The sequence below is a fragment of the Heterodontus francisci genome, unplaced genomic scaffold, assembly GCF_036365525.1.
Source record: "Heterodontus francisci isolate sHetFra1 unplaced genomic scaffold, sHetFra1.hap1 HAP1_SCAFFOLD_59, whole genome shotgun sequence".
Classification (NCBI taxonomy): Eukaryota; Metazoa; Chordata; class Chondrichthyes; order Heterodontiformes; family Heterodontidae; genus Heterodontus; species Heterodontus francisci.
This window is the reverse complement of record NW_027140758.1, coordinates 6,998,907-7,070,995: the sequence shown is the minus strand read 5'-3', so window position 1 is coordinate 7,070,995 and position 72,089 is coordinate 6,998,907. Positions and strand designations below refer to the sequence as shown.

The 72,089-nt window shown below is 46.7% G+C and overlaps 1 protein-coding gene and 4 non-coding genes across 5 annotated transcripts; 1 reads left to right on the top strand and 4 right to left on the bottom strand.

Annotated features, from left to right (window-relative positions):
* Positions 1–1,153: 1,153 nt before the first annotated feature.
* On the bottom strand, positions 1,154–1,225 carry trnat-ugu (transfer RNA threonine (anticodon UGU)). Its single transcript has one exon. It is a non-coding gene; the product is annotated as a tRNA-Thr (tRNA).
* A 34,390-nt stretch (positions 1,226–35,615) lies between these two features.
* Positions 35,616–35,698, bottom strand: trnal-uag (transfer RNA leucine (anticodon UAG)). The gene has a single exon. It is a non-coding gene; the product is annotated as a tRNA-Leu (tRNA).
* Positions 35,699–35,768: 70 nt separating this feature from the next.
* LOC137360602 (histone H2AX-like) lies at positions 35,769–36,137 on the top strand (the record flags this gene model as incomplete). Its single annotated transcript, XM_068025995.1, has 1 exon — positions 35,769–36,137. A coding segment is annotated over exon 1 (369 nt), but the record flags the coding sequence as incomplete, so codon positions are not given.
* Positions 36,138–39,413: 3,276 nt separating this feature from the next.
* Positions 39,414–39,496, bottom strand: trnal-uaa (transfer RNA leucine (anticodon UAA)). The gene has a single exon. It is a non-coding gene; the product is annotated as a tRNA-Leu (tRNA).
* A 28,054-nt stretch (positions 39,497–67,550) lies between these two features.
* Positions 67,551–67,641, bottom strand: trnar-ucu (transfer RNA arginine (anticodon UCU)). Its single transcript is given in 2 exon segments — positions 67,551–67,586; positions 67,605–67,641. It is a non-coding gene; the product is annotated as a tRNA-Arg (tRNA).
* Between the last annotated feature and the right edge of the window lie 4,448 nt (positions 67,642–72,089).

The following is a 72,089-nucleotide window of genomic DNA, read 5'->3' as shown; positions in this document are numbered from 1 at the left end:
TAGGTACATGGATGATAGTGGAATGAAGGGTATGTAGGTAGTTTGATCTTAGAGTAGGTTAAAGTTTCGGCACAACATCGTGGGCCGACGGGCCTGTACTGTGCTGGACTGTTCTATGTTCTATGTTCCAGATGAAAGGATTGCATTAATCAATGGATTAGAATGTGGAGAGGCAGGAGAAAATGATGCCATTTTAAGTAGGGGGCCGGGGGTTAGTAGAAACAGACCAGGGCTATTTTACTCTCTATCTCACTCCTTTCTTCTATCTGGCTCATTATCACATCCTCTCTCTCTCAGCGCGGTGGGAATCACTGGAACCCACACTTGCTGCTCAGATTGTTTGGTTCCGGGAAAATACAAGGTCCACATCAGATTGACAGGAAGGATAAATGTGATTCAGAGCCAATCATATTCCTGGGTCACTGACCCGAAACGTTAACTCTGCAAAGAAGGGTCACTGACCCGAAACGTTAACTCTGCTTCTCTTTCCACAGATGCTGCCAGCCCTGCTGAGTGAATCCAGCATTTCTTGTTTTTGTTTCAGATTTACAGCATCCGCAGTATTTTGCTTTTATATTCCTTTTGGTGATGTGTGCTCAGCCTTGTTAAATCAGCAAAGGCAGCAGGAAATGCAAATCCTGAAGAGTTTTGAAAGAGTAAAGAAGGAGAAAGTGTTGCCAGTGACAGAAGGGTCAGTAACCAGAGGAAACACATTTAAAGTAATTGACAAAAGAATTCGAGTTGTGATGAGGAGATTGTTTTTTCAGCAGTGTGTTGTTCTGGTCTGGAATGCAATCCTGAAAGGTCAGTGGAAGCAGATTCAATGTTAACTCTAAATGGAATTGGATATGTACCTGACATGGAAAATATAACAGGGCAATGGGGGAAAGGACCGGAGAGCGGGATGTGGGATTAATAGAATAGCTCTGTTAAATATCCAGCAAATGCACAGTAATAAGGTTCAGTGCTTGGACCTCAGATATTTTCACTCTATCAATGGCAGAGAAGGCTCGAGGGACCATGTGGCTACTCCTCATGTTCTTCCCAGTGTCCAGGATAAAGTGTAACATGACACTGATTTCCAGATGGCCGACACAAATGCAACAGACATCTTTTCTGGAAACATCACATTTAAAGTGAGAAACTAATCAGAAGGCACGTACGGGGATTGAAGCCGTAATCTTCAGTTTACAAGACTGACGCCTTACCACTTGGCCACCATGCCTTTTCTTAATGGACATCTGAGGCTCCAGAGGAGGATTTGTGATTCTTTTTCAATTTGGTTGAAACAGCATCGAGAAACATGCACAGAAATAAAGAGGGATTGTGGAATGGGAAACAGATCAGCCTCATTTACATCATCAGCATCATGAAATCTTCATTCAGACGTTCCATTCCCATCCTCAGCTTTTCTCACATCTGTACAATAATATTAGAGTGGACATTGTGTTGTTACTTGGCAGATTATATAAATAGACTATGTGCATCATCACAGGAAGTGATGTAATATAATCTGTACAGCACCTCATGGAGAGTTGTCGATGAAACCTTCAATGCAAGATGTGCAGAGTAAACTCAGGTTATTTTAACCGTCAGATTCTTATAAATTGTGTACTAAGCCTTGACAGATATCAGAATATTATATGGGGGCCACAGTAAACCAAAGCGAAGATGGAGAAATCTTTGCCTGCACCTTTGAAAAGGTCACTGGACTGAACCAAGCCGAGGAGTGGCCGAGATGGTTCCAGAGGTTTGCAAGGTATCGTACTGCATCGGGTCTCGTGCAGAAGCCAGACATGGAGCAGGTCAGTACGCTATTGTCTGCAATGGAGGGAGTGTGCAGGCAACATCCTCATGAAGAACAGAAGGCTACATGTGAAGAAGTTATTAAGGCACTCAAGACCTATTTTAATTGAGGGAAAAAATGTCATCGTGGAGCCAAAGTTAAAACGCTGCATTTGTTGACAACGCAACCACCAGGTGACGCTGTACTAGCACATGCGCAAATGCAGCCTCTTCCACTGAAACGTCACTGTCTGTGACATTCAGGCAGCTGCCAGGATTAAAGATGGAGCTACTCAATTTCTCACAGAAAACAACTTCGACCCAAAAATCCCCTCAAAGGTTGCCATCACCGCCTCCGTCCCACCCCAACAGTCCCCCGCTACCTCTTGCTCATTCGCCAGTTATATAGTACCAAGTCATCTTAATTCACCGAAAGTGAATTACTTTAGGAGCAGTGACTGTCGTTTCATAAGCAAATATGGCACATATCTACACAATGGACATGTTTTGGTTGATACTCGGAGAACGTTGCGCTATTTGAAGTCTCATTAGAAGGACAGCACCTCTGACAGTGCTGCACACCTTCTGTAATTCAGTGAGGTTTCATAGAGTCATAGAGTTATACAGCACAGAAACAGGCCCTTCGGCCATCATGTCCGTGCCGGCCATCAAGTACCTATCTATTCTAATTCCATTTTCCAGCACGTGGCCGTAGCCTTGTATTCTGTGGCGTTTTGAGTGCTCATCCAGATACTTCTTAAATGTTGTGAGCGTTCCTGCCTCCACCACTCCTTCAGGCAATGTGTTCCAGATTCCAACCACCCTCGAGGTGAAACATTTTTTCCTCAAGTCCCCTCTAAACAGTGCCATCCCATTCTCCGGACGATCATTCCCCGCTTCCCCCCATCCCACTCTCTGACTGCTCACTCCCCGCTTCCCCCACCACCACCCCCATCCTGCTTTATGGCCGCTCACACTCCAGGCCATGGGCTCTGCCGCTTCCCTCCTCTCGGCCACTCGCTCCAACATTGCCCCATCTCCCCTCGAGGCTCGCCTTGCTTTATCGGGTGATGCGGTGAAGAATGATCGCATGTTGGAGCGAGAGGCCGAGAGGAGGGAAGCAGCATGGCTTAGAGCTAATGTCTGGAGGGACGTGGGGGGGAAGCGGGGCGTGAGTGGACGGAGAGAGGGCAGTCCGGGGGTGGGGGTGGTAGCAAGCGGCCGGAGGGCGGGGGAGCGGGGTAGCGAGGAGCGGGCTGTGAGCGGCCTGGAGTGAGTGGCTGAGAGGAGGTAGAGAGTTTTCCCGCGCATGCGCCACTTCGTCCTGGAAGACGTAGGCAGGGCATGCGCAGCATCTCAGAGCGCAGGAGACTGTTTGTGCATGTGCGAGCTTGGAGCACTCTGATGACGTCGGCTGGCTGCTGCATTGTCAGGAATCACTTTGAATTTAATAAGCGTACAAAACAGAAAGGGGAGAGTATTCACTCATTTATCAATGACTTGTACAAACTCACGGAGGATTGTGAATACCGCAACTTAAGAGAAGAGCTGAATGGAGACAGGATTGTGTTCGGGGTATTAGACAACACCCTTTCAGATCATCTACAGTCCAGGGCTGATCTCACATTAACGAAAGAGTATCAATTGAGCAGACAAACAGAGGTTAGAAAGTTTAACCAATCCGTTGTTCGAGGGGACAGGGAGAGTCTGATCTCGAGAGTAGCAGACTCAATTGAATTTGTTAAGAAAACAAAAGGAAAAATTAGTGGTAAAAGACAAGAAAGACGGGAAGAGCATCTAGTGGTAGCTGCAACCAATTGCAGTAGGTGTGGCCGAGAGAGACACAAGTGGGAAAACTGCCTCGCCAAAGAAGCTGAGTGTTTTTCCTGCAGAAAGATGGGACACTTTCAGTCAGTGTGTGGCAGTAAAATACCAGCACTGAATATAATTAAAGGGAAATCCCCAGAGAGCAAAAACATTAATGAAGTACAGGATATCCAAAGTGTGGAAATACATTTTTTAGGTGAAATCCAGGAAATAAAGTGAGAGTTGCTGGACGACAGAAATTCTGAAATATTTTAAGACAGAGGTAGATAGATTCTTGATAAACAAGGGGGTGAAAGGTTATTGGGGGCAGGTGGGAATGTGGAGTTGAGGTTAAAATCAGGTCAGTCATGATCTTATTGAATGGTGGAGCAGGCTCGAGGGGCCGAGTGGTCTACTCCTGCTCCTAATTGGTATGTTTGTATGTAAGAAAACATGTTCTAGATACAATTCGAACTATCATTTGTTTGGAAATGGATTTGAACCCTTTTATCAAAAGGTTATAGAGCTTTAATTTTTCTACAATTAACAGGCAAATCCTTGTGGAGTTGAGATTGAGAGAAACAATGGGCTGGATTCTATAGAGCCCTCGACGTCGAGATCTGTGGTGGGGGTGGGGTGGGGGCCGCCTGAAGATGGCCCCGGATGAGACCCGCCACGGACCTCAACGCCGGCAGGGCCTGGCTCGATATTGCCGGCGACGGCGAGGCCTTGTGGGGGACCTCCACCGCTCGGCAACGGGACCACAAACCTGCATTAATTATTATCAAATCACTTCCTGATGTTCCGCTGCGATCTTCAGCCCAGTGGCCGGCACTGCCGTGCCTTCGGAGCCCCACCCGGGCAAATGAGGTGCAACACTGGTGGGGAGGGGGGAGAAGGTAAGTTTCTCAGTGTGGGGGTGGGGGGACGGAGTCAAATTAATGTCATGGGTGTAGGGGATGGTGGGAAGGGTTATAGTTTACAGTTTGTGCAGCTTTGGGCGGAAGGTCAGATGGTAAAGGTAGGTTTTGGGAGGGAAGGGCAAATAATTAATTTAACTGTTATTGGGGGGATGGGACAGAGGCAAAAGCAATGTATTTATTTCATTTCATTTAATCTTCCTTTAAATATTTTCCAGTAGGACTAACAGCCCTTTAAAAATGGCTGACACTCCAGTTCAGTACTAAGGCAGTGCTGCACTATCAGAAATGCTGTTTTTCAGGTGAGACAGAAAATTGAGGATCCCTCTGCCCTCTCAGGTGGATGTTAAAGGTACCATGGCACTATTTCAGAGAATAGAAGGGGAATTATTTCTGGGATGCTGGTCATTGTTTAACCCTGAATCAACATTACTTCAAAACAGATTATCTCGTTTTTATCACGTTGTTGTTTCTGGGAGATTGCTGTGCGCACATTGGCCACCATGTTTCCTACATGACTACAGTGACTACACTTGGAAAGTCCTTCATTGGCTGTAAAAGGCTTTGCAATGTCCTGTGGTCGTGAAATGCAAGTCTTGCTTTTTCCATTGTCATCAGTGTCATTGTGATCAAAAGATAGGATTCGTGAACACAAAGTTTAAATCAATTTTGATTAAAATAATGTAAAAGCATCTATATTCTTGCACTGTACTTAATAATCTCCATCTTCCTATCCTTACAGAGTGCAATGTCATCGACCCTGAAATTGATTCCAGAATCTCATAGAATCTTAGACTCATAGAAAGTTTAAGGCACAGAAAGAGGCCACTCAGACAATTTCAGCCCAGTTCTGATGAAAGGTCACAGACCACAAACGTTAACTCTGTTTCTCTCTCCACAGATGCTGCCAGACCTGCTGAGTATTTCCAGCATTTTCTGTTTTTATTTCAGATTTCCAGCATCTGCAGTATTTTGCTTCTGTTTTAATTTGAAAGTTAAAACTGAACCACCTGTTTACAATTCACACTGGGGTCTCCCATGAAATGATTCTGTATTATATTGATATAATGAATACAGATACTGACACAGAGCTTCCTGTGGGGAATTGGGGATATGAAAACCAGCAGACTCTGCAGGGATTTCCACTGGGAGCACAAATTCACAAAATCTACCTTTTATATATCGATTCATTTTGATTGTCCTTGTGGAAAATTATTTTGCAACAATTTAAACATCAACCCACAGCTCCATGACTGGGTCACTTATGAGGTCATCCTCTGACAGGTCATGTGACAGCTGGAGCCACAAGACATCAGAACCAGATTTGTGACTGGATTAAAACCCGGAATCCTGTCCCAATAGATTTTCAAATAAAGCTGTTGCTGTTTGAAAACACAGCAGTTAAACGTTCTGCCTGACCATGAGGGGAGCTAGGGAGAAATTTACAAAACTCAATCCTTCAACAAAATAGTTCAAAAATCATTCATATCGAAATCATGTGAGGATTCATATGCAGTAGAGAAACAAGCAAATACAGAAAGTACAGAGGAGAGCTGAAAAAGGAAATGAGATCAGCAAGAGAATGTATGAGAAAAGATTAGCAGGTCACATAACTGGGAACACTGAAGTCTTTTACCAACATATGGACAGTCAGTGAAAGGGGGGATCAATTAGGAGATCCTGTGGAGACAGAGGGTGTGGCTGAGGCACTAATTAAGTATCACAAAATAAGCGGATGCTGCAAATGTCACAGTAAAGGAGGAGGAAGTGAAGAAATTGGACAGGATGAAAATAGATAAAGAGAAGACAATTACAAGGTTGGCAGCTCTCACAGTAGAAAAGTCACCCAGTTAGAATGGGTTGCATCCTGGGTTGCTGAGGGAAGTAAGGGTGGAAATATCAGAGACTCGAACCACAATCTTTCAATCCTCCTTAAATATGGGAATGTTGCCAGAGGACTGGAGGATGCAGGTAAGCTTGGGTCGTTCGGTCTTAGTTTAATTTGACCATTTTTATAATGTATCCATTGTAATAACGAACATGGTCAAGAAAGCCATTTTATAATTAACACATGACCAAAGGAGCCATTTTGTGTTCAGTCCGAACGTGCCGTGCAGAGGACAATATTTGTGCTTAAACATTCGCACAACACGGGAAGAAACGGTTACCGATTATAAGCTCTCACTCAATTGGTGCAGAGTATGAGCGCCAGGGGTTACTTCTGACAGTTGAAGAGATCATCGCATCTCATTGGATAGCAACCACCCACTCCAAGCTGGGCAGCCCCCAATCAGTTAGGTGCTGTCCTGCCACGACCTGCTTGCTTCAATGGGTGCTTGGAGCTGAGAGAGTCATCTCTCAACAGGCGGATCGATAATCAATGCACCAAGAAAAACAAGCTCAACAAAGAAGACACCAGTCCTTCGCATCGCAAGCTGGAATGTGAGGACCATGTGTCCTGGCCTTACTGACACCCTTCTGCAGGTTTATGACACACACAAGACAGCTGTGATGGACAAGAACTCACAAGGCTCAATGTGGACATTGCTGTGCTGCAAGAAACTAGACTCGTCCAAAGTGGATCCCTCAAAGAGAAGCACTACACCTTCTTCTGGCAGGGGAAAGCCCAAGAGGCAACTCGTGAGCATGGAGTGGTTTTAACAGTAAAAAACACGGTACTTGAGATGAGTGAACCACCCACAGTAGGCTCAGAGAGACTTCTTACTCTTCATTTGTCAACAAGCGTGGGCCCAGTTAATCTCATGTGCATCTATGTCCCGACACGCACCTCCACCCCAGATGTCAAGGATCAATTCTATGTGACACTTGATACTGCCATCAGTAGAATTCCCAGCACTGAGGGACTGTACCTTCTAGGAGACTTCAACACAAGCTTGGGTACTGACTACACAGCTTTGCCAATGTGCATAGAGCACCAGGGGATTGGCAAGATGAATGAAAATGGACAGAGTTTGCTGGAGCTATGCTGTCACCATGGATTCTGTGTGATGAACAGCTACTTCCAGGTCAAGCTGTGCCACAAGGTTTCCTGGAGACATCTGAGATCACGCCACTGGCACCAGCTAGACCTTATCATCACCAGTGCAAACACCCTCAGCATTGTCCTCATCACTCATAGCTATCACAGCGCTGACTGTGACACTGAGCACTCCCTGGTGTGTAGCAAGGTCAGGCTTCAGCCAAGGAAGCTTCATCCATCCAAGAAGAACGTCGTCCTCAGATCAACTCTTGACGAACCACTGATCCAGAACGGACCCAGGAGTTCCTCAACATCCTCGATCAGGCTCTTTCAGACAACAATGCTCAAGGTCTCAGTGCGGTGTCAAAGTGGAATCATCTGTTAACAAGCAGATGGAAAGGTGAGTGGAGCATTACCTTAAACTCTACATAACGGAGAATATTGTCATTGAAGTGGCTCTCAGTGCCATTCCAGACTTCCCTGTCATGGAGGAGCTGGACAGTGACCCCACCATAGTGGAGCTCAACAAAGCCATTGACCATCTTGCCAGTGGTAAAGCCCCGGGAAATGATGGTATTCCACCTGGAATCATCAAGAGTGGAAAAGCGGTTCTACTGCAGCATCTTCATGAACTTCTGTGTCTCTGTTGGAAGGAAAGATCTGCACCTCAAAACATGCGTGACGCAAACATTGTCACCTTGTGCAACAATAAGGGGGAATCGCAGTGACTGCAGCAATTAGCGAGGCATCTCCTTGCTAAGTATTGTGGGGAAAGTCTTTGCTCGCATTGCTCTGACCAGATTGCAGACCCTGGCATCACACATCTATCCTGAGTCTCAGTGCAGCTTCAGAGCTGGTAGATCGACAGTCGACATGATTGTCTCACTTCGGCAGTTACAGGAGAAGTACTGTGAACAGTACAGACCACTCTACATGGTCTTTACATATGAACATACGAATTAGGAGCAGGAGTGGGCCACTCGTCCCTTCGAGCCTGCTTCACCATTCAATAAGCTCATGGCTGAACTGATTACTCTACATTTCCATCTACCTCCGATAGCCTTTCACCCCCTTGCAGATAAAGAATCTATCCATCTCTCCCTTAAAAATATTCAAAGACTCTGCTTCCACCGCCTTTTGAGGAAGAAAATTCCAAAGACTCACGACCCTCTGAGGGGGAAAATTGCTCCTCATCTCTGTCTTAAATGGGTGACCCCTGATTTTTAAACAGTGACCCCAAGCTCTAGAGTCTCCCACAAGGGGAAACATCCTTTCCACATCCACCCTGTCAAAACCCCTCAGGATCTTGTATGTTTCAATCATGTCGCCTCTTTCTCTTCTAAACTCTAGTGGATACGAACCTAGCCTGTCCAATCTTTCCTCGTAAGACAGCCCACCCATTCCATGTATTAGTCTATTAAACCTTCTCTGTACTACCTCCAATGCATTTACGTCCTTCCATAAATAAGGAGACCAGTCCTGTACTCAGTGTTGCAGAAGAGGTCTCACCAATGCCCTGTATAGCTGAAGCATAACCTCCCTACTATTGTATTCAATTCCCCTGGCGATAAATGATAACATTCTATTAGCTTTCCTAATTACGTGCTGTACCTGCAGACTAACCTTTTGCGATTCGTGCACTAGGACACCCAGATCCCCTGCATCTCAGATCTCTGCAATCTCTCACCATTTAGATAATATGCTTTTTTATTCTTCCTGCCAAAGTGGACAATTTCCCACTTTCCCACATTATACTCCATTTGCCAGGTCTTTGCCCAGTCACTTAACCTATCTATATCCCTTTGTAGCCCCCTTATGTCCTCTTCACAACCTACTTTCCTACCTATCTTTGAGATCAGCAAATTTAGCAACCATACTTTTGGTCCCTTCATCAAAGTCATTTCGAGAATTGTAGAATGTTGAGGCCCCAGCACAGATCCCTGTGGACCACTCGTTACTTCTTGCCAACCAGAAAATGACCCATTTATGCTGACTCTCTGTTTCCTGTCAGCTAGCCAATCCTCTATCCATGCCAATATGTTACCCCTGACACCATGAGCTTTTATTTTCTGCAATAACCTTTGATATGTCACCTTATCCTTCTGGAAATCGAAGAACAATACATCCACCGGTTCCCCTTTATCCACAGCACATGTAACTCCCTCAAAGAACTCCAATAAATTGGTTAAACATGATTTCCCTTTCACAAAACCATGTTGACTCTGCCTGATTACCTTTATTTTTTCTAAATGCCCTGCTATAACATCCTCTGTAATAGCTCCAAACATTTTCCCTAAGACAAATGTTAAGCTAACTGGCCTGTCGTTTCCTGCTTTCTGTCTCCCTCCCTTTTTGAATAAATGAGTTACATTCACTCTTTTCCAATCTAATGGAACCTTCTCGAATCTAGGGAATTTTGGAAAATTAAAACCAGCGCATCAACTATCTCACTAGCCACTTCAGGACCTGGCGACTTGTCAGCCCGCAGCTCCAACAATTTGTTTAGTACCACTTCATTGGTGATTGTAATTTTCTTGAGTTCCTCCCTCCCTTCCATTTCCTGACTTACAGCTAATACTGGGGTGTTATTTGTATCCTCAATAGTGAAGACCAATCCAAAGTATCTGTTCAATTCATCTGCCATCTCTTAATTATCCATTATTAATTCCCCAGACACACTTTCCATAGGACCAACACTCACTTTGTTAACTCTTTTCTTTTTAAAATATCTATCGAAACTCTTACTAGTTGTCTTTATATTTCTCGCTAGCTTTCTCTCGTACTCTAATTTTACCTTCCTTATCAATCTTTTAGTAATTCTTTGCTGTTTTTTATATTCTGTCCAATCTTCTGACCTGCCACCCATCTTTGCACAATTATAGGCTTTTTCTTTAAGTTTGATAGTATCTTTAACTGTTTTCGTGAACCATGGATGGTGAGTCCCACCTTTGGAATTTTTCTTTCTCGTTGAAATGTATCTATTCTGTGTATTCTGAAATTTTCCTTAAATATCTGCCACTGCATCTCTATTGACTTATCCCTTAACCTAATTTGCCAGTTCACTTTAGCTAGCTCTGCTTTCATGCCCTTATAATTGCCCTTATTTAAATTTAAAATACTCGTTTGGGACCCACTCTTCTCTCCCTCAAACTGAATGTAAAATTCAATCATATTATGATCGCTACTACCTAGGGGCACCTTAACTATGAGGTCATTAATTAAATCTATCTCGTTGCACAATGCCAGGTCTAGTATAGCCTGCTCTCATGTTGGCTCCAGAACTTATTTTTCCAAGAAATTATCCCAAAAACATTCTATGTACTCCTCATCTAGGCTACCTCTGCCCATCAGAATTTCCAGTCTATATGGAGATCAAAATCCCCCATAATTATTGCTGTACCTTTCTGACAAGCTGCCATTTTTTCTTTTTTTATAGCCCATCCTACAGTGTGGTTAATGTTCGGTGGCCTGTACACCACTCCCACAAGTGACTTCTTGCCTGTATTATTTCTCATCTCAACTCAAACTGCTTCTTCATCGTGATCTCCTGAACTTAGGTCATCCCTCTCTATTGCGCTAATACCATCATTAATTAACAGAGTTACCCCACCACCTTTTCCAAGCTTCCTGTCCTTCCGAAATGCCATGTCACCTCCAATATTCTCATCCCAATCTCTGTCGCCCTGCAGCCATGTCTCTGTAATGACTATCAGATCGTACTTATTTATTCTATTTGTGCTCTCTGTTCATCTGTTTTGTTTCGAAAGCTCCATGCATTCAGATACAGAGCACTTAGTTTTGTCCTTTTATTATTTTTGTAACCTCTAGCCTTATCTGTTGATTTACTCTTAGATTTGTACATTCTGTCCCTTCCTGTCACAGTCTGTTTATCATTTCCCATATTTATACCTTTCTCTCTTGCCTTGCCTCTCCTCCTTGATTCACCATATCTTCCCAAATTTGATCCCTTGCCCCCACTATTCAGTTTAAAACCGTCTCTACGTCCCTCGTTATGTGGGTCGCGAGAACAACGGCACCAGCACGGTTCAGGTGTAGACCGTCCCAACGGTACAGCCACCTCTTTCCCCAGTACTGGTGCCAATGCCCCACGAACCAGAACCCACTACTACCACACCAGTCTTTCAGCCGCACATTACTTTCTCTAATCTTATTTGTCCTATGCCAATTTGCACATGGCTCAGGTAATAATCCAGAGATGATTACCTTTGAGGTTCTGCTTCTTAATTTGGTGCCTAGTTCCTCATACTGACTTTGCAGAACCTCTATCCTTGTCCTGCCTATGTCGTTGGTACCGAAATGGACCACGACAACTGGATCCTCCCCCTCCCATTGTGTGTTTCGCTCCAGCCCTGAGCAGACGTCCTGAATCCTGGCACCGGCAGGCAACACAGCCGTCTGGACTCTTGCTCTTTGCTGCAGAGAACAGTGTTAATCCACCTTACTATACTGTCCCCTACTACCACTACATTCCTTTTTTCTCACTCTTTGAGCCGCAAACACATTTTTTATTTTCAAAATATACTTTATTCATAAAAATCTGCAAAAATTACATTGCCAATCAGTTTCAAACAGCACCAAAAAATACAAACATTGCAAGGGAGATCAGTTTCCTTCTCTCCTATCATGAGTTTCTTCACAACCCTTCCATTTCACTATTGTCATGCCAATTACAGTTTTACATTTACAGCAAAAGAAAATATCAACGATACAGTTCGAGGGATTTCCCATGGATCCAGCCCCTCAGTTCAGCTTGGTGGGGGGACCTTACACTGTGGTCTTTCCCCATTGAGCCTTTGCTGCGGCTGCTCCAAGCTTTAATGCGTCTCTCAGCACGGAGTCCTGGACCTTGGAATGTGCCAGTCTGCAACATTCGGTGGTGGACAACACTTTGCGCTGGAAGACCAGCAAGTTTCGGGCAGACCAAAGGGCGTCTTTCACCGAATTGATAGTCCTCCAGCAGCAGTTGATGTTTGTCTCGGTGTGCGTCCCTGGGAACAGCCCTGAGAGCACAGACTCCTGTGTTACAGAGCTGCTTGGGATGAACCTCGACAAAAACCACTGCATCTCTGTCCACACCTGCTTTGCAAAGACACATTCCAGGAGGAGGTGGGCGACCGTCTCTTCCCCACCACAGCCAACGCGTGGGCACTGTGCGGAGGGGGCGAGACTTCGGGTGTTCAGGAAGGATCTGACGGGAAGGGCCCGTCTCACCACCAGCCAAGCTACGTCTTGGTGCTTGTTTGAAAGTTCTGGTGATGAGGCATTCCGCCAAATGACTTTGACGGTCTGCTCGGGGAACCATCCGACAGGATCCACCATCTCCTTTTCCCGTAGGCCCTTGAGGACATTCCGTGCAGACCACTGCCTGATGGACCGGTGGTCAAAGGTGTTTTGCCGCAGAAACTAAACACTTACTGCAGACGTGTTTGCCCTGGATCACACTGGCATCCAGGAGCTCCCACATGCTGCAGCTGTGACACATCACCTGTCCTGTCATCCTTAACGTGTTTCAATTCACTACTTAATTATTTTATTCAATTGTTTATTTTGTTGTATATTTTATTAAGCTCACCACTAGTTTGTTTACTATTTTAAACATTAGGACTAAAATGGACCTTAATCACTTACCAGATACTCATCAAACATGCAGCTTTTTCCAAACCAATCAACTACCTGCTTGCCTGTGATGTCACAGCTCAACAGATCCTCATCAAACAGCTCCTTCCACTGCACCGAAGCAAGAACCAAATCCTGTAAACTCACCCCAGCGGCTCTCAGTTTCCCTGCTCTCACTCTCCATTGTTCTGTCACTTTTTGATTTTTTTACCCCAGCTTTGCTCCTGCTGTGCTCCTCTTTCTCTCACTCTGTCTCTGAGTCGGTGCTTTTGACACACTTGTAAACTCTCTGTTCCGTCGTGCTCTTCTGTCTTTGGTCGGATTTGAACCCATAACCTTTGAATGCCTTCTTTATCATTATTTAGAAGTCCAACAAGCTATCCATTGCGCCACAGAGCCGCACATATTTTGATAAACATCACCAAGGCCTTTGATCTTGTCAGCAGAGACTGACTCTTCAAACTGCGATGGAAACTCGGCTGCCCTCCTGAACTCTTGGGCATCATCTCTTCTTTCCACGAGAACATGCACAGTTCCATCAGTTACAATGGAGCAACATCAGACACTTTCAAGATCAGCAGTGGGGTAAAGCAAGGCTGCGTGCTGGCGCCAACTCTCTTAGGAACAGAGGAACATAGGAGTAGGCCATTCAGCCCGTCGAGCCTTTTCTGCCATTCAATTCGATCATGGCTGATCATCTACCTCAACGCCCCTTTCCCGTGCTCTCCCCATATCCCTTGATGTCATGAGTATCAAGATTTCTAACAATTTCTGTCTTGAACATGCTCAATGATTGAACAGCCACAGCTCTCTGGGGTAGAGAATTCCAATGATTCACCACCGTCTGAGTGTAGAAATTCAACTCGATCTCAGTTTTAAATGGCCTACTCCTTATTCTGAGACTTGGTCCCCTGATTTTAGACTCACCAACCAGGGCAAACATCCTATCTACATCCACACTGTCACGCCCTATAAGAATTTTATCAGTTTCAATGAGATCACCTCTCATTCTTCGAAACTTTAAGGAATGCAGGCCCAGTTTCCTCACAAGACAATCCCACCATCCCAGGGATTAGTCTGGTGATCCTCTGTTTCACTCCCTCTATGGCAAGTATATCCTTCCTTAGATGAGGAGACCAAACTATACACAATACTCCAGCGCGGTTTCACCAAGGCTCTAGACAATTGCAACAAGACATCTTTACTCCTGTACTCATGACCCCTCGTGTGAAGGCCAACATACCATTTGCCTTCCTAATTGATTGCTGCACCTGCACAAGAGCTTTTAGTGTCTCATGAACAAGGACACCCAGGTCCCTTTGGACATCAACACTTCCCAACCTCTCACCATTTAAGAAATACTCTGTCTTTCTGTTTATTCCACCAAAGTGGAGAACTTCACACTTACTCACATTATATTCCATCTGCCATGTTCTTTCCCATTCACTTAGCCTCTCCAGGTTCCCTGGAAGCCTCTCTGCATCCTTCTCACAGCTCACACTTCACCTAGCTTTGTGTCATCTGCAAACTTGGAAATATTACATTTAATCCCTGCATCCAAATCATTTATTTCGGTTGTTAACAGCTGTGGCTCCAACACTGATCCTTGCAGTACCCCAATAGTAACAGCCTGCCATCCTGAGGAGGACCCGTTATTCCTGCTCTCTGTTTTCGGTCTGTTAACCAATTCTCAATCCATACCAGTATATTATCTCCAATCCTATGTGCTCTAATTTTGTTTACTCACCTCCTGTGTGGGACATTACCAAAGCATCCACTGGTTCTCCTTTATCTGTTCTCCAGGTAACATCCTCAAAAAACTCAACGGGTTTTTTCAAACCCGTTTTCCTTTTCATAAATCTATGTTGACTCTGCCCAATCATATCATTATTTTCTAACTGTCTAGTTATCACATCCTTTATAATTGGTGTATTCTTCTCCATGCTGCTATTGTACACTTTCAGTGACTCAGATGGGGGTGTTCACCTGTATATCAGAGCTGACGACAAGCTGTTCATCTTGGCAAGACTCCACTTGGACGTAGAGACTTGGACGTAGAGACTCCACTTTCCATCAACATTGACAACATCACTTTGGAGGTTGTCAACAGCTTCACATACCTTGGATCAACAATTACCAGCAATCTGTCCCTTGATGCTGAAATCAGCACCAGGATTGCCAATGCTGCAGCTGTCATGTCAAAGTTGAGAAGACGGGTGTGAACCGACAGCAAACTGACCGTAAATACAAAGCTCCACGTGTACCAGGCTTGTGTTCTCAGCACCCTCCTTTATAGTAGAGAATCATCAACAACTTATGCAAGCCAAGAAAAGCAGCTGAACAGCTTCCACCTCCACTGCCTCAGATGGATATTGGACATCTCCTGGCAGGACAGAGTGCCGAATGAGGAAGTACACCAGCGTGCAGGGATCCACAGCATGTTTGCCCTCTTGAGTCAGAGGCGGCTCTGTTGACTGGGCCAAATGAATGACAGTCACATTGCCAAATACATGCTCTGTGGTGAGCTTGCTATAAGCACAAGACCAACAGGTCAGGGAAAAAATCAAGTTATTTGGGGAGGTTTGAGTTAATTCAGGAGAGTGGGCATGGAGTTATAAATGAAAGGTCATGCTTGATGAATCTAACTGCATTTTTTGATAAACTATCTGAGAAAGTTGATGAAGGGAATGCAGTGGATGTTGTTTATATGGATTTTACAAAAGCATTTTATAAAGTACCACATAAAAGGGTGGTTAACAAAATTGAGGTTCATGGATTAGGAGGGTCAGTGTCCATTTGGATAGGAAATTGTTTTAAGGACAGAAAACAGCGAGTCATATGAAATGGTTCTTGGTCAGACCGGAGGATAGTCGACAGTGGTGTTCCCCAAGGGTCAGTGCTGGAACCATTGCTTTTTTTTGCTACAGATTAATGACTTGGATCTTGGAATATCGAGTAGAATCTCAAAATATGCCGATGACACCAAACTTGGAGGAGTGGCAAACAGTGAGGATGATATGAACTGCCTGAAACAGGATAGTTATCGGCTAGCAGGATGGGCAGACAGGTGGCAGATGGAATTTAATAGTGACAAGTGTGAGGTGATGCATTTTAGCAGAAGGAATAGGGAGAGGCAATATATACTCAATGCTACAGTTCTGAAGAGTGTGCTGGAATAGAGGGGCCTGGAGTACATGTCCATCATTCTTTGAAGTTGGCAGGACATATTGCGAGAGTGGTTAGCATAGCATGTGGGATCTTGGGCTTTATAAATAGAGACATTGAGTACATAAGCAGGGTTGTTATGCTGAACTCTGGTTAGACCCCAATTGGAGTGTTGCATTCAGATCTGCTCACCAATCTTTAGAAAGGATGTGCGGATTCTTGAGAGGATGCAGAGGATATTTACCAGAATAGTTCCAGGGATGGAGGGTTTTAGTTTCAAGGTTAGGTTAGAAAAACAGGGTTTTTTCTGCCTGTATCAAAGGAGATTGAGGGGAGAATTGATAGAGGTGTCGAAGGCTATGACAGTTTTAGATAAGTTGGCAAAGAAAAATTGTTCCCATTAATATTGGTACAAGGACTAGGGGATTCAGATTGAAGGTTTTGGACAAGAGATGCAGGGGGAATGTGCGGAAGAGCTTTTTTACACAGTGATTGGTAATGATCTGTAACTCGCTGCCCCCGAGGGCGGAGGAAGTGGAGACAATCGTTGGTTACAAAAGGAATTTCGATGGGCATTTGAAGGAAATAAATTTACAGGGCTAGGGGGATCGAGCAGACGAGTGGGACTGACTGGATCGCTCCATGGAGAGCTGGCCTGTACTCGATGGGGCAAATGGCCTCCTTCCATACCACAAATGACCCAATGACTCGATGAGTCTATGTCACTCTCAGAGTGACAGATTTAACACAACATGATAACATATGTTTTGTTTGACAAATTCAATAATAACTCGTCTCCACTCCTAGTATTTCTAAATCCCACACATTCACTATAATGTCAACAATTATTTCCTGTTGTGTCTCTCTCAGATTTGTAAACTTCACTATTTTGGAGTGAGATGACATCTACTGGCGGGAAGCAAGAACTGCAATCAAGCAGCAGAAACTCCACAGTCTGTCAGGCTTAAAGAAACATTGCAATATGAGGAAATAGTGAAGGGGTTTGATCGGGTTGATGGAAACATGATTCCACTTGTGGTATCGTATGAAGCAAGGGCCGGAAATATAAAATTGTCGTTAATAAAAGAAATGAGGAATTCATGAAAAATGCATTTGCTTAGAGAATGGTTATAAAGATATACAGCACTGATAAAGGCCCTTTGGCCCACTGAGTCTGCACTGACCATCAACCACCCATTTATACTAATCCTATGTTAACCCAGAATTCCCTACCACATCCCCACATTTCTCCTATCACCTACCCTGGGGCCAATTTACAACAGTCAATTTATCTATCAACCCACAAGTCTTTCGTTGTGGGAGGAAACCAGAGTACCTTGTGGAAGCCCACATAAACAACTTGCAAACTCCACACAGGCAGTATACAGAACTGAATCGGGGTCATTGAAGTTGTGAAGCTACAGTGCTCACCACTGCACCACCCTTAGAATGTGGATAGAGTAAAAAGTGAGATTGGATGGACAGAAGCAGACTGAAAAGATGGCTCAAACAAAAGGTGAAAACCCTGAAATGTTAACTCTGTTTCTCTCTCCACAGATGCTGTCAGAGGTGCTGAGTATTTCCAGCACTTTCTGTTTTTATTTCAGCTTTGTAGGATATTGTTTTGATCTGAGAAAAATGCATGATCGGCTGTGGGTGCCAGTGAAATTCCACAGGAGCGAATAAAAACCATGCCAACGGTGGCTCGTTGGTCCAGGGATATGATTCTTTCTTTGGGTATATAAGTGATTAATATGTGAGAGGTCCTGGGTTCAAATCCCAGACGAGCCCTTCTCTGTTGCCATGTTTAGTTTAAGGTCATCGATTGCTTTCAGCCTTCCAGAAAGCGGAATCGATTTCCAAACTGAGCCTGCTTGAGGACCGGGGAACTGGATTCAAAGAGCTTGTCGACAAAATTGAAATGAACAAAATATACATATTGTCAAGTGGGAATATAAGGTTGCAACAGTAACTAAAGGCCTGCTCGGGTCAGCAAATGAAACCCGACCCAAGCCTGACAGCACCACATCCGACCTGGTCCGAGTCCTTTCATTTTTTTCCCGTGCCCGAACTGACCACCAGAATGTTCAGTTAAACTTGCTTCCGTTTTTCACTTTTTAAGCTTGAGCAGGTAAGGCAACAAAAACTGTAACTGGACTTGAAAGGTTGTTGAAATGTGCATTAAGATTAGAGCTACGTACCGGAGGTGATGAGCTGAAGATTGTTACCATAGAATTTAGTGATTGTTAGGTCACTAGTTAAAGAGAAACTCATGGAGTTGTGCCCAGACAGATTGTCTCACACTGTATTGATTAAAATATTGCCCGAAGGATAGAAAATATCATTATACATTCCCTAGACTCCTGCTTTACAGGTTGAAATACTTTCTGCAAGTTTATCCAGAGAGCAGCTGAGATGCAGAGACCAGGAAGCTCTTGAGTGATTAATTATTATAAAATATACATTCTTATATTAAAGAGATTGTGCTCTACCTTCGATGGAATCGCTCACTGCAGACTAGTGCGGAGTGTTTCCCGCCTTGACGTCCTGGCTGTCACTGGATCTTGAGTCCAGGCCTCTGGATTACTGGTCCAGTAATCTTTGAAATTTCTCCCTTGATCTAATATTTTAATCTGGTAAGTCAGATTTTACAAAAAAAAATTCAATGATTTAAGACTGCTTCATGTTCAGCAGTGCCAAATGAATAAAGAAATTCAAATATATTCAAAATTATATATCAACTATTAAATACTAATGCCCAGCTTTGAATACAAAAAATGCCTCTAATTGTGTTCTGGTCTGGAATGGAATTCTTCAGTGTTTCTGTTTAGCTTGGATTGACTCATCAATTTTCTTGTTTTTCACTTTGTCGATGCCTTTGAATAATTGTGGATCCTTCTTCAGGGTGTCTTCTTTCACCAGGTAGTTCTGACCTCTGATGATGTTGATCGTAATCAGCTTCAATTTGCTGATAGTTTTGGAAGTGAGCAGATTTCCTTTGCTTGAGTTTACAACATGGAATTTAGTCTGACGTATGGACCCATGGGAGGATTTGAAAGCTGCCCTTGCATTGGAGCATACAGTTGCATCCATCCAAACAGAGGTACAGTAGAAGTGATATATTTAGTTCAGTCTGTCGATCATGGGACTTTTAATCTTAAGGTTGTGAGTTTGAGCGCCATTTAGTTTTTCCATTTTTTAGGCTTCATTAGCAGAGAGTACAAGGAGTGTTTGAAATGAAATTCAACAACAGTATGAGAAACGCTCTCTTTCATTCGGGACTCTCACGAGCGAGGAGTGAACAGCTGGGAAGTCAATTTCATCGGGAGTTTCGGTGGAGCAGGGACTGCTGGGTAAGTAGAAACCTATATATTTGGGCTGTGTAAATTCTCTTACCTTTTCGTTGTGCAGCTTTTCCAGGAACACAGGCATTGCGAGCGAGGAGTGAACAGCTGCGAAGTCAATTTCATCGGGAGTTTCGGTGGAGCAGGGACTGCTGGGTAAGTAGAAACCTACATATTTCGGCAGTGTGAATTCTCTTACCTTTTCGTTGTGCAGCTTTTCCAGGAGCACAGGCATTGCGAGCGAAGAGTGAGCAGCTGGGAAGTCAATTTCATCGGGAGTTTCGGTGGAGCAGGGACTGCTGGGTAAGTAGAAACCTATATATTTGGGCTGTGTAAATTCTCTTACCTTTTCGTTGTGCAGCTTTTCCAGGAGCACAGGCATTGCGGGCGAGGAGTGAAGAGCTGGGAAGTCAATTTCATCGGGAGTTTCGGTGGAGCAGGGACTGCTGGGTAAGTAGAAACCTATATATTTGGGCTGTGTAAATTCTCTTACCTATTCGTTGTGCAGCTTTTCCAGGAGCACAGGCATTGCGAGCGAGGAGTCAACAGCTGGGAAGTCAATTTCATCGGGAGTTTCGGTGGAGCAGGGACTGCTGGGTAAGTAGAAACCTATATATTTGGGCTGTGTAAATTCTCTTACCTTTTCGTTGTGCAGCTTTTCCAGGAGCACAGGCATTGCGAGCGAAGAGTGAACAGCTGGGAAGTCAATTTCATCGGGAGTTTCGGTGGAGCAGGGACTGCTGGGTAAGTAGAAACCTATATATTTGGGCTGTGTAAATTCTCTTACCTTTTCGTTGTGCAGCATTTCCAGGAGCACAGGCATTGCGAGCGAGGAGTGAACAGCTGGGAAGTCAATTTCAACGGGAGTTTCGGTGGAGCAGGGACTGCTGGGTAAGTAGAAACCTATATATTTGGGCTGTGTAAATTCTCTTACCTTTTCGTTGTGCAGCTTTTCCAGGAACACAGGCATTGCGAGCGAAGAGTGAACAGCTGGGAAGTCAATTTCATCGGGAGTTTCGGTGGAGCAGGGACTGCTGGGTAAGTAGAAACCTATATATTTGGGCTGTGTAAATTCTCTTACCTTTTCGTTGTGCAGCTTTTCCAGGAGCACAGGCATTGCGAGCGAGGAGTGAACAGCTCGGAAGTCAATTTCATCGGGAGTTTCGGTGGAGCAGGGACTGCTGGGTAAGTAGAACCTATATATTTGGGCTGTGTAAATTCTCTTACCTTTTCGTTGTGCAGCTTTTCCAGGAGCACAGGCATTGCGAGCGAGGAGTGAACAGCTGGGAAGTCAATTTCATCGGGAGTTTCGGTGGAGCAGGGACTGCTGGGTAAGTAGAAACCTATATATTTGGGCTTTGTAAATTCTCTTACCTTTTCGTTGTGCAGCTTTTCCAGGAGCACAGGCATTGCGAGCGAAGAGTGAACAGCTGGGAAGTCAATTTCATCGGGAGTTTCGGTGGAGCAGGGACTGCTGGGTAAGTAGAAACCTACATATTTGAGCTGTTTCTGAACCCGAGACACTACTCTTGTAGTGTCTCCCACCCGCCCTCCTCCTCTTACCAAAAAAAAGGACTCGGTTGTGTGTAGGTAAGGTGAGGCTTTTTCTATTTCTCTTCTTGTTTTATCGTGTGATTGGTTAAAAACTTGGGTATTTAGAATAGTGGGAATGGAGGTTAAGGCAGTTGAATGTTCCTCCTGCAGAATGTGGGAGGTAAGGGTCGCCAAGGGTGTCCCTGCTGACTGCATCTGCAGGAAGTGCACCCAGCTCCAGCTCCTCGAGGACCGCGTTAGGGAACTGGAGCTGGAGCTGGAGGAACTTCGGATCATTCGGGGGGCGGAGGGGATTATTGAGAGGAGTTATCGGGAGGCAGTCACACCTCAGGTAAAAGAAGAAGGTAGATGGGTTACTGTCAGGGGAAGGAGAGGGAACCAGCAGGCAGTGCAGGGATCCCCTGTGGCCGTTTCCCTCAACAACAGGGATACCGTTTTGGATACTGTTGGGGGAGACGACTTACCAGGGGTAGGCAATGGGATACAGGTCTCTGGCGCAGAGTCTGTCCCTGTTGCTCAGAAGGGAAGGGGTAAGAGGAGCAGAGCATTAGTCATTGGGGACTCCATAGTTAGGGGAACAGATAGGAGGTTTTGTGGGAACGAGAGACACTCACGGTTGGTGTGTTGCCTCCCAGGTGCCAGGGTACGTGATGTCTCGGATCGTGTTTTTGTGATCCTCAAGGGGGAGGGGGAGCAGCCCCAAGTCGTGGTACACATAGGCACCAACGACATCGGTAGGAAGACAGATGGGGATTTAAGGCAGAAATTCAGGAAGCTAGGGTGGAAGCTTAGAGCGAGAACAAACAGAGTTGTTATCTCTGGGTTGTTGCCCGTGCCACGTGCTAGCGAAGTGAGGAATAGGGAGAGAGAGGAGTTGAACACGTGGCTGCAGGGATGGTGTAGGAGGGAGGGTTTTGGTTTCCTGGATAATTGGGGCACTTTCTGGGGTAGATGGGACCACTACAAACAGGATGGTCTTCACCTGAACCAGAGGGGTACCAATATCCTGGGGGGGAGATTTGCTAGTGCTCTTCGGGGGAGTTTAAACTCATTCAGCAGGGGGATGGGAACCTAAATTGTAGTTCCAGTGTGCAGGATGTTGAGAGTAGTGAGGGCAGAGATAAGGTTATAAGGACACAAGAGGGCACTGGCAAGCAAGAGCTTGGTTTAAAATGTGTCTACTTCAACGCCAGGAGCATCCGGAATAAGGTGGGTGAGTTTGCAGCATGGGTTGGTACCTGGGATCTCGATGTAGTGGCCATTTCAGAGACATGGGGAGAGCAGGGACAGGAATGGATGTTGCGGGTTCCGGGATTTAGATGTTTCACTAAGAACAGAGAAGAGGGTAAAAGAGGGGGGGGGGGGGTGTGGCATTGTTAATCAAGGAAAGTATTACAGCGGCAGAAAGGACGTTTGAGGACTCGTCTACAGAGGTAGTCTGGTCCGAGGTTAGAAACAGGAGAGGTGAGGTCACCCTGTTGGGAGTTTTCTATAGACCTCCAAATAGTTCCAGAGATGTAGAGGAAAGGATAGCAAAGATGATTCTTGACAGGAGCGAGAGTAACAGGGTAGTGGTTTTGGGGGACTTTAACTTTCCAAATATTGACTGGAAATACTATAGTTCGAGTACTTTAGATGGGTCTGTTTTTGTCCAGTGTGTGCAGGAGGGTTTTCTGACACAGTATGTAGACAGGTCAACCAGGGGCGATGCCACATTGGATTTGGTACTGGGTAATGAACCCGGCCAGGTGTTAGATTTAGAAGTTGGTGAGCACTTTGGTGATAGTGATCACAATTCGGTTAGGTTTACCTTAGCGATGGGCAGGGACAGGCATATACAGCAGGGCAAGAATTATAGCTGGGGGAAAGGAAATTATGATGCGATTAGGCAAGATTTAGGATGCGTAGGATGGGGAAGGAAACTGCAGGGGATAGGAACAATCGAAATGTGGAGCTTATTCAAGGAGCAACTACTGTGTGTCCCTGATAAGTACGTACCTGTCAGGCAGGGAGGAAGTTGTCGAGCGAGGGAGCTGTGGTTTACTAAAGAAGTTGAAGAGCTTGTCAAGAGGAAGAAGAAGGCTTATGTTAGGATGAGACGTGAAGGCTCAGTTAGGGCGCTTGAGAGTTACAAGCTAGCCAGGAAGGATCTAAAGGGAGATATAAGAAGAGCAAGGAGAGGACACGAGAAGTCATTGGCGGATCGGATCAAAGAAAACCCTAAGGCTTTCTATAGGTATATCAGGAATAAAAGAATGACTAGAGATAGGTTAGGGCCAAACAAGGATAGTAGTGGGAAGTTGTGTGTGGAATCGGAAGAGATAGGGGAAGTGTTAAATGAATATTTTTCGTCAGTATTTACTGTGGAGAAAGAAAATGTTGTCGAGGAGAATACTGAGATACAGACTACTAGGCTAGATGGGATTGAGGTTCACAAGGAGGAGGTGTTAGCAATTTTGGAGAGTGTCAAAATGGATAAGTCCCCTTGGCAGATGGGATTTATCCTAGGATTCTCTGGGAAGCCAGGGAGGAGATTGCAGAGCCTTTGTCCTTGATTTTTATGTCGTCATTGTCGACAGGAATAGTGCCGGAAGACTGGAGGATAGCAAATGTTGTCCCCTTGTTCAAGAAGGGGAGTAGAGACAGCCCTGGTAATTATAGACCTGTGAGCCTTACTTCGGTTGTGGGTAAAATGTTGGAAAAGGTTATAAGAGATAGGATTTATAATCATCTTGAAAAGAATAAGTTCATTAGAGATAGTCAGCACGGTTTTGTGAAGGGTAGGTCGTGCCTCACAAACCTTATTGAGTTTTTTGACAAGGTGACCAAACAGGTGGATGAGGGTAAAGCCGTGTATGTGGTATATATGGATTTCAGTAAGGCGTTTGATAAAGTTCCCCACGGTAGGCTATTGCAGAAAATACGGAAGTATGGGATTGAAGGTGAATTAGAGCTTTGGATCAGAAATTGGCTAGCTGAAAGAAGACAGAGGGTGGTGGTTAATGGGAAATGTTCATCCTGGAGTATAGTTTCTAGTGGTGTACCGCAAGGATCTGTTTTGGGGCCACTGCTGTTTGTCATTTTTATAAATAACCTGGATGAGGGTGTAGAAGGGTGGGTTAGTAAATTTGCGGATGACACGAAGGTCGGTGGAGTTGTGGATAGTGCCGAAGGATGTTGTAGGTTACAGAGGGACATAGATAGGCTGCAGAGCTGGGCTGAGAGATGGCAAATGGAGTTTAATGCGGAAAAGTGTGAGGTGATTCACTTCGGAAGGAGTAACAGGATTGCAGAATACTGGGCTAATGGGAAGATTCTTGGTAGTGTAGATGAGCAGAGAGATCTTGGTGTCCAGGTACATAAATCCCTGAAAGTTGCCACCCAGGTTAATAGAGATGTTAAGAAGGCATATGGTGTGTTAGCTTTTATTAGTAGGGGGAGCGAGTTTAGGAGCCACGAGGTCATGCTGCAGCTGTACAAAACTCTGGTGCGGCCGCACCTGGAGTATTGCGTGCAGTTCTGGTCACCGCATTATCGGAAGGATGTGGAAGCTCTGGAAAAGGTGCAGAGGAGATTTACTAGGATGTTGCCTGGCATGGAGGGAAGGTCTTACGAGGACAGGCTGAGGGACTTGAGGTTGTTTTCGTTAGAGAGAAGGAGGAGAAGAGGTGACTTCACAGAGACATATAAGATAATCAGAGGGCTGGACAGGGTGGACAGTGAGAGCCTTTTTCCTCGGATGGTGATGGCAAACACGAGGGGACATAGCTTTAAGTTGAGGGGTGATAGATATAGGACAGATGTCAGAGGTAGTTTCTTTACACAGAGAGTAGTAGGGGCGTGGAACGCCCTGCCTGCAACAGTAGTAGACTCGCCAACCTTAAGGGCATTTAAGTGGTCATTGGATAGACATATGGATGAAAATGGAATAGTGTAGGTCAGATGGTTTCACAGGTCGGCGCAACATCGAGGGCTGAAGGGCCTGTACTGCGTTGTAATGTTCTATGTTCTATAACTCTCTGCAGCATCTCGCTGTGAAAGATTGAACTTTATCTCATTTCTTTTTCAGCTGGGAGTCAGTGCGGCTCAGTGGGACTTCTAGCTGTCTCCCACCTCACAATCCATCAGTGCTGAGAAAGCAATGGGAAATATTACTCATGGCTGAGCAAGCAGAGGACACCGATTTAAGGTGAATGGGAAAAGAACCAAAGGCAACATGAGGAAAAACCTTTTTTATGCAGCAAATGGTTAAGATCTGATATGTACTGCCTGAGAGTGGACGGAGAAAGATTCAACCAAAGCTTTCAAAAGGATATATGATAATTATCTGAAGGGAAAAAAAAATCAGGTTTTCATGGAATACATGAGGATGTGGCATGAGCTGAGTTGCTTGTGCAGAGAGGCAGCACAAGCACGATGAGCTGAAACCTCCTTTTGTGCTGTAAGTATTCTGTGATCTATGATTCTATACAAAGTGAAACCAACACTCACATCTGAGAAACTGACAGGTACAGTGTAAACCCCACACTAACAAACCAGCAAATGCCAGGGACAGAGTAAAACCAACAGTCCTCGACAAGAAACTGACAGATACTGTGTGAAACCCAAAAATCACTTATCAGGATTTGGCAGTTAATGTGTAAAAACCTCTCTTCAATATCCATCCTGCAAGGTACAAAGAAAATTAGGTACAAACCCAGGCTCATACTTCGAAGACTGAGAGATAAAGAGCAAAACACAGACTCACCTACAAGAGGCTGACAAGTAGAGAGAATAAAATAGAGGGGGTGCAGATTAAAAACACATGCATGTAACGGATACTGATAGGGATAGAATCAAACCCTTTCTCACACATGACACGAAAATTGGTGGTGTCGTAAATAGTGAGGAGGAAAGCCTTAGATTACAGGCCAATATAGATCGTCCGAGGCAGAGAATATAAGACCAGGGAGGTTATGACGGAGCTGTATAAAATGCTAGTTAGGCCACAGCTGGAGTACTGTGTACTGTTCTGGGCACCACACTATAGGAAGGATGTGATTGCACTGGAGAGGGTACAGAAGAGAGTCACCAGGATGTTGCCTGGGCTGGAGCATTTCAGCTATGAAGAGAGACTGAAAAGGCTAGCGTTGTTTTCCTTAGAGCAGAGAAGGCTGAGGGGAGATAAGATTGAGGTTTACAAAATTATGAGGGGCATTGATGGGTTAGATAGGAAGAAACATTTTACCTTAGCGGAGGGGTCAATAACCAGGTGGCATAGATTTAAGGTAAGGGACAGGAGGTTGAGATGGGATTTGAGGAAAAAAATTTACCCAGAGGGTGGTTGGAATCTGGAACGCACTCCCTGAAGAGGTGGTAGAGGCCGGAACCCTCACAACATTTAAGAAGTAACTGATTCGGATTTGGAATGAATTGTCTGACAGGGTGGTGGAAACAGATTCAATTATAACTTTCATAAAGGAATTGGACAAATATTTCAAAGTGAATTTCTCCAGGACTATGGGGAAATAGGCAGTGGGTTGGACTAATTGCATCATTTTTTTCACAGATTCAGCACAGGCACAAAAGACCGATTGGCCTCCTTCTGTGCTGTATGATTCTATGAAATAGTGACAGTCAGGGCAAGTCTGTATAAGAAGGAGAAATGGAGACAGGTCAGGGAGAGCACATCACCAAAACTGGGAGATACTACATTGGACAGGGAGGGTCGGAGGGGGAGAGAGCACGTACATACAGTCAGAATCAGCACATTCAGGGGAGGAGAGAGAGAGGAACCAGTGAGTGTAGAACTGAACCCAGCCAGAGTCAACCTGCTGAAACACCAGTGAGTTCACACTGGGGAGTGATCATTCACCTGCTCCGTGTGTGGGCAGGGGTTCACTCAGTCATCCAACCTCACTGAACATCAACTTGTTCACACTGATCAGAGACCTTTTCAATGTCCTGACTGTGAGAAGAGCTTGAAAAGCAGTAATGATCTGCTGAAACACCAACACATTCACTCTGGGGAGAGGCCGTTCCCCTGCCATGTGTGTGGGAAGGGATTCACTCAGTCATTCAATCTGCTGCAACATCAGCAAGTTCACATGTAACTGCAGGGGTTGGATTCTGCTGTTGTTGCTGCTATTCATCACTTTCAGAGACAAAGTTGGGTCTTACTTTAGAACCAGTGTAGTCCAGAGCAAAAGCGTCTTCTTAATGTTGAGATAAACGGGAGAAGAAACCGGTAAGTGGCGGCGAGGATGAGGGAGGTGCTGCACCATCACTTTAATGGTGCACCCTCCCTCCCCCGGGGTCCTTGCTGCACGTCCGCCAGGCCCAGTGGCTCTGATTGGGGTCCTGAGAGCCCCTGAGACTCGGTGCAGCTGAGGCTGCGCTCACCCCCGCTCAGCTCTGTTGTGATATTTAAAATACGAAAGGCCTGTCGGACTGAGAGCTCATCTGGAATTTAGAAAGCAGCATTACTGGAGGCTCATTGCTGCTCAGCACAATCTCACCCCCCTCTCCTGGGAATTGTTGATTCTACATCCTGTAGTTCAGTTCTTCACTTAACTGGAGGGGGAGATGTGTGAGCAGAAAAACAGAGCAAATTAAAAAACACAGCTGGACAGATGTGCAACAGGTCAATCTACTGTTACAATAACTCCATCACTGACTCCCTCCTGACAGTAACCAGCCCTTTCACAGAGACTGTGGGTGGCTCTGAAAAGAGCCTTTGGTTTATTAGATGTCATTTCGGCCGCTTTCCTTTTTCTGGGAGCTCTGAGCGCTGGTTTTCTTGGGCAGCAGCAAGGCCTGGATATCAGGCAGCACCCCGCCCTGAGCGATGGTCACGTCTCCCAGCAGCTTGATGAGCTCCTCGATGTTGTGGACGGCCAGCTGCAGGTGTCTGGGGATGATGCGGGTCTTCTTCAACGTTCCAGTGGCGGCACAGTGGCGCAGTGGTTAGCACTGCAGCCTCACAGCTCCAGCGACCCGCGTTCAATCCTGGAACTGCCTGTGTGGAGTTTGCAAGTTCTCCCTGTGTCTGCATGAGTTTTTTCCGGGTGCTCTGGTTTCCTCCCACAAGCCAAAAGACTTGCAGGTTGGTAGGTAAATTGGCCATTATAAATTGTCACTCGTATAGGTAGGTGGTAGGGAATGTAGGGACAGGTGGGGATGTTTGGTAGGAATATGGGATTAGTGTAGGATTAGTATAAATGGGTGGTTGATGTTCGGCACAGACTCGGTGGCCCGAAGGGCCTGTTTCAGTGCTGTATCTCGAAAACTAAAAACTTCTTGTTGTCCCGGGCCACGTTACCGGCCAGCTCGAGGATTTCTGCGGTCAGATACTCGAGCACAGCAGCCAGATAGACCGGGGCTCCGGCAACCACACGCTCAGCATAGTTACCCTTTCTCAGGACCCTGTGATCATGGCCCACCAGGAACTGCAGTCCAGCCCGTGAGGAGCGAGACTTGGCCTTGGACCGAGCTTTCCTCTTCCAGATATTTCCACAATCTCAAAAATACTTTCACAAAGAATGGATAATTTCTCAGCTTTTGTCATAAGCATGAAGCAGTTAGGATGGCCGCGTGGTCTAAGGGGCGGTGTTCAGGTCGTAGTGTTTTCTGGAGGCGTGTGTTCAAATCCCACTTCTGCCAAGTTGTGTTTTGACTGAACTGGAGGGATTTGGGAGCAGCGGTGAAGGGAGAACATGGAAGAATATTGACAAGTAAAATGAAAATGGACCCAAAGATGTTTCTTCAATACATTAGAGTAAGAGGCAACTAAAGAAAGAGGAGTGCACTGAAAAGACCAAAAAATCACAGTGATTTTTGACATCTTGCCAGGATTGAGTGGCGCGTGCACGGGATGATGTCATTTTGCAGAGCCAACGTCATCACATTTCCGCAACAAATCCATCTTCGTGCATGCGTGATAAAGCGTCATTGGGTATCTAGCCACCCGATCCCCCCACCACTTGGCTGGAGGAAGTGGCTGAATGGGAGATTTTGAAGCTGCAGCTCTCCCCCCTCGGCAACTCACTCCAGGCCTCGACGATTCCCCCCCTCAGCCGCTCGCTCCAGACCTCGCTGCTCCCCCACCCCCCCCCCCACTCCCCTGGCTAGTTGTTCCTCGCTTCGCACCACCCCACTCTCTGGCCACTCGCTCCAGGCCGCGCCGCTTCCCTCCTCTCAGCCACTCACTCCTACGTCGCCCCGTCACCCCTTGAGGCCCTCCTGCTTCTACAGGTGGCGCCTGGTGAAGAAATGTGGGAGCGAGTGTCACGGCCAGAGCTAGCAGCTGTGGGCTGGGCTGGGACAGGACGGGGGATGGGGGTGCGGAGAGCGAACAGCCAGAGTGCGGAATTTCGCCAGTAGGGAGGAGGGGGAGAAAGCGAGTTGCAGAGGGGGGAGAGCGGTCAGTGAGGTGGGAGTTAGTAGCTGCGTTCGGGTGAAGTCAATCCTGGTCAGTTATATAAACAAATCACAATAACGAATTGGCAGCACATTTTATCCTCTGCCCGATTTTCCTTTCCATCGATCGGGGTGCTAATTCACTTTCTTCCAATGGAAATTCAATCATAAAATTCCTTTTGTATTTAATTGGATTACTGAAATGTTAAATGGATCTGAGGATTACAGTTAGTATTAGGAAACGCACCTGAGTGAATTAGCACCCCAATCGATGGAAAGAAAAATCGGGGAAAGTATAAAATGTGCCGCCAATTTCGTTATTGAGATTCGTTGAGTAATTCGATTCTGCCCAACACTGAAATTGGCGGCTTTTTTGAATTCAACCTTTCTGCCAGGACGACAATTTAAGCCAATGATTTGCTGTATTTTCTAATTCGAGGCTCGGCAATTGGTTAAGACATGCGAATGGGAAGAGGGTGACCAATCAGAAGTGGGCTCTGGATAGACAAGCAGAGTTAACGTTTCGGGTCAGTGACCCTTCTTCGGAACTGACCCGAAACGTTAACTCTGCTTCTCTTTCCACAGATGCTGCCAGACCTGCTGAGTGAATCCGGCATTTCTTGTTTTTGTTTCAGATTTCCAGCATCCGCAGTATTTTGCTTTTATTTTAGTGGGCTCTGGATAGCGCGGGCTCAAACTGCGGGAATTCCAGGTCCCTGAATGATTGAGCTGAAACTGATCAGTTTCACAAACCCTGTCAGTTTCAGTGCAGGAAACACCGTCTCGGGGGAAATAACATCACAAGTGGGTCTGGTTCCCGTGACCGATTCAACGGCTGCTGCAAAACTCCCGGATTCCCTCATTGCATCGAAATCATTTTGAAATTCTATGAAAACAATGAGTGATTCTGGAGGAGTGATGTGGCTTTTCATTGAGGGCATGTGTGGACGGGGGAAATAACTAAGTGTAGAGCCTCGGGCACTGTTTACACAGCCCGTTTAGAAAATCAAATCCACTGCACATCCTTGCTACAAATGAAATGTCAAATTTGGGGATTCTAGTTTTGTATCTCGAACACAGCACAGATTTATTCCAGACAGTTCTAAACAGCCTATCCCAGCTCCCGTTTCCAGGTCACTGCTCTCTCTGTGAGGCGGTGGGTGGCTCTTAGAAGAACCTTTGTTGTGTTTGCTGGAAAGGGTCGAGTGTTCAGCCGCTGAATCCGTAGAGAGTGCGGCCCTGCGGTTTCAGAGCGTACACCACATCCGTGGCAGTGACCGTCTTGTGCTTGGCGTGTTCAGTGTAGGTGACCGCATCCCTGATCACATTCTCTAGGAAAACCTTCAACACCCCGCGAGTCTCCTCATAGATCAAACCCGAGATTCGCTTGACCCCGCCACGGCGAGCCAGGCGGCGGATTGCTGGTTTGGTGATGCCCTGGATATTATCACGAAGCACTTTGCGGTGCCGCTTTGCTCCGCCTTTGCCCAGTCCTTTCCCTCCTTTACCTCTGCCAGACTTTCTTTTATTAATTTCCAAAATATACTTTATTCATAAAAATCTGTAAAAAAAAATACATTACAAAACAGTTCCAAAAAGCACCAAGTCAAACAGTACAAAGCGTGCAAAGGAGATCAGTTTCCTTCAATGCAGGAGTGAGTTGCCTCACAACCCTTCCATTTCATTGTCATGCCATGTACATTTTACAGCAAACCAATATTTTCTGGCTGCAGTTCGAGTGGTTTCCCATGGATCCAGCCCCTCAGTTCAGCTTGGTGAGGGGACCTTACACAGTGGTATTTCCACATTGAGCCTTTGCTGCAGCTGCCCCAAGTTTTAGTGCGTCCCTCAGCATGTAGTCCTCGACCTTGGAATGTGTCAGTCTGCAACATTCGGTCGTGGACAACTCTTTGCGCTGGAAGACCAGCAAGTTTCGGGCATACCAAAGAGCGTCTTTCAACGAATTGATAGTCCTCCAGCAACAGTTGATGTTTATCTCGGTGTGCGTCCCTGGGAACAGCCCATAGAGCACAGACTCCTGTGCTACAGAGCTGCTTGGGATGAACCTCGACAAAAACCACTGCATCTCTTCCACACCTGCTTTGCAAAGACACATTCCAGAAAGAGGTGGGCAACGTCTCTTTTCCACCACAGCCACCTCGAGGGCCGCGTGTGGATGGGGTGAGACTTCGGGTGTGCAGGAAGGATCTGACAGGGAGGGCTCTTCTCACCATCAGCCAGGCTACATCTTAGTGCTTGTTTGAAAGTTCTGGTGATGAGGCATTCTGTGAAATGACTTTGGACTTCTGCTCAGGGGACCATCCGACAGGATCCACCATCTCCTTTTCCCGTAGGGCCTTGAGGATATTCCGTGCAGACCACTGCCTGATGGATTGGTGGTCAAAGGTGTTTTTCCACAGAAACTTTTCCAGGAAGGATAGGCAGTACGGCACAGTCCAACTGGATGGAGCATTCCGCGGCAATATAACCAGGCCCATCCTTTGCAACACTGGGGACAGATGGAACCACAGCACGTAGTGACACTTGAAGTTTGCAAACTGGGGATCTACACACAGCTTGATGCAGCCGCACACAAAGGTAGCCATAAGGATGAAGGCGACGTTGGGTACATTTTTCCCGCCCTTATCCAGAGGTTTGAACATCGTGTCCCTCCGGACTCGGATCATTTTGGATCCCCAGATGAAGCGGAAAATGGCTCAGGTGATCGCCACAGCGCAGGAATGCGGTATGGGCCAGACCTGCACCACGTACAGCAATGTGAGCGCCTCGCACCTGATGACCAGGTTCTTACCCATAATGGAGAAAGATCGCTGCTCCCACATGCTCAGCTTATGTTGTACCCTGGCTACTCGCTACTTCCAGGTTTTGGTGCACGTCTCAGCCCTTCCAAACCATATCCCCAGCACCTTCAGGTAATCTGACCTAACGGTGAAGGGGACAAAGGATCGGTCAGCCGAGTTCCCAAAGAACATGGCCTCGCTCTTGCCGTGTTTAACATTGGCTCCCAAGGCCAGTTCGAGCTGGTCGCAGATGCTCATCACTCTGCGCACAGACAGTGGATCCGAGCATAAAACGGCGACGTCATCCATGTACAGGGAGGTTTTAACCTGAGTGCCTCCGCTGCCTGGGATTGTCACCCCTCTGATGCTCGCATTCTTCCTAATAGACTCAGCAAAGGGTTCAATACTGCAAACAAACAAGACAGGGGAGAGAGGACAGCCCTGTCTGACTCCAGATTGGATCGGGAAACTTTCTGATTCCCACCCATTGATTGAGACTGCACTACTGATGTTTGTGTAGAGTAGTTTGATCCAATTGCAGATTCCCTCCCCAAACCCCATTTTGGAATGCACATCCATCATGTAAGTGTGCGATATCCTGTCAAAAGCCTTCTCCTGGTCCAGGTTGATGAGGCAGGTGTCCACCCTCCTGTCCCGTACATAGGTGATCATATCCCTGAGTAGCGCAAAGCTATCAGAGATTGTCCTGCCTGGTATAGTATAGGTCTGATCAGGGTGAATCACCAACTCCAGAGCAGACTTGAATCGACTGGCTATGTCTTTTGACAGAATCTTGTAGTCAGCATGAAGCAGAAATTGGGCCACCAATTTCTGATTTCTGTCCTCTCCCCCTTCTGCTTGTCGATGAGGGTGATGATGCCTTTCCTCATGGATTCTAACATGCTGCCAGCCTGGAGCATACTCTTGTTTCCTGGCAGACATGTTGATTCTTTCCTCAAATCAGTGCACAATAAAAGAGACTGATTCTGTCAGGCTCCTTTTTATACAGGCCACCTGGACCTGGCTGAGAAAGGCAGAGTGAGAGCAGGGAGGGGAGGAGACAAGAGTGAAGATTAAACAGAGAGCTAGATGGAGGAGACACCCAGAGTGACAGACAGAGAGAGAACGGCCCCTCATCTTTCAGCTCCACCTCCAGTTTCCTCCGTGCTGCCAATTTCAAACCCTTTATTAACAGTAGAACCAAAACCCAGCTCTCCACACAAACCCTTCCAGACTCGGCCTTCATAGTCAAGGCTTTCCAGAAAGCCGGAGCTTTTAAATATGGTCCCGATGCAATTAACACTCAGTAATATTCCCACCTAAACACAGTCCATTCTATACTAAGAAACCTCCTCAGTAACATTACCATTTCCTCACACATCCGCTTCCAGCAGTTCACCGCACCTTACTGCAGCTGTTTCGGGAATCTCCTGTGTTAGGATTGGAGTTGGAAAGCGGCCTTTACCCGGCAGTGTTATTGTCTCACACTGAATCTGCCAGACATCCTGTTCTCTTTATTGCGAGAGAGAAAGCACGGATTTAGGAAATGTTCATTTGAAATGATCTCTATTGAGAACGAGCCCGGCCGTGGGACAGGTATTCCAGTGCAAAGAGCTGTCCATGACCGAGTGTTGCAGACTGGCACATTGCAACGTCCAAGACTATGTGCTGTGGGACGGCATTGAAGCTTGGGGAAGCCACCATGGAGACTCAATGGGGAAAGGCTGCAGTCTGAGGCCCTAGTAGGCCATAGTACAGTGAGGGGCTGGAACCCGTGAAAAACCCCTCGGGCTGTTTGCACCAGAGAATGTTTGATGTGTAATGTAAATACTGTAAATATAACCTGTGCAGGCAGGGATAGTGAGATACATCATGTACATTATTGAAGGAAACTGATCTGTATTGTACCTTATGTAATATTAAATTTGAACTGCTTTGCAATGTAATTGCACAAATTATATGAATAAAATACATATTGTGCAAAAGAAAGCAGCTTTCCTGTCAACACACACCTTGTCTCAGGGCACAACTTTCCTGTGATCTTGTCATACCCAACTTCGCTCTATATCTTCTGACACACACACTTTACAGTCTGTCATTTCCAAAAACAAGCATTCTAAAATCAAAAGACCTTTTGTTTATTTCTCCTTTCTTTTCATTTCTCCTCTATTCTTCTCAATCACTCCCTTCAACAGTCCTATTCAGATCAAGGTGGAATGTGAATCGTGTCACAACTCACCTGACACTATTATTACCCTTCTTTTCTCTTGTCTCATTCAATGGGAAAGTTTTATTCACCAGTCTGTTGCTGTTTTACACTCTTGCCATACCATCTGGTATTGCATCCATCTGAATTCTGTGCTTTCATGGCCTCATATTTCTTTTCAACTTCTGGATGATTTGTTTGCTTCAGTTCCATTCAACCAGGCTGGACCACAGGGAAGCTTAGAACCTTTGCCTTGGATGGGTCCACGTTGATCCATTACATTCAGAATCACCTCCTTGAAATAACTCCATAGTACAACTACAGTAACCACACAGCATCTGCTTCAAACACTCCTCCACATTTTATCTGTTCCGACCGTCAACACCTCCAGCTCTTTTGTTTAAGTGGAACCCATCAGGTGTGTATAGGCTCCTTCTATTCTGAAAGCTGTAGCACTGGTTCAGGGAATTCAGCCCTGTTTCTCTACTCGAAAGGATCAGCCATGCTTGATCTGCCTCGTATTTTGCTTTTACTGCAACGTTACAAGACCTCCAATCCTCTGGCACACACCTGCATCCAGTGAGGGATTGGAAAATGATGGTCAGACCTTCCACTATTTCTTCCCTGGCTTCTTTCAACAGCCTGGGGTACATTTCAACTGGTCCTGATGATTTATCCACATTCAACGATGCTCATCCCATTAAGACTTCCTCTCTCCTTAAGTTATCACGTCCAATACTTCACACTCCTCCTCCTTAATAACAATATCTGCATCACCCTCTCATTCGGGAAAACAGTAAAGTATTCATTCAGGATATTGGCAACATCTTCCACCCCGATACAAAGGTTACATTTTTGATCTTTTATGTGCCCTGCTGTTTGCTCAGTTGCCTCTGACTCTCATGTTTTAATGCAACATCTTTGGGTCCATTGTTACTTTGTTCGTCCATGTTCTTTCCTGCTTTTTCTTTGCTCTTCACCGCTGCTCCCAAACGCCTCCAGTGCAGTCAAAACGCAACTTGTCAGAAGTGGAACTCGAACCCACGCCTCCAATGGAGACTGCGACCTAAACGCAGCACCTTAGACCGCTCGGCCATCCTGACTGCCAGCGATATACAATCAATGCTAAGGAAATTATTCATTCTTTGTGAAAGTATTTGTGAGATTGTGGAAATGTCTGGAAGAGGAAAGACCGGCGGGAAAGCTCGGGCCAAGGCCAAGTCTCGCTCCTCCCGGGCTGGACTGCAGTTCCCGGTGGGCCGTGTTCACAGGCTCCTGAGAAAGGGTAACTATGCTGAGCGTGTGGGTGCCGGAGCCCCGGTCTTTCTGGCTGCTGTGCTCGAGTATCTGACCGCTGAAATCCTCGAGCTGGCCGGCAACGCGGCCCGGGACAACAAGAAGAACCGCATCATCTCCAGACACCTGCAGCTGGCCGTCCGCAACGACGAGGAGCTCAACAAGCTGCTGGGAGGGGAGACCATCGCTCAGTGCGGGGTGCTGCCTAATATCCAGGCCGTGCTGCTGCCCAAGAAAACCAGCGCTCAGAGCTCCCAGAAAAAGTAAAGCGGCCAAAATGTCATCTAATAAACCAAAGGCTCTTTTCAGAGCCACCCACAGTCTCTGTGAAAGGGCTGGTTACTGTCAGGAGGGAATCAGAGATGGAGTTATTGGAACAGTGGATTGACCTGTTTCACATCTGTCCAGGTGTGTTTTCAGTTCCCTCTCTGGATTTCGCTCTGTTTCTCTGCTCACACATCTCCCCCTCTAGTTAAGTGAAGAAGTGAACTACAGGGTGTCAGAATCAACAATTTAATAAATCCCGCTGCCTTCGATTTGATAAATCCCGAGATTATCCCGGTACATTAACGGGAACTGGTTCGGAGCTGATGAATTAATTTAATAATGGAAGTGTCCGGGTTAATTCTCTGTTTTTCATTTGGACAGTTTGAATTGTGTTTTTATTTCTCTCCGGTGATCTGAGCGCCGCTTCTCAATGAGAATCTGCTCCCGGAACAGAGTAAATGCAGGAAGGAAGAGGCCATTCTCGGGCTGTGTGTCTCTCTCCTAACCTGATCTGTTTAGACCGCACTGTTCCCAGAGGACGGAATCAGTGAGAGTTGTGCACACACAGGAGCTGAGTCCATTGCAGCGCTTTAATATGTGCCTTCCCCCCGGCCCTCCCTATTCTCCGGACACAGAGCTGTCTGTTCCCCCCGGCGGCGGGATAGGGTCGGGGATTCTCTCCCCGCAGTGTCAGGGTCTGCAGCCCCGGGGAACTGGCGGTTTCAGTCAGAGTGACCGAGCTAACTTACATATCCTGTGTACTGATCTCCAATGGATTCAAATATTAGTGAACTCATTGGGTAATGTTTGTAAATAACCCTCATGTGAACGGACCCGGCTCCATTAATGCCTTCCAAATAAAACTGGGATCCATTTCTTTTCCCCAAATGCCAGCTAACGGATCCCAGGAGCGGGTTGAGATTGTGCTGAGCAGCAATGAGTCTCCGGTAATGCTGCTTTCTAAATTCCAGACCAGCTCTCAGTCCGACAGGCGTTTCGGGAAAGTGATGTGACAAAACAGAAACCATGTGACCGCCCCTTCAATCTCATGGGTTTGATGATGAACAGAGATGGCAGCTCTTTCCTTTGCTGATTTGGTGGCTCTGAAAAGAGCCCTTGTTACACTTGTTACTGAAGCTGGGTTTAAGGTGCGTTCCCCGCGGATGCGGCGGGCCAGCTGGATGTCTTTGGCCATGATGGACCGGGATCATTCTGGTGAATCTGCTCATTTTCCGACAGAAGCATCAGTCGCTGTTTGAACTGTTTAAAGTCAGGGGTGTATTAGCAGCCAGAAAGTGAAGGGCGGTTCATTGCTCCCTGCAGCATTATCCGCCTCTTTCAGGAGAAAGGATCAGAAACCGCTCGTTTCTGTCAGTCCCCGAGAAGCCTGTGAGAAGCGGTTAGTCGCTAATTTGTTCCTTTTACAGAGAGGAAGCTGATATTTGTCCCGTTTTAAATTGCTGAACCGGACCTTCCTCCCGCCGCTTACAGTTAACAGATTGACAAATGAAAACGATTCCTAAAATCGCGTCAGGATTTTGTGACGGTAAACACAGTAAAACAGAACATAAAATGAGAGGTTTTAAAATTGTTGCCTGAAAATTGAAATTTTCCATCACTTCAATTCCTTCCTGCTCTGGAATTGCCGGGCTTTTTCCAATTGGAAAATCTAAGCCAATGAGAACTTCTATTTACTTATATGTGATTCTCCTATTGGTTAAGAATTGGATTGAGAAGCGGGTGACCAATCAGAGACAGAGTCAAACTGCGGGGATTCCAGGCCCCCAGTAACTGAGCTGAAACTGTTCAGATTGACAAACCCTGGCAGTAGCTTCACACATTGGACACTTCACACTGAGTCATTCAAGGGCTGGTGTGAGAGAAGCTTCAGATCCTGTCATTACTCTCTGACTCATTATTCATCTAGAACCAAACAATTAGTAAATGTGAAGCAGTGAAGAGACTTTTCACTCTCACTGCAGAATGTGTCATCTGGGGAAATAAGCAACTGTTATTTTCGGAGATTCCAGGTTCATTCCTCCCTGAACAAATCCATTCCTCACATTCCCGATCACAGCCTATCCCAGCTCCTGTTGTCACCCGACTCCAGCTGAATTGGAGAAACTCATGTGTTGGGGTTTGAGTTGTGAGGTGGGGTTTCTCCGCCAGTGTTCCTGTCTTACAGACTCTCCCCCTGAATTTGTGAACTGAGACTGTACCGAACACATCTCCAGTTAGAGTGAGGGCCGGATATCCCTCTGTTTTATTACAGAGAGTGGGGAAAGGGCTGGGTGGAGGGGAGTCACCAGGGGTCCTAGATTTACTCCAAATCATTTCCATGTGGAATCTGCAGGCGGGGCCGGGACAGGGATCATTTGATCAGGGGATCAGCTCTTTCCTGAGAGATGTGGGTGGCTCTGAGAAGAGCCTTTGTGTTCAGATGTTTCCAAGTTTCCCGCGCTCTTTCACTTCTTTCCAGACCCTGCTTTCTGAGCCTTCGCTGCTTTCGGCTTGACCTTGCTCTTCCATGTCTGCACTTTCTTCAGCGCCTTTCCGCCCGCCGCACTCTTGCCTTTTTTGACTTTCTTCGCAGGAGACTTTTTCTGAAGCGCTGCTTTCTTCACCACCTTATTTGGCGTTGCCACCGCCTTGCTGCTCGTTTTCTTGGCTGTTACTTTCTTTGTTGTCACTTTCACGTCTGCTGGTTTCTTCAGTAAAGATTTCTTGTCTGCTGGTTTCTTCACTGAAGATTTCTTGTGTGCTGGTTTCTTCACCTTCTTTCCCACTTTTCCCTAGGTTTTCCTTCTTGCTGATTTTGAAGGAGGCGGAGGCTCCCTGTCCCTTGCTCTGCACCAGGGAGCCTTTGTTCACATTCCTCTTGATACTTTGCTTGATCTGGGTTTTGAGCTTCTCCTGAGCGGTGGCAGACCTGCAAGGAATCAACTACCAGCTAGCGTATAAAGAGAGACCAAGGCTCAGGGCCTTCAGTTACCTGGAGGAGAGTCGGAGAGGCAGCGGATCCTGTGAGGAACCACAATCCAGGAAGGATGAGAAGGTCATTGTCAGGGGACAGAGGAGATTAAGTTAAAGATTTACCAGTTTATAAGCAAGCGCAGAGCCAAGGAACGGTGCTGGGGCAGATCAAATAATAGGAAGCTGTGATCAGTTGGAAGGCAAGAGTGATGAAATGACAGAAGAGATGATGGTGCAAGGCAAAAGTCAGGGAAAGAAAAAGTAACATTTTGTAAGCACCGATACCAGGAGTGGGGTTTGAACACACGCAGACACATGTCTATTGGATCTTAAGTCCAACGCCTTAAACACTCGGCCATCCTGGTACATGAGCCAACCACTGAAAATGAAATTTAATGTGATCCGGGTGCCATCTGGCCTTTCACAATATAAAGTTCTGACTCCTCTCCCATGCTGAATTGGACCCTTCATTATTTATGAACCTCAATCGGATCACCCCTCAGTCTAGGTTTCTCTAAGGTGTAGGGTCCCAACTCTTTTAGTCTAACTTGATAACCAAGATGTCTTATACTGGGAATTCGTCGAATGTCTCTCCTCTGTACCCTTTCCAAAGCCTCAATATGACCCATCATGTGAGGAGACCAAGACTGGATACAATATTCCAAGTGAGTCCTGACCAAGGTTTCATAAAAGGACAAATTCGGGACATCTCAGATACTGAAGGAGTCCATGTCCAGAAGCAGCAAGACCTGGACAACATTCAGACTTGGGCTGCTAAGTGGCAAGTAACATTCACACCACATAAGTACCAGGCAATGACCATCTCCAACAAGAGAGAATGTAACCATCTCCCTTTGACGTTCAACAGCATTACCATCGCTGAATCCCCCCACTATCAACATCCTGGGGGTTACCATTGACAAAAGCTTAACTGGACCATTCATATACATACTCTGGCTACAAGAGTAAATCAGATAGTGGGAATTCTGTGATGAGTAACTCAGCTCAAGGCACATGGTGAAATGCTCATTAGGAGAGCTGGAGAAATGGACTGGTCAGGTGGGCAGAAAAGTGGCAAATGGAATTCAACTTGGAGAAGTGTGAGGTGATGCCTTTGGTGAGGTCAAACACAGCAAAGGAAGACACAATTAATGGGTGAATGCTGAGAGGTGTAGAGGAAGTGAGGGACCTTGAAGTGAATGTCCACAAATCCCTGAAAGTAGCAGGATAGGTTGATAAGTTGGTTGAGAAGGCTTATGGAATACTTTCCTTTATTAGCCAATGTATAGAATATAAGAGCAGGGAGGTTATGCTGGAACTGTATAAATCATTAGTTAGGCCACAACTTGAGTTCTGTGTGCAGTTCTGGTCACCTCATTCCAGAAAGGATGTAATTGCACTCGAGAGGTTACAGAGGAGATTTACGAGGATGTTGCCAGGACTGGAAAAATGCAGCTATGAGGAAAGATTGGATAGACTGGGGTTGTTCTCCTTGGAATAGAAGAGGCTGAGGGGAGATTTGATTGAAATGTACAAAATTGTGAGGGGTCTGGATAGAATGGATGGGAAGGGTCTATTTACCTTGGTAGGGAGGTCAGTGACTAGGCGGCATAGATTTAAAGTGATGTGTTGAACAATTAGAGGGGAGATGAGAAAAGGTTTTTTCACCCAGAGGGCTGTGGGAGTCTGGAACTCACTGCCTGTAAGGGTAGCTGAGGCAGAAACCCTCAACTCATTTAAAAGGAGTCTGGATGTGCACCTCAAGTACCTGAACCTGCAGGGCTACGGTCCAAATGCTGGACAATGGGATTCAGCTGGGTGGCTCGTTTTTTGGCCTGCCTGTGCTGTAAACTTTCTATGTTCTATGATTCTATGCAGACACAATGAGCCCAATGGCCTCCTTCTCCACTGTAATAATTTTGTGATTTTTGACTCTCCAAAACTTGTCAACCATCTACAAGGCACAAACCAGGATGAGTGCAGCACCAACAATACTCTAGAAACTCGACACTGTTCAGGACAAAGCAGCCGCCTTGATTGTCACCCCATTCACCACCTTAAACATTCACTCCCTTCACCACTGACGCACAGTGGCAGTAGTGTGTACCATCTACCAGATGCACTGCTGCAACTCACCAAGGCTCCGCAGACAGCACCTTCCAAACCGAAGACCTCCACCACCTTGAAGGACAAGGGCTGCAGATGCATGGAAACACCACCATGTGCAAGCTCCCCTCCAAGTCACACACCATCTGATCTGCAAATATATCGCTGTTCAGTCACTGATGCTGGGTCAAAATCCTGGATCTCCCTTCCTAACAGCACTGTGGGTGTACCTACACCACATGGAGTGCAGCAATTCGAGAAGGGAGCTCACTGCCACCTTGTCAAGGACAATTAGGGATGGGTAACAAATTCTGGACTTGCCAGTGTCGCTCACATCCCATGAAAGAATATGCCTCATTTTATACTCAATTGTCCTCTGAATGCAGCCCAACCCTCTATTTGCTCCAACTATCACTTCACAGCATTGCTGCTGTACCTTTAGAGATCTGTGCACTAGAACATCCAGATCTCTGCTCAAAATTATTTTCTTTTTTCCACCTACTTTAATGTTTTTCCCTGAAGGGTGTATGAATGTTGAGCATTCGCCCTGTCCACATGAATAACACTGCACTTACCCAAATTAAACATCATTTACCAGTCATGAACCCAATCTCCCAACACATTAAGATCAGCCTGAAACAGTCGAGTATCGTCTACAGTCTGAACACTCGCACAGATCTTCAAATCATCTGTCAATTTACAGATGGTGCCCCCTACACCTACATCCAGATCATTAATAAAAATAGTAAAGAGCAACAGTCCCAACACCGATCCCTGTGGGACACCACTGGTAACTGGTCTCCAAACAGATCCAGATCCATCTGTAACTACTTTCTGCCTACGTCCTGCCAGTCAGTTCCCAATCCAGATCAATATATTACCACTGATACCAGGGACTTTAATCTTTTTGAGAAGCCTCTTGTGTGGAACCTTATCAAAATCTTTTGGATGAGATCAGCTAATTGAACACAGGCTGGGGATGAGGCCTAGGCCTGTCCTGCTTTGTGTGTGGGTCTCAGAACCACACACGGTGAGATCAGCTCACTGAACACAGGCCCATCCTGCTCTATATAGTGCTCAGTACCACACCAAATGAGAATAACTAACACACCACAGGCCATGGAGCCTCGGCCCATCCTTCCCTGATTGCGGTTCAGTGCCAACCAGGTCAGATTAGCTAATTCAGCACAGGCCGGAGATGGAAGCTGGATCTTTCCTGCTCTGGGGGCTCCGTACCATACCAGGTGTGATGAAGTAAAATACCACAGGCTGGGGATGGAGCCTGAGATTTCCCTGTTCTGTGTGGGGCTCTGTTCAACAATGTGTGAGAAGAACTATCATCCCTCAGGCTGAGGAAGGAGCCTGGGCCCATTCTGTTCTGTGTGGCTCCTACCACACTGAGTGGGATCAGTTAACTCAACACAGGCCATGAATACAACCAGGCCCTTTCCTGCTCCGTGTGGCTCAGTATCACACCAGGTGGCATCAGCTAACACAGCACAGGCTGGGGCTGGGGCTGGAGCCTGGGCCCGCCCTGCTCTGTGGGCTCAGTAACAACCCGTAAGATGAACTTTTTTCAAAAGACTTCAGTGTATTTATCTCTGTCCAACATTCTGAGGCAGCTTTCTGTGTTTATAAAGAGTGTAATTTATTGACTGGTCTCTTGGATCAAACAGGGTAACAGACAGAGGTCTGTGTGCAGAGGGTTTGGAGGTGAGCTCTGATTCCTAACGCTTTCTGGACTGTGAGGAATAAAGAATGAATGAGAGAGAGAGAATGTGGGAGAAGGGATGATGGAAGAATTTGTCCGTGAACCTGATTAAAAGTGGCTCAAACGCAAGATAATATTAAGATATCAAGAGCAGAACATTAACATAATCTGAGTTCCGCGATCTGGTCGGGTCCCATTCCCCTGAAGTGAGGAATGAACGGGTGGGGAGATTCCACCTGGAGTTATATTTGTCTCCAATGAAGATGAGTTCACAGTGAGGATGGAATAGCTCAGTTGGGAGAACACTAGATTGAAGAACCAGGATACAATCCCTGGTTTCAACAGTTTTAATTTGGTGTCTCCATCAGTTTAAGTAGAGAGAATCAGAGGGGAGATTTTCCACTCTTGACCCCATGGGCTGAATTTTAAACTAACGGTGCGGCTCTCGGCAGAGACACCGTGAGTGGGTGCCGTCACCACACGAGTGAAATGTGGCCGGCCGACCCCGATCACGGAGCAGCTGACCAATTAATGAAGGGGAGGCGTGGGGCCCATGTAAACAAGGACCAGAGGTAGGGAACGAGGCACCGATGGCACCGACATCTGACACAACGGCAGGTGCTGGCACCATATTGAAAGGACTGCCAGACCTGTATTCACTGCTGCCTGGTTTAAAGGAGTGTCTTCCTGAGAGCCCTCTGCTGTCCCAGAACCCGTTCTGCTGCCGCTGCTGTCCCAGAACCCGTTCTGCTGCTTCTGCTGCCCCAGGTCCCGTTCTGCAGCCTCTGCTGTCCCAGAACCCGTTCTGCTGCCTCTGCTGCCCCAGGTCCCGTGCTGCTGTCCCAGGACCCGTTCTGCTGCCCCAAGACCCATTCTGCTGCCTCTGATGCCCCAGGACCCGTTCTGCTGCATCTGCTGTCCCAGAACCCGTTCTGCTGCCTCTGCTGCCTCAGGTCCCGTTCTGCTGTCCCAGGACCCGTTCTGCTGCCCCAAGACCCATTCTGCTGCCTCTGCTGCTCCAGGACCCGTTCTGCTGCATCTGCTGCCCCAGGACACGTTCTGCTGCCCCAAGACCCGTTCTGCTGCCTCTGATGCCCCAGGACCCGTTCTGCTGCCCCAGGACCCGTTCTGCTGCCTCTGCTGCTCCAGGAACCGTTCTGCTGCCCCAGGACCCGGTCTGCTGCCTCTGCTGCCCCAGGACCCGTTCTGCTGCCTCTGCTGCCCCAGAACCCGTTCTGTTGCCTCTGCTGCCCCAGGGCCCGTTCTGCTGCCCCAGGACCCGTTCTGCTGCCTCTGCTGCTCCAGGACCCGTTCTGCTGCATCTGCTGCCCCAGGACCTGTTCTGCTGCCTCCGCTACCCCAGGACCTGTTCTGCTGCATCTGCTGCCCCAGGACCTGCTCTGCTGCCTCCGCTGCCCCAGGACCCGTTCTGCTGCCTCTGCTGCTCCAGGACCCGTTCTGCTGCATCTGCTGCCCCAGGACCTGTTCTGCTGCCTCCGCTACCCCAGGACCTGTTCTGCTGCATCTGCTGCCCCAGGACCTGTTCTGCTGCCTCTGCTGCCCCAGGACCTGTTCTGCTGCATCTGCTGCCCCAGGACCTGTTCTGCTGCCTCTGCTGCCCAGGACCCATTCTGCTGTCCCAGGACCCGTTCTGCTGTCACTGATGCCCCAGGACCCGTTCTGCTGTCACTGATGCCCCAGGACCCGTTCTGCTGTCTCTGCTGCCTGATAGGTAAGGAGCTGAATGCGAGCCTGCAGTGACCATGGTCCAATAGTTTAGCGATGCCTTCCTGCAGGTTCGCCTCCAGGTGACAACAGATAGGTGGAAGATCCTCTTCCCCAGGGATGGGAGGTGGAGACCTGTCCACCTGACCAAGCAAAGCTGCTTTGAGATAGTAGGTGAAGTCAGCAGCCGTGGGGTCACCCCCAAGACATGGATCCAGTGCAAGAAGTGGGTCAATGACCGGATCCGGGCTGCTCAGGCGCAAACTCAAAACACTTTGGACCCTTTGGACATTGCGCATGGCAGAGTGAGAGGGAGTGTTTGGTGGAAAGGGAGTGACCACCCAGTCATGTGTATTGGGGAATGGCAGCAGGACATGCTGCCTGAGGCTTGGCTGCATCTCGGTGGGAGGTGCACGTCAGTCATTGTATAAACTCACACAGTCCCTCGAGAGGGGCCACATGCAGGAGGAATATGTGTGTCCACATCATGGACTGCTGGACTATCACCATCAGAGATATTGGGTTTGTCCCCGCTGGGAGACTAACTTTGTTGATCATAGTGGCTGCAGGAGAAGACAGCCCACAATCGGAAATCGCATGTCAAGACTGGCAGTGGATGCCTTATCTCCATGTCCTCATCCCGATGGAGGAGGAGGCCATGGAACAGGCCGGGCAGCAAAGCAGCTGCTCCATAGCTGATGGAGAGACAGGGACACCTACCTAAGAGAGTGAATGAACATCTCCTGGGGCACAAGGGTGCATCTGCTGCAAAGGAGCCACACTGCTCATCTGTTCACCACTGCATCAATGGAGCTGCACAGTAGGGGTGGTTGGAATGTCACGATGGGCAGACCCTAACCCTTCAATGTCCCTGTTTTCACATGCAGGCTAGGATGAAAGACAAGAGCGAAGAGCTGGAGAGACTGGGGGACAGCCAGACACCTCTGAGGAGGAGGAGGGAGCCTCAGAGGGTGCACCGTCACATCATTCCCCTGCACCCTCCACCAGCACAGAAACTCTCACTCGGTGGGTATCCACTTGATGTTAGATTTGGGCACACAAGCTGGTGAGCACGTCACAGACAGGCCCGTGCAGATGACGGAGGCAGTGACAGCCGAGGCCACTGGCAGTTGGAAGTCTGTGGGAGGCCAGGCCCATGCTGAGTCCCAGGCTGATGACGTGCCTCTGGTGTCACCAGCAACACGGGAAATGCTGAAGCTGCAGCAAGAGGTCAGGCAACATCTGGCAGAGTTGCCGGAGGTTATGTGTACCCAAGTTCGGATGATGGAGGAGTCCATCCAGGCCTTGCATGCTGTACTGTCTCTGATGGGGGTGTGTCTGGCTTCCTTCCTTGAGAGATTGGTGACTCTGATGGAGAGCCAGATCCAGCCGACCAATCAGTGGCTGCCGGAGATGTGTGCAGACCTGCACTCCATCGCTTTGTCCATGAGCTCCATCCAGCGGTGACAAGGCGAGAGGGGGGAACGAGGCACCTGAACTCTTCACCAGGTCCACGTCCCTCTCAGGTCAGCAGCGAGTGACAAGTGTGTCTTATAAGGGGGAGGTGCAGCTGGCTGCTACATCTGGGGTCTCCTCTCAGGGTGCTCCTGGTGTGGAAAGTAGCTCCAAAGCCCCTCTGCCAGTGACACAAGTGATGCCAGTGCCTGCCTCCATCACCCTCGATGACAGAGGGGGGTCACTGTACCTGTGCAGGAGGCCCTCAGTGTGCTGGGGCCCTCCAGGCCTCAGGCAGCAAGAGGACGGCCACCAATGTCATCCCAAGCCATGGGGCAGCAAGGTCAGCAGCCTGTCTCCACCTCAGCTGACAGAACAGGGGGAGCACCACGTAGGAGCACGCGGAAAAGATTTCAGAATAGCACCTAGATTCACTGAGGGGTTCACGGTGAATGTACATTCCAGATGGATAGGGTTGCATTTGGTGTCACACGGAAGAAAGAAATGATGTTCTCTCACTATGTCTCCTTCCTATTGTTGATGCCCTTTGGGACTTCATTTAAACCGTTCCTCCCAAGGGGCTGGAAGTGAGGGACCAAGCCCTGAGTTCACAAAGCTTCGGCCTTGTCACTGTGCGATGTGTACCTGGACGCTGCAGTACAGAAGGAAGGAGGCGACAACAGGGCTGTTTAAAGCTAAGACTTTATTGCTGTGGTTCCAGAAGGTGGTAAGGCTCAAAGGAAACTTGAATGTATAAGGGTGTCTCATGTCTCCCTTGTGGGCCCCTTTCCTGCAGTGCCTGAGGTTCTTCATCTGGCACTGCTTGGGCAGCATCCTCCTCCACATCCTCATCATCAGAGGAGACATCACACTCCACGATATCCTCACTAGTCAACACCTCACCCCTCTGTAATGCCAGATTGTGCTGTGCACAGCAAACCACCACGATATGCGAGACCCTCGCCGGGACAAACTGAAGGGCTCCACTGGATCGATCTAGGCACCTGAATCTCATCTTCAGGAGACCAATGGCCTCCTTGATGGTCGCTCGGGTTGACCCGCAGCAGGTGTTGTACCTCTCCTCTGCATCCGTGCGTGGGTTCCTCACAGACGTCAGTAGTCATGTCCTCAGTGGGTAGCCCTTGTCTCCAAGGATCCATCTCTGAGAGCGGATGGGGCCGCGGAAAGGTTCTGGCACCTGGGAGTGCCTTGGTATGCAGGCGTTGTGGCTGCTTCCCGGGATTTGTGCACACACCTATGGGATCCATTTGCAGTGGCCGCAGACCAATTGCACACTGAGTAAGTGGAAGCCCTTCCTGTTGAAGGCTGCTGGCTGGTCTGCAGGAGCCTTGATGGTCACATGGGTGCAGTCAATGACACCCTACACCTGGTGGAATCCAGCGATGGCCCCAAATCCTATAGCTCTCTCAGCTTGACTGTTTGGATCAATGTGCACATAGTCACCGGCCCTCCTGAACAGGACATTGGTGACCTCGTTGATGCACTGATTCACTACAGACTGTGAGATTCCACACATATCTCCAGTGGATCCCCACAATGATCTGGTGGTGCAGAAGTTCAGTGGCACGGTGACCTTCAGCGACACTGGCATCAGGTGCCCACCAACTCGCATGGGGCACAGCTGCATCATGGCAGAGAGATCAGTGACGACCTCCGTGGAGAGGTGCAGTCTGCGGAGACACTGTCACTCGGACATCTGCAGGTTGTTGAACCTCGGCTGACGTGTTCCTCTGCCTCCTTCTCCAGCCTCCTGTTCGAGGCTGGCCTTCCTGTGGGCCCCCAAGCTGCTGTGGTGCCCCTGCTGGTGCCTGCGCCTCCCTCCCTTCCTCTCTACTCCTCCTCCTCCTCCTCAATGGGAGCCACGAATGAGGCCCATGACAGGTTGCCCCTCCCTGAGTGCAAGGCCTTCACAGTAAACAACACCCAGCCACATTTACCTCATTTGTCATCCTCAATGAAGTGGCACTGCCCCAATGGCACCCTGGTGTTGTTCCCTCTGCAGAGCTGGCACATTGGCCCCCACTCCTGACAGTGTTTCCCGATGCCCTTTCCCCCTCAACCCTTGCTGCGAAGTGACGCTGCCTCACCCGATAGCTTCCCAGTGAAGCCAACACTCAGCTCCCACCTCCCAGTTGCCTCCTTTAACCAGGCGAGGCTCTGAAGCCCCGTGGTTCCCGTGTGCTATTAGTTCAATTGGATCCAGTGAATAAAATTGCTGACAATTGGATTCATAAATACTTTAAATGCCTTCTTGCCGTGTGGATGTGCGAAGTCTGCCCTCCATGTCAGCCGCCGACAGAAAAATCCGGTCCAACGTCTTCCATCCCTATTTTATACTCCCCCCACCCCGCTCCCCCTCCCCGGCCTCCATTCCCGTCTCCAACGGTCCCTTAAAATTCTGGCCCATGTCTCTAAGACTAATGGGAGTGAAACCACATCTGCTCCTTAGACTGAACAGGGAGAGCTGCTCTCTCTGTGTTTAAAGTGAATGAATCTGATCTTTACCTTGTCTTACTGGAACGTTCACTGTCTGGAAATGTCTGTTTGAAAATGTTTTCCTGTTATATTAATGGAGCAGAGGAGCAGATGTGAGGTACTGTTGAACAGAGAGGTTTGGAAGTGGGTGAAGGGGTGGAATGACGGTGTAAGTGAGAGGTGCAGTGAGTTGGCCATTCTCAATAGAGTGTCAGGAATGAAGGTCAGAGGAACAGACCAGGCTGGAAACACAGAAAGAGCGAGGAGAAGCTGGTGTGAAAAACAGAGATTAAACAACGGGCTTGTTCATTTGGTTTGGGTCTGGTGTTTAGAATACCCGGAATCTGGGTTCACTTCCCTTCCAACTCAGCGAATTGTATCAACATTATGTTCATAAAACCAGAGAATGATACCCAAAGAAGGAGACCATTTGGTCCATTGTGTCAGTGCTGTCTCCTGTAATCTGTACATTTTTCCTTCCAGTATTTATCCCAATTGCTTTTCAAAGTTACGACTGAAGCTGCTTTCAAGTCCTGATCAGACAGTGCATTCCAGATCACAACACATCACTGGATAAAAAATCATTCCTCATTTCGCCTCTGGTTCTTTTCTCAATCACCTGATAAATACATCCTCTGGTTACTGACCTTTTTGCCACTGGAAACAATTTCTCCTTATTTAACTTATTAAAAACCTTCTTGATGATGTCACATACTAGACTGCCAGTAAAACTGAAGCCCATGGAATAAAAGGGACAATGACAGCATGCATATGAAGTTTGCAGACTGATACGAACATAGGAGCAGGAGTAGGCCATTCAGCCCGTCGAGCCCACCCTGCCATTCAATATGATGATGACTGATTGTCCACTTCAATGCCTTTTTCCCACACTATCTCCATCTCCCCTATGTCATTTGTATTTAGAAATCTGTCAATGTCTGCTTTAAACATACTCAATGACTGAGCTTCCACAGCCCTCTGAGGTAGAGAATTCCAAAGATTCACAACCCACTGAGTAAAGAAATTTCTCCTCATCTCTGTCCGAAGTGGCTTTCCCCTTACGTTGAAATTGTGTCCCCTGGTTTTAGACTCCTCAACCGGGGGAAACATCTGAGCTTCATCTACCTGTCTATCCCTTTAAATATTTTGTAAGTTTCAATGAGATCACCTCTCATTCTTCAAAACTCTAGAGAAAACAGGCCCAGTTTCCCCAATCTCTCTTCATTTGACAGTCCCGCCATCCCGGGAACAAGTCTGGTGAACCTTCGTTGCACTCCCTCTATGGCAATGATATCCTTCCGAAGGTAAGGGGAACAAAACTTCACACAGTATTCCAAAGTGCAGACCAACCAAGGTTATATACAATTGAAGCAAGGCTTCACTACTCCTGTACTCAAATCCTCTTGCATATCCTCTAACATATCATTAGCCTTCCTAATTGCTTGCTGCACCTGCATGTTAGCTTTCAGTCACTTATTGACAAGGACACCCAGGCCCCTTTGTACATTCACACTCTTACCATTTAACAAATAATCTGCACATCTGTTTCTCCTACCAAAGTGGATAACCTCACATTTTTACACATTACATTTCATGTGCCACTTTCTTGTCCACTCACTAAGTCTGTCCAAATTCCCTTGAAGCCGCTTTGCAACTTCCTCACAACACACATTCCCACCTAGTTTTGTGTCATCTGCAAACTTGGAAATACTACATTTGGTCCCCGCATCCAAATCATGTGAACAGCTGGGTCACAGTGTGGTGGTGAACAGTTGTATTTATGTCTGGAGGAAGGTTTACAGTGGGTTCCCCATGGTTCCTCATAACTTCAGTTATGTGCAGACACTGGAAAAGCTGGGGTTGTTCTCCTTGGAGCAGAGCAAGTTCAGAACAACTTTGACAGAGTTAGAATCAAGGAATCAAATGGTTACAGTACAGAAGGAGACCATACAGTCCATCATGTCCATGACAGCTCTTTGCAAGAGCAAATCAGCTAATTCCACTCCTCTGCCCTTTCATTGTAGCCCTGCAAATTTTCTCGATTCAGGTGTTTATCCAATTCCCTTTTGAAAGCCACGATTGAATCTGCCTCCAGCACACTTTCAGGCACTGTATTCCAGATCCGAATCACTCACTCTGTCCCACACCCCGGTACCATTGCAGAAAATCTTTTCTGTTCATTTCATCCCTCATAAATAATTGAAATGAAATGTTTATTAGGAAATGCACAACATAAAAAGGAGAGAGAAATAAATGCTGAGCAAAATAGAAGTCAATGTTTGGAAGGTAAAAAGAGCAAAAGATGTAACTTTTATTCTGGATGAATGAGAGGAATATATCACACTTTGGGGATTTTGTAAGAGGATTTACTGATAAACCTGGGATTTGAGAGGAAGCTGCTTCATGGTTTACAGAACAAATTCAGCCCCTGGGGTGGAGCCAACAGCTGCACCGTCCAATAACAGACAGGCCGGGGACACTGTCTCAGGCCTGGTGAGCTCAGTCGATGAAAGCATGAAACTCTGAATCTCAAGTTTTTGAGTTTGAGCCCACGGTGGGTGTTTTCTATTTCCTTTTTAGGCTGATTTTACAGGCGTTATCCAGCTCTGAATTCCTCGGCAGAGAGTTCAAGGAGTGTTTGAAATGAGATTCAAAAGCAGTATGAGAAAGTCTCTCCTTGATTCAGGACTCTTACCTCTCTGCAGCATCTCGCTGCTGAAGATTGAACTTTTTCTCATTTCATTCTCAGCTCAGGGTCAGTGTGGATCACTGGGACTTCTGGCTGTCTCCCACTTCACAATCCATCAGTGCTGAGAAATCAATGGGGAATATTACTCACATGTTGTAATGTTTTATAAATACTTGAATGTATTTCACACTGTGTCCAACAGTGTGAATCTCCCCTGGTATATCAGCTCACCAACACTTCAACAGAACATTCACATAATGTGAGCTCTGACATCTGTTCAGATCCCATTCCCAAGACCTGGAAAGTGGGATTGGGCTGGATTGCTCTTTTTCAGCTGGCACAGACACGATTGCTAAATGGTCTCATTCTGTGCCATAAATTTTCTCCATTTCCTATGTTCTATGAAGTGAGGTGTGAGTGGGAGGGGCAATTCCACCAGGGTTATATTTTATACCAAAAGAATGACACAAGGGATACTTCACATTTTTATTCATTCATTCATGCGATGTGGGCATCGCTGGCTAGGCCAGCATTTATTGCCCATCCCTAATTTCCCATGAGAAGGTGGTGGTGAACTGCCTTCTTGAACCGCTGCAGTCCATGTGGGGTAGGTACACCCACAGTGCTGTGAGAAAGGTAGTTCCAGGATTTTGACCCAGCGACAGTGAAGGAACGGCGATATAGTTCCAAGTCAGGATGGTGTGTGGCTTGGAGGGGAACTTGCAGGTGGTGGTATCCCCTGCATTTGCTGCCCTTGCCCTTCTCGGTGGTAAAGGTCGCTGGGTTTGGAAGGTGCTGTCTAAGGAGTCTTGGTGCATTGCTGCAGTGCATCTTGTAGACGGTACACACTGCTGCCACTGTGTGCCGATGATGGAGGGAGTGAATGTTTGTAGATGGGGTGCTAATCAAGTGGGCTGCTTTGTCCTGGACGGCGTTGAGATTCTTGAGTTGGAATTGCACCCATCCAGGCAAGTGGAGAGTATTCCATCACACTCTTGACTTGTGAATTGCAGATGGTGGACAGGCTTTGGGGAGTCAGGAGTCATGGATGAGTGAGAGGAATATATCACACTTTGGGGCTTTTGTAAGAGGATTTATTGATAAATCTGGGATTTGAGAGGAAGCTGCTTCATGGTTTACAGAACAAATTCAGCCCCTGGGGTGGAGCCAACAGCTGCAATGTAATTACTCACCTCAGGATTCCAAGCCTCTGACCTGCTCTTGTAGTCACATTATTTGTATGGCTACCCATGGTAACCTCCATGATGTTGATGGTGGGGGATTCAGTGATTGTAGTGCTATTGACTGTCAAGGGGAGATAGTTAGATTCTCTCTTGTTGGAGATGGTCATTGCCTGGCACTTGTGTGGTGCGAATGTTACTTGCCACTTATCATCCCAAGCCTGTGAGACTGAAATAGCTCAGTTGGGAGTGTGTTGGACTGAAGATCCCTGGTTCAATCTGGGGTTTTGGCAGTTCTCCTTTATTCTGCATCACCCTTTGGTTTTGACTCTTGAGCTGCACAATTTACACTGAAATTATTTACCCAACTCTGAAGGTTGGATTGGAATAGAGAGATATCAATGATGGGAAATATTTACATTGTCAGCTTTAGCTTATTCTTTATCTCCTTGTGTCCTTTTCCCCAGTTTTTGAATCTTTCGGGGCCGGGTGAACATTTGATTTGCTGCATTTGTCCCAAACTGAAGCCTTTTCCACATCTCTGGGCGGTCAGACTTGCTCTGTCTGTTTTTGCTGCTCGTGACCATTAACGAGAAAGGCCACGAGTTCAATGTTTATCAGCAAATGGAAGATAATTGGAAAGAATTCTGTGTTACTCCAGACCAGTGACAAAGATGCAATGGATATTATTCAAAATAAATTCCCTTTGACATTTTATGTAAACTTGTTTGCATCTAAAAGTTGGATTTTAAGTGTTCCAAAAATGTGTCAAATTAATGACTGACCATGTGACAGCGCACATGGGGATCAAATCCACAGCCTTGTTGTTATCAACACTGCGTCCTAACCAACTGAACTAAGCGGCCGATAGACAGAGCCAGGTATGGGTTTGAGCCGCACGCTGTGCGGTTTGTGTTTTATTTCTCACACTGGGTGACAGAGCGATTGTGCAAACAATGGACACATCACATCCCTGAAACATTGTTCTGATATAAAACAGTGTGAAATAAGAACTGCGCATGGAAATGGAACGGAACCAGAAATCAGGATTTTAATCCATTAAAGTTGATCTTGAAATTCTGCCATGCACGAACATTCCAAGAGAACGAACTCTCTTCTGATATAAAATCCAGGAACATGAGCTGCTGGAAAACATAACTAAGCCTGACGTGATTCGAACACACAACCTTCTGATCTGGAGTTAGACACGCTACCGTTGCGCCACAAGCTCACACATAAAGCAAAATCTTCCATTCCTGACAGATTTACTTCTTGTTCAGATTCAGTGATTGAAATTAATTCAATCCTCATCTGACCTCCGCTCTGGAAAGGCCTGCCACCCGACCTGAACCCGACGGGACCCGACGACCTGTGTCGGGTCCGGGTCGTGTTGGGTCGCTCTTCCGGGTCTGGCTTTCGGGCTCGGGTCAGGTCGGGCCAGGTTCGGGTCGGGCTGGGTCCAGGTCGGGCTGAGTCCGTGTCGGACACACACAGTAAGTATTACATTTAACTCTGCTGGGAAGTTGAGTTTAATAAGTGTCAAAAGTTGAAAAGCCAACCTAAGCTGGGAGTCCGGGTCATCAAGGAGGGAAACTCTGAGTCTGCTCAGTGAGCAAGTGAGCATCTCTATGACGTCATTGCGCTCATGCTGCAGCTACCTGTAGATTCGGAATCGGGAGGTAGATGAAGTGAACATTCCAGTGGTCGGGTAAGGCTCGGGTTAGTTTGGGCGTTTGAATAAATGGAGATACTCGGGCCGGGTCGGGCTCGGGTCTAATGTGGTTCTGTCAGGTTCCTGACCTGAGCAGGCCTTTACCGCTCTGTCAGTTCAGTGCCTTATTTAAACTATTACTTTGAGTTCTGTTTTACAGGGTCTCGGCTGTTTAAGTGTTTCCCAGACCCACTACTCTGATTAATCAGACATTTTGCTGTTAACTGCTGCTGCTGCAATTGAAATGTAAAAACGAATTTCCAGTGATCTGCAACCAATGGACAAATACATTTCAGAAAGTTAAAGCTCATTCACCAATCCACAAATGTGTTTCTCTGCTTATATTTATAAACAACTCCTTCTCTGCACTATGAGAACTATACAATCACTCCAGTTATTTGAAAGTTAGTATAAGATGTTCCAGTTCATCAATTTTAAAACTGCAGCAGATATTTTCCAGAAAACCTCTCTGTTGGAACCTCAGTCCCATTTAGAATGAAAGTGGACAATTAATGTATTCACTTGTTCATTGTGGACAGGTGTCTGACTTGGAATAAATCTCATTAACTTTCAATGAGGTGGCAGTATTTCTGTGCTCCCATTTTACACAGTCTGTCCTGTTCATGCACCATGTTTTTATTCTCCTCTCCCATTCTCCACAGGATACAGATTGCAAGCATCATCAATCTAGCTGTTGAAAAGCATTGGAAGAATCTGGTCACACAGGTATTGAAACATTCATTTTCTGCCATTTTCCAAGTTGGTTGCTTTAAACACAGTGCGATGTGCAATCATCTTGAAAAGAGATTCTCTTCACTATCCAATACAAACTGAATTACAAACCTGACAGACAAACACAGGAGAACAAGTGACTAGTGAACACAAAGCTCATGGTGCTCATTTTCAGATTTATTGCAGTCATCCGACAAAACAAGTGAAAGAATATTCCAGTGAAATGATTTGGAAAGTAGGGGTGACTTTTGTTGGTGCCTTTCTTTGCTCTGTTGGTGAAACTTTCTTGCACCTGACTCCTGTTCATGTCTCTGTTTCCTCTATTGAATGAGGAAGGAGGTATTTGATCAGAAATCAACTGGATTGTGTACCTTTGAGAGGGGATTTCTGCACCATCAGGGCTGGAAACAGGAGTGAGTGAAAGACAATGTGTGGAGTTTGATTTTGTACAGAGGGAGAGCAAATCTAACAGGACTGTGAGATATTGGCCTGGATTTTACAGCCCCAATAGCGGTGAACTCTGAGACTTTCACTGCTATTGAGGGTCTGAACAGCACTGCAACTGCCGGTACATGCACACACTAACACCAGCATCTGGAAGTTGTGGTGGTGAGAAATGTGCTTAGAAGGAGCCTCTGATCATAATCGCACCAGCCCACTCTTTAAAGTGACAGGGACCTGTAGTTCAGCAATTTGGGCTCATTGCCCACAATGTACCCTGATTTTTACCTGGGTTGGATTAAAGCCGGTACCAACAGGCTCAGGGGTGCTCGGGAAGGACTTTTCTGTTGACACAACAGCTCCACTATTCCAGGAAGACACCGGCAGCAGCAGTTGTCAACTTTCAGAGGGAGTTCAGACATTTTAAATGTTGTATTTTATTTCTTAATTGCATGTAACTTTTTAGCATCGCCTGATCAGAGTTCTTAAATTTACATCTGACTTTTTATTAACAAGATTGAAGTGCTTTTAAAAGATCTCTAAATGTATATGACTTTTTATCAAGATTTACTTGGCTTCTTTGTAAAGACTCTTGAGCAAGATTGAAGTTACTTTTAAAAACTACATCTTATCCTTTAAAATCCTGCTTCCATGTAGATGACATTGGAAGATGGCTTCAGAATAACTTAGACTATCTTTCTAACAGGTACTGCAACAGCTTAAGACCTACTTTTCTGCAAAAGCTGGTGAATTACCTTCCGGGAGCGGAGAGGAGCGGAGCGGAGCAGACCTATATGGACCGATATGAGGAGAACGCCGAGATCGGAGCCTATAAATCCAATCCGAGGATCGAGGCCCAGTCTCTTACCTTCCAGGAGTGGAGTGGAGCTCTTCCAGTGTGCTGGAGTTTTGAAAAAAAAGAAGCCAACTGTGATGTCAGAGGAGGGCTGCAAGGTGATTGGTTGGTGAGTCACTGCTGTTAGTGTAATTAAATATCTTAAAGAAAAGGGCAAAGTTTTTTACTTGAAAAAAAAACCTCTGCTGATAAGATGAGTACTACTAAAGTGTTTTTTTTATTCAGTGTAGCTTCTGAAGGACTTTAGATTGTAGTGGGTAGAACAAGGCCCCTAGTGTCATTAGTATTTTTTAATTAAGGGAGTAACTAATTAATCTAAGGGTAAGTCATGGCAGGAGAGCTCAGCCCCGTGATATGCTCCTCCTGTGCTATGTGGGGATTCAGGAACCCTCCCAGTCTCCATGACGACCATGTGTGCAGGAAGTGTATCCAGCTGCAGCTACTGGCTACTCGCATTATGGAGCTTGAACTGCAGGTGGTTTCACTGTGGAGCATCCACGAAGCTGAGGGCGTCACGGATAGCATGTTTAGTGAGGTGGTCGCACTGCAGGTAATGGATGCACAGGCAGAAAAGGGATGGGTGACCACCAGATGGAATAGTAGGAGCAGGCAGGTAGTGCAGGAGTCCCCTGTGGCCCTCCCCCTCTCAAACAGATACACCGCTTTGTTTCCTGTTGGGGGGAAGACCTCCCAGGGGAAAAGAGCAACAGCGCGGTCCGTGGCACCACGGAGGGCTCTGCTGCACAGCAGGGGAGGAAAAGGGGAGGAAGAGCTATTGTGATAGGGGATTCTATCATAAGTGGTGCAGATAGGCGTTTCTGTGGCCACAAACTAGACTCCAGGATGGTATGTTGCCTCCCTAATACTCGGGTCAAGGATGTTTCGGAGCAGCTGCCGGAAATTCTGAAAGGGGAGGGTGTGCAGCCAGAGATCATGGTCCATATTGGTACGAACGACATAGGCAGGAAGAGAGATGAGGTTCTGCAAAGTGAATATAGGGAGTTAGGCAGAAGGTTAAAGAGCAGGACCTCTAGGGTTGTAATCTCAGGATTACTCCCTGTGACACGTGCTAGTGCGGGTAGGAATAGGAGGATTAGGCAAATGAATGCATTGCTGAAGACTGGCGTAGGCGGGAGGGCTTCAGGTACTTGGATCATTGGGATCTCTTCTGGTGCAGAGGTGACCTGTACAAGAGGGACGGGTTGCATCTGAACTGGAAGGGGACCAATATCCTTGTAGGGAGATTTTATAGTAATACTCTGGAGGGTTTAAACTAGTCTTGCAGCGGGGGTGGGACCCAAAGTAGTAGTCTCTCCGATGAGATAGTTGAGGCAAATGGAGAGGTTAAAGCAAGCAAGTCCAGTAGGCAGGCCAGGCAGGGGCAGGACAGGGAGCGTGGAAGGTCTGGTGGGCTAAACCGCATTTACTTTAATGCAAGTATCCTTACAGGTAAGGCAGATGTTGTCCAAGATGGCTCCTGGGCTGGAAGCTCCCTAGGAAGCTCCCTTGCTGTTCAACTCTATCCATGGCCATCTGCTCCCATCCCTAACGTTTTCTCCCCCAATCTGCCCTCTTAAACTGTTTAAATTCCCCTGGCTCTTTAAATCAGTTCATTTTAGTCCTATCTAAAGGCTAACAGTTAGTTTAGTGTATGTTACCCACTGCCCTCCCCCAGCCACACCTGCTCTTTGTTTTCTCAATGAAATTGATCCGGATGAAACTGACGAGCACAGCTGCCGATACTTCAATCTCCGATCCTGCTGTCTTCACAGTCCAGAGTGTCTGCAGCCACGGCATGCGGTAAGTCCATTGAGGTGAAGAAGGAGCTGCGGGACCCGAGAGAAGTCCTGAGAAAAGGTGCCCCGAACACCCAAAACATCCACGAACGGCGCCCCCGGCCGCAACTTCAAAGCGCCCGCGGGAGATGGCTCGGAGAGCATCTGCAGCGCACTGTCGGCAATGCTGCATGCCTTTATTTAAACCACTGCAAAAAAAAAAACCCTGAGCAAATGTAATCACCTCTAAGTCTGCCAAATGATGCTTCACCTCCCGAAGGACGTGGATGAGCTTTCCGGACGTCGATGGTGGGCACTGAGGAAATGGCTTATTACCTGCACCAGATTCCACCCCCCCCTCCCCCCCCTTTACCCCCCTTCCACCACCCCCACCCCCGTCCCCTTCCCTGCTCCACCCTCTCAGCTCACCCCCTCACAACCCCGTCCCAGCCCGCCCCTCCCTCGCACCATCTTCACCCCGCACCCCCTTCCCCTGCACCCCCCCCACCCCCTCCCTCTACCCCTCCCCCTTGCATCCCCTCCTCCCACCGGCACCATCCTACACCTGTGTAGGGGCCCCAACAACCCCACGGCCTTGTGGGCGTCTCGGGAGAGACCAAGGCTAAGGGAGTAAACCCTAACAGAAAATCCGGAGCGGAACCCCGTAGGCGGTCATGTGTCACCTTTGGCATGTTTCCGGCAGTTCCTGCAGCCATACTGGTGCCAAACGTCGTGTCCTGCACTCCTTTGGACCCCACCAGAAAGGCCGAGAGGGGGGTTTTGACGACTGGGCAACTCTCAACCTCCATAAATTTGCCCAGGCATGCGCCATGGAGAGGTCACTCCATAGTTGCCTCACAGCGACTAAAACAACACAGAAGGCAGCAGTTACGGGTTATAAGTCCAGATAAATTGGCGTAGAAACTGGGCGCCACGGGTTGCCTTTGTCGGTGGGAGAGGTCATTGCACCTCACTGGACAGCTACCGCCCGCATCAAACCGGGCAGCCCCCGGTCAATAAGGTTCTGTCCCGCCACAGTCTGCCTGCTTCAATGGGTGCTTGGAGCTCAGGGTCATTGCCCGAAAGGTGGACTGATACACCGCACCAAACAACATGAAAAAAGGAAAGAAGGTACCAGCCCTTCGCTTTGCAAGCTGGAACGTCAGAACTATGTGTCCTGGCCTGTCGGAAGACCTTACACAAATCAACGATTCTCGGAAGACCGCCATCATTAACAACGAGCTCAGTAGATTCAATGTGGACATTGCAGCACTTCAGGAGACTCGCCTCCCCGCGAGTGGCTCTCTAGCAGAGCAAGACTACACCTTCTTCTGGCAGGGCAGGGATCCTGAAAAACCAAGACAGCATGGAGTGGGCTTCGCCATCAGAAACTCCTTGCTCAGCATGATAGAGCCTCCCTCAAATGGCTCGGAACGCATACTGTCCATCCGACTGCTCACCACCTCTGGTCCAGTACACCTACTCAGCATCTATGCTCCAACACTCTGCTCCCCACATGAAGCTAAAGACCAGTTCTATGAACAACTCCATAACATCATTAGCAGCATCCCCAACACCGAACACCTATTCCTGCTGGGGGACTTTAATGCCAGGGTTGGGGCCGACCATGACTCATGGCCCTCCTGCCTTGGGCGCTATGGCGTTGGAAGGATGAATGAGAACGGGCAGAGACTGCTTGAGTTGTGTACCTATCATAACCTCTGCATCACCAACTCGTTCTTTCACACTAAACCCTGTCACCAGGTTTCATGGAGGCACCCAAGATCACGTCGTTGGCACCAGCTGGACTTCATTGTCACAAGGCGAGCCGCCTTAAACAGTGTTCAAATCACACGTAGCTTCCACAGTGCGGACTGCGACACCGACCACTCCCTGGTGTGCAGCAAGGTTAGACTCAGACCAAAGAAGTTGCATCATTCCAAGCAGAAGGGCCACCCGCGCATCAACACGAGCAGAATTTCTCACCCACAGCTGTTACAAAAATTTCTAAATTCACTTGTAACAGCCCTTCAAAACACTCCCACAGGGGATGCTGAGACCAAGTGGGCCCACATCAGAGACGCCATCTATGAGTCAGCTTTGACCACCTACGGCAAAAGTGCGAAGAGAAATGCAGACTGGTTTCAATCTCATAATGAAGAGCTGGAACCTGTCATAGCCGCTAAGCGCATTGCACTGTTGAACTACAAGAAAGCCCCCAGCGATTTAACATCCGCAGCACTTAAAGCAGCCAGAAGTACTGCACAAAGAACAGCTAGGCGTTGCGCAAACGACTACTGGCAACACCCATGCTGTCATATTCAGCTGGCCTCAGACACCGGAAACATCAGAGGAATGTATGATGGCATGAAGAGAGCTCTTGGGCCAACCATCAAGAAGACCACCCCCCTCAAGTCTAAATCGGGGGACATAATCACTGACCAACGCAAACAGATGGACCGCTGGGTTGAGCACTACCTAGAACTGTACTCCAGGGAGAATGCTGTCACTGAGACTGCCCTCAATGCAGCCCAGCCTCTACCAGTCATGGATGAGCTGGACATACAGCCAACCAAATCGGAACTCAGTGATGCCATTGATTCCCTAGCCAGCGGAAAAGCCCCTGGGAAGGACAGCATTACCCCTGAAATAATCAAGAGTGCCAAGCCTGCTATACTCTCAGCACTACATGAACTGCTATGCCTGTGCTGGGACGAGGGAGCAGTACCCCAGGTCATGCGCGATGCCAACATCATCACCCTCTATAAAAACAAAGGTGACCGCGGTGACTGCAACAACTACCGTGGAATCTCCCTGCTCAGCATAGTGGGGAAAGTCTTTGCTCGAGTCGCTCTGAACAGGCTCCAGAAGCTGGCCGAGCGCGTCTACCCTGAGGCACAGTGTGGCTTTCGTGCAGAGAGATCGACTATTGACATGCTGTTCTCCCTTCGTCAGATACAGGAGAAATGCCATGAACAACAGATGCCCCTCTACATTGCTTTCATTGATCTCACCAAAGCCTTTGACCTCGTCAGCAGACGTGGTCTCTTCAGACTACTAGAAAAGATCGGATGTCCACCAAAGCTACTAAGTATCATCACCTCATTCCATGACAATATGAAAGGCACAATTCAACATGGTGGCTCCTCATCAGAGCCCTTTCCTATCCTGAGTGGTGTGAAACAGGGCTGTGTTCTCGCACCCACACTTTTTGGGATTTTCTTCTCCCTGCTGCTTTCACATGCGTTCAAATCCTCTGAAGAAGGAATTTTCCTCCACACAAGATCAGGGGGCAGGTTGTTCAACCTTGCCCGTCTAAGAGCGAAGTCCAAAGTACGGAAAGTCCTCATCAGAGAACTCCTCTTTGCTGACGATGCTGCTTTAACATCTCACACTGAAGAATGCCTGCAGAGTCTCATCGACAGGTTTGCATCTGCCTGCAATGAATTTGGCCTAACCATCAGCCTCAAGAAAACGAACATCATGGGGCAGGATGTCAGAAATGCTCCATCCATCAATATTGGCGACCACGCTCTGGAAGTGGTTCAAGAGTTCACCTACCTAGGCTCAACTATCACCAGTAACCTGTCTCTAGATGCAGAAATCAACAAGCGCATGGGTAAGGCTTCCACTGCTATGTCCAGACTGGCCAAGAGAGTGTGGGAAAATGGCGCACTGACACGGAACACAAAAGTCCGAGTGTATCAGGCCTGTGTCCTCAGTACCTTGCTCTACGGCAGCGAGGCCTGGACAACGTATGCCAGCCAAGAGCGACGTCTCAATTCATTCCAACTTCGCTGCCTTCGGAGAATACTTGGCATCAGGTGGCAGGACTATATCTCCAACACAGAAGTCCTTGAAGCGGCCAACACCCCCAGCTTATACACACTACTGAGTCAGCGGCGCTTGAGATGGCTTGGCCATGTGAGCCGCATGGAAGATGGCAGGATCCCCAAAGACACATTGTACAGCGAGCTCGCCACTGGTATCAGACCCACCGGCCGTCCATGTCTCCGTTATAAAGACGTCTGCAAACGCGACATGAAATCGTGTGACATTGATCACAAGTCGTGGGAGTCAGTTGCCAGCATTCGCCAGAGCAGGCGGGCAGCCATAAAGACAGGGCTAAATTGTGGCGAGTCGAAGAGACTTAGTAGTTGGCAGGAAAAAAGACAGAGGCGCAAGGGGAGAGCCAACTGTGCAACAGCCCCAACAAACACATTTCTCTGCAGCACCTGTGGAAGAGCCTGTCACTCCAGAATTGGCCTTTATAGCCAATCCAGGCGCTGCTTCACAAACCACTGACCACCTCCAGGTGCGTATCCATTGTCTCTCGAGATAAGGAGGCCCAAAAGAAAAAAAAGAAAGAAAGAAAGGCAGATGAACTCAGAGCATGGATCGGTACATGGGAATGTGGTATTGTAGCTATGACGGAAACGTGGTTGAGGGATGGGCAGGACTGGCAGCTCAATGTTCCGCGGTACCGATCCTTCCGGCGTGACAGAGGTGGAGGTAAGAGAGGAGGGGGAGTTGCACTATTGATTAGGGAGGACATCACGGCAGTACTTAGAGAGGATATTCCGGGGTGAATGTCCAGTGAGGCCATACTGGTAGAACTTAGAAATAATAAAAGGGTGATCCCTTTGATGGGATTATACTATAGGCCTCCCAATAGTCAGAGGGAAGTGGAGGAGCATATATGTAGGGAAATCACAGATAGGTATAGGAATTATAGGGTTGTAATAGTAGGTGATTTTAATTTCCCTAATATTGACTGGGACTGCCTTAGTGCTAAGGGATCAGATGGGGAAGAATTTGTTAAGTGAGTCCAGGATAGTTTTCTGAAGCAGTACGTGGATGGCCCGACTAGAGAAGGGGCTACACTCGATCTCCTCTTAGGAAATGAGGATGGGCAGGTGGTTGATATGGCAGTGGGGGAGCACTTTGGGACCAGTGACCATAACTCTATTAGCTTCAAGATAGTTATGAAAAAGAATAGGACTGGTCCTCAGGTTGAAGTCCTAAATTGGGGGAAGGCTAATTTCCATGGCATCAGACAGGAACTCTCAAAAGTTGAATGGGAGAGGCTGTTTACAGGTAAAGGGACTTCTGGCAAGTGGGAGGCTTTTAAAAGTGAGATAGGAAGAGTTCAGGGCCAGCATGTTCCTGTTAGATGGAAGGGCAAGGTTGGCAAGTTTAGGGAACCTTGGTTGACGAGGGATATTGAGGGTCTGGTCAGGACAAAGAAGGAGGCATACGTCAGGTATAGGCAGCTGGGATCGAGCGAGTCCCTCGAGAAGTATAGGGGATATAGGAGTATACTTAAGAAGGAAATTAGGAGGGCGAAAAGGGGCCATGAGATTTCCCTGGCAGATAAGATAAAGGAGAATCCTAAAAGATTCTATAAGTGTATTAAGAGTAAAAGGGTAGCTAGGGAGAGAGTAGGTCCCCTTAAGGATCAGTGTGGCAATCTATGTGTGAAGCCACGCGAAATGGGCGAGGTCTTATATGAATATTTCTCGTCTGTATTTACCGTGGAGAAGGTCATGGAAGCTAGTGAGTTCAAGGGAGGGAACAGCGATATCCTGCAGCATATCAACATTACAAAGGAGGAGGTGTTGGAGGTTTTGAAGCGCATTAAGGTGGATAAATCCCCAGGGCCTGATCAGATGTATCCTAGGATGCTATGGGAAGCAAGGGAGGAGATTGCTGGGGCGCTGGCAGAGATTTTTGTATCATCGTTAGCCACGGGTGAGGTACCGGAAGACTGGAGGATAGCTAATTTGTTAATTAATAAATTAAATAACAAATCATGTCGCCTCTTTCTCTTCTAAACTCTGGCGGAGACAAGCCTCGCTTGTCCAATCTTTCCTCGTAAGACAGCCCGCCCATTCCATGTATTAGTCTCGTAAACTTTCTCTGTACTACCTCCAATGCATTTACATCCTTCCGCAAATAAGGAGACCAGTACAGTACTCAGTACTGCAGAAGAGGTCTCACCAATGTCCTGTATAGCTGAAGCATAACCTCCCTACTATTGTATTCAATTCCCATGGTGATAAATGATAACATTCTATTAGCTTTCCTAATTACGTGCTGGACCTACATACTAACCTTTTGCAATTCATGCCCTCGGACACCCAGATCCCTCTGCATCTCAGAGCTCTGCAATCTCTCACCATTTAGATAATATGCTTTTTTATTCTTCCTGCCATAGTGGACAATTTCCGACTTTCCCACATTATACTCCATTTGCCAGGTCTTTGCCCAATCACTTAACCTATCTATATCCCTTTGTAGCCTCCTTATGTCCTCTTCACAACCTACTTTCCTACCTATCTTTGTGATCAGCAAATTTAGCAACAATACCTTCGGTCCCTTCATCTACGTCATTTATATAAATTGTAAAAAGTTGAGGCCCCAGCACAGATCCCTGTGGCACACCACTCGTTACTTCTTGCCAACCAGAAAATGACCCATTTGTGCTGACTCTCTGTTTCCTGTCAGCTAGCCAATCTTCTATCCATGCCAATATGTTATCCCCGACACCATGAGCTTTTATTTTCTGCAATAACCTTTGATATGGCACCTTATCCTTCTGGAAATCGAAATACAATACATCCACCGGTTCCCCTTTATCCACAGCACATGTAACTCCCTCAAAGAACTCCAATAAATTGGTTAAACATGATTTCCCTTTCAAAAAACCATGTTGACTCTGCCTGATTACCTTAATTTTTTCTAAATGCCCTGCTATAACATCCTCTGTAATAGCTCCAAACATTTTCCCTCAGACAAATGTTAAGCTAACTGGCCTGTCGTTTCCTGCTTTCTGTCTCCCTCCCTTTTTGAATAAATGAGTTACATTCACTCTTTTCCAATCTAACGGAACCTTCTCGAATCTAGGGAATTTTGGAATATTAAAACCAGCGCATCAACTATCTCACTAGCCAATTCAGGACCTGGCGACTTGTCAACCCGCAGCTCCAACAATTTGTTTAGTACCACTTCCCTGGTGATTGTAATTTTCTTGAGTTCCTCCATCCCTTCAATTTCCTGATATACAGCTAATACTGGGATGTTATTTGTATACTCAATAGTGAAGACCGATGCAAAGTATCTGTTCAATTCATCTGCCATCTCTTAATTATCCATTATTAATTCACCAGACACACTTTCTATTGGACCAACAGTCGCTTTGTTAACTCTTTTCTTTTTAAAATATCTATCGAAACTCTTACTAGTTGTCTTGAAATTTCTTGCGAGCTTTCTCTCATACTCTAATTTTACCTTCCTTATCAATCTTTTAGTCATTCTTTGCTGTTTTTTTTAATATTCTGTCCAATCTTCTGACCTGCCTCCCACCTTTGCACAATTATAGGCTTTTTCTTTAAGTTTGATAGTATCTTTAACTGTTTTCGTGAACCATGGATGGTGAGTCCCACCTTTGGAATTTTTCTTTCTCGTTGAAATGTATCTATTCTGTGTATTCTGAAATTTCCCCTTAAATGTCTGCCACTGCATCTCTATTGACTTATCCCTTAACCTAATTTGCCAGTTCACTTTAGCTAGCTCTGCTTTCATGACCTTATAATTGCCCTTATTTAAATTTAAAATACTAGTCTGGGACCCACTCTCCTCTCCCTCAAACTGAATGTAAAATTCAATCATATTATAATTGCTACTACCTAGGGGCACCTTAACTATGAGGTCATTAATTAATCCTATCTAGTTGCACAATGCCAGGTCTAGTATAGCCTGCTCTCTGGTTGGCTCCAGAATGTATTGTTCCAAGAAATTATCCCCAAAACATTCTATGTATTCCTCATCTAGGCTACCTCTGCCCATCTGAATTTTCCAATCTATATGTAGATTAAAATCCCCCATAATTATCACAGTACCTTTCTGACAAGCTGCCATTATTTATTCCTTTATATCCCATCCGACAGTGTGGTTAATGTTAGGTGGCCTGTACACCACTCCCACAAGTGACTTCTTGCCTTTATGATTTCTGATTTGTACTCAAACTGCTTCTGCATCCTGATCTCCAGAACTCAGGTCATTCCTCTCTGTTACGCTAATACCATCATTAATTAACAGAGCTACCCCGCCACCTTTTCCTAGCTTCCTGTCCTTCCAAAATGCCATGTCACCTCCAATATTCACATCCCAATCTATGTCGCCCTGCAGCCATGTCTCTGTAATGACTATCAGATCGTACTTATTTATTCTATTTGTGCTCCCAGTTCATCTGTTTTGTTTCAAATGCTCCATGCATTCAGATGCAGAGCATTTAGTTTTGTCCTTTTATTATTTTTGTCACCTCTAGCCTTATCTGTCGATTTACTCTTAGATTTGTACATTCTGTCCCTTCCTGTCACAGTCTGTTTATCATTTCCCATATTTATACCTTTCTCTCTTGCCTTGCCTCTCCTCCTTGATTCACCATATCTTCCCAAATTTGATCCCTTGCCCCCACTATTCAGTTTAAAACCGTCTCTACGTCCCTCGTTATGTGGCTCGCGAGAACACCGGCACCAGCACGGTTCAGGTGTGGACCGTCCCAACGGTACAGCCACCTCTTTCCCCAGTACTGGTGCCAATGCCCCACGAACCAGAACCCACTACTACCACACCAGTCTTTCAGCCGCACATTACTTTCTCTAATCTTATTTGTCCTATGCCAATTTGCACATGGCTCAGGTAATAATCCAGAGATGATTAACTTTGAGGTTCTGCTTCTTAATTTGGTGCCTAGTTCCTCATACTGACTTTGCAGAACCTCTATCCTTGTCCTGCCTATGTCTTTTGTACCGACATGGACCACGACGACTGGATACTCCCCCTCCCATTGTATGTTTCGCTCCAGCCCTGAGCAGATGTCCTGAATCCTGGCACCGGCAGGCAACACAGCCGTCTGGACTCTTGCTTTTGCTGCAGAGAACAGAGTCAATCCACCTTACTATACTGTCCCCTACTACCACTACATTCCTTTTTTCTCCCTCTTTGAGCCGCAAACACTTACTGCAGACGTGTTTGCCCTGGATCACACTGGCATCCAGGAACTCCCACATGCTGCAGCTGTGACACATCACCTGTCCTGTCATCCTTAACGTGTTTCAATTAACTACTTAAATATTTTATTCAATTATTAATTTTATTGCATATTTTATTAAACTTACCACTAGTTTGTTTACTATTTTAAACGTTAGGACTAAAATGGATCTTAATCACTTACCAGATGCGCATCAAGCAGGTCGGTTCTTCCAAACCAATCAACTGCCTGCTTGCCTGTGATGTCACAGCTTACCAGATCCTCACCAAACAGCTCCTTCCACTGCACCGAAGAAAGAACCAAATCCTGTATCCTCACCCCAGCGACTCTCTGTTTCCCTACTCTCACTCTCCATTGTGACGTCACTCCTCGATTTTTTTTCCCCTGCTCTGCTCCTCTCTCTCTCGCTCTGTCTCCGAGTCTGTGCTTTTGGCCCATTTCTTCATTTGTTGTTCCGTTGTGCTCCTCTGTTTCTGGTCCAAAATCTGACTCTGGTGGGACTTGAACCCACAACCTTTGAATATCGTCTCAATCATTACTTAGAAGCCCAACACGCTATCCATTGCGCCACAGAGCCTCACACTTTTTTGTTAACATCACTAAGGCCTTTGATCTTGTCAGCAGAGACGGCCTCTTCAAACTGCAATGGAACACAGGCTGCCCTCCTGACCTCTTGGGCATCATCTCTTCTTTCCACGAGAACATGCACAGTTCCATCAGTTACAATGGAGCAACATCAGACGCTTTCAAGATCAGCAGTGGGGTAAAGCAGGGCTGCGCGCTGGCGCCAACTCTCTTAGGAACAGAGGAACATAGGAGTAAGCTATTCAGCCCGTCGAGCCTGCTCTGTCATTCAATTCGATCATGGCTGATCACCTACCTCAAAGCCCCTTTCCCATGCTATCCCCATATCCCTTGATGTCATGAGTATCAAGATTTCTATCAATTTCTGTCTTGAACATGCTCAATGATTGAGCTGCCACAGCCCTCTGGGGCACAGTATTCCAATGATTCACCACCGTCTGAGTGAAGAAATTCCACCCATCTCAGTTTTAAATGGCCTACTCCTTATTCTGAGACGATGTCCTTTGGTTTTAGACTCACCAACCAGGGCAAACATCCTGTCTACATCCACACTGTCACGCCCTGTAAGAATTTTGTCAGTTTCAATCAGATCCCCTCTCATTCTTCGAAACTTTAAGGAATACAGGCCCAGTTTCCTCATAAGACAATCCCACCATCCCAGGGATTAGTCTGGTGACATAAAAACAGGAAATGCTGGAACCACTCAGCAGGTCTGGCAGCATCTGTGAAAAGAGAAGCAGAGTTAACGTTTCAGGTCAGTGACCCATCTTCGGAACTGACATATATTAGAAAAGTCACAGGTTATAAGCAAGTGGGGTGGGGGTGGGGCAAGAGATAACAAAGGAGAAGGTGTAGATTGGACAAGGCCACATAGCTGACCAAAAGGCCATGCAGCAAAGGCAAACAATATGTTAATGGTGTGCTGAAAGACAAAGCATTAGTACAGATTAGGTGTTAATGGACTGAATATTGAACAGCAGGAAGTACAAACCTGAAAAAAACAGTAGGTAAGCAAACTGAACAAACTGAGATGAAATGAAATAAATGCAAAAAAAAGATTAGTCTGTTGACCCTCTGTTTCACCCCCTCTATGGCAAGTGTATCCTTCATAAGATGAGGAGGCTAAAGTGTACACAATATTCCAGTGCGGATTCACCAAGGCTCTAGACAATTGCAGCAAGACATCTTTACTCCTGTACTCATGACCCCTCGTGTGGGTACAACATACCATTTGCCTTCCTAATTGATTGCTGCACCTGCACAAGAGCTTTTAGTGTCTCAGGAACAAGGACACCCAGGTCCCTTTGGACATCGACACTTCACAACCTCTCACCATTTAAGAAATACTCTGTCTTTCTGTTTATTCTACCAAAGTGAATAACTTCACACTTATTCACATTATATTCCATGTTCTTGCCCATTCACTTAGCCTCTCCAGGTCCCCTGGAAGCCTCTCTGCATCCTCCTCACAACTCACACTTCACCGAGCTTTGTGTCATCTGCAAACTTGGAAATATTACATTTAATCCCCACATCCAAATCATTTATATAGGTTGTTAACAGCTGTGGCTCCAACACTGATCCTTGCAGTACCCCAATAGTAACAGCCTGCCATCCCGAGAAGGACCCGTTATTCCTGCTCTCTGTTTTCGGTCTGTTAACCAATTCTCAATCCATATCAGTATATTATCCCCAAGCCTATGTGCTCTAATTTTGTTTACTCACCTCCTGTGTGGGACCTTACCAAAGGAAAATACAAATACCACACATCCACTGGTTCTCCTTTATCTGTTCTATAGGTAACATCCTCAAAAATCTCAACAGGTTTTTCAAACCTGTTTTCCTTTTCATAAATCTATGTTGACTCTGCCCAATCATGTCATCATTTTCGAACTGTCTAGTTATCACATCCTTTATAATTGGCATATTCTTCTCCATGCTGCTATTGTACACTTTCAATTACTCAGATATAGGTGTTCACCTGCACATCAGAGCTGACGACAAACTGTTCAACTTGGCAAGACTGTGCGCCAGGACCAAAGTGGGTAAATTCCTAGTCTGTGAGTTGCTATTTGCTGATGATGCTGTGCTGACATCCCATAATGAAGTTCAGTCACAGCAGCTTGTAGATCGGTTCTCCCTGGCCTGCAAAGAGTTTGGACTGACAATCAGCATCAGGAAGATGAAAGTTACAGGCCAGGACGTAGAGACTCCACTTTCCATCAACATCTGCAACCTCACTTTGTAGGTTGTCAACAGCTTCACATGCCTTCAATCAACAATCACCAGCAATCTGGCCCTTGATGCTGAAATCAGCACCAGGATTGCCAATGCTGCAGCTGTCATGTCAAAGTTGAGAAGACAAGTGCGAACCGACAGCAAACTGACCGAAAATACAAAGCTCCACGTGTACCAGGCTTGTGTTCTCAGCACCCTCCTTTATTGTAGAGAAGCATCAACAACTTATACAAGCCAAAAAAAGCGGCTGAACAGCTTCCACCTCCACTGCCTCAGATGGAGAGTGGGCATCTCCTGGCAGGACAGAGTGCCGAATGCGGAAGTACACCAGCGTGCAGGGATCCGCAGCATGTTTGCCCTCTTGAGTCAGCGGTGACTCTGTTGACTGGGCCAAATGGATGACGGTCACATTGCCAAAAACATGCTCTATGGTGAGCTTGCTATCAGCATGAGATCAACAGGTCAGGGAAAAAAATCAAGTCCTTTGGAGAGGTTTGAGTTAATTCAGGAGAGTGGGCATGGATTTATCAATGGGAGTTCATGCATGACGAATCGAACTGCATTTGTTGATAAACTATCTGAGAATACTGATGAAGGGAATGCAGTGGATGTTGTTTATATGGATATTACGAAAGCATTTTATAAAGTACCACATAAAAGGGTGGTTAACAAAATTGGGGTTCATGGATTAGGAGGGTCAGTGTCCATTTGGATAGTAAATTGTTTTAAAGACTGAAAACAGCGAGTCATATTAAATGGTTCTTGGTCAGACTGGAGGATAGTCGACAGTGGTGTTCCCCAAGGGTCAGTGCCAGAACCACTGCTTTTTTTGCTGAAGGTAAGTGACTTGGATCTTGGAATACAGAGTGGAATCTCAAAATATGCCGATGACACCAAACTTGGAGGAGTGGCAAAGAGTGAGGATGATATGAACTGCCTGCAACAGGACAGTGATAGGCTAGCAGAATGGGCAGACAGGTGGCAGATGGAATTTAATAGTGACAAGTGTGAGGTGATGTATTTTGGCATAAGGAATAGGGAGAGGCAATATATACTTAATGGCACAGTTATAAAGAGTGTGCTGGAATAGAGGGACTTGGGGTTCATGTGCACCGATCTTTGAAGGTGGCAAGACATATTGCGAGAGTGGTTAGCAAAGCATATGGGATCTTGGGCTTTATAAATAGAGGCATTGAGTACAAAAGCAGGGTTGTTATGCTGAATCATTATAAAACTCTGGTTAGGCCCCAATTGGAGTGTTGCTTCTAGTTGTGCTCAGCAGACATTAGAAAGAATGTGAGGGTCCTTGAGAAGATGCAGAGGCGATTTACCAGAATGGATCCAGGGATGGGAGATTTTAGTTACAAGGTTAGGTTGGAAAAGCTAGGATTATTCTGCCTTTCTCAAAGGAGATTGAGTGGAGAATTGATAGAGCTGTATAACACCTCTAGAGAACAGGCCATCCGAGACTGGGTATTGTGTAATGAGAAAGGATTAGTTAACAATCTTGTTGTGTGGGGTCCCTTGGGGAAGTGCGCCCATAATATGATAAAATTCTTCATTAAGATGGAGAGTGAGAGAGTTGATTCCGAGACTCGGGTCATGAATCTAAACAAAGAAAACTATGAAGGTATGAGGCGGGAGTTGGCTATGATAGATTGGGGAACGTTACTTAAAGGGTTGACAGTGGACAGGCAATGGCTAGCATTTAAAGAGCGCATGGATGAATTACAACAATTGTTCATTCCTGTCTGTGCAAAAGTAAAACAGGAAGGGTGGCTCAACTGTGGCTTACAAAAGAAATTAAGGAAAGCATTAGATCCAAGGAGGAGAAATATAAAATGGCCAGAACAAGCAGCAAACCTGAAGATTGTGAGCAGTTTGGAATTTAGCAGAGGAGGACAAAAGGATTGATTAAGAAGGGGGAAATAGAGTACGAGAGTAAGCTAGCAGAGAACATAAAAACTGACTGTAAAAGCTTCTATAGGTATGTGTAGAGAAAACGATTAGTGAAGACAAATGTGGGCCCCTTACAGTCAGAAACGGGGGAATTTATAATGGGGAACAAAGAAATGGCAGACCAATTAAATACATACTTTGGATCTGTCTTCACAAAGGAGGATACAAATTATCTCCCAGAAATGTTGGGGAACATAGGGTCTAGTGAGAAGGAGGAACTGTATGAAATCAGTATTAGTAGGG